The sequence below is a fragment of the Marmota monax genome, unplaced genomic scaffold (assembly GCF_021218885.2).
Source record: "Marmota monax isolate L192 unplaced genomic scaffold, Marmota_monax_Labrador192_F-V1.1 WCK01_AAM20220418_F8-fsc00002, whole genome shotgun sequence".
Taxonomy (NCBI): Eukaryota; Metazoa; Chordata; class Mammalia; order Rodentia; family Sciuridae; genus Marmota; species Marmota monax.
Window position 1 is genome coordinate 21365610 of NW_026693571.1, and position 72089 is coordinate 21437698.

At 34.7% G+C, this 72089-nt stretch overlaps 1 long non-coding RNA gene across 1 annotated transcript; it reads right to left on the minus strand.

Moving 5' to 3' along the window:
- Positions 1-323: 323 nt before the first annotated feature.
- Positions 324-23283, minus strand: LOC131424708 (uncharacterized). Its single transcript, XR_009228154.1, has 3 exons — positions 22938-23283; positions 2507-2605; positions 324-641 (listed from the first exon to the last, which is right to left on the minus strand). It is a non-coding gene; the product is annotated as an uncharacterized LOC131424708 (long non-coding RNA).
- Between the last annotated feature and the right edge of the window lie 48806 nt (positions 23284-72089).

Sequence of the window (72089 nt, forward strand, 5' to 3'; positions counted from 1 at the left end):
ACATAACACAAACAATAAAACAGTATTTTTAATTAATTAATTAGAATTAGGTATACATGACAGCAGAATGCATTTTGATTCATTGTGCACAATTGCAGCACAACTTTTCAATTTCTCTGTTTGTACACGATATAGTGTTACACCATATATGCAGTCATACATGTACCTAGGGTAATGATGTCCATCTCATTCTACCATCTTTCCTGCTCCTGTGTCCCCTCCCCACCCCTCCTTCCCCTTTGCCCAATCAAAGTTCCTCTATTTTTCCCATGCCCCTCCACCTCCCCTTTATGGATGAGCATCCACTTATTTTAAGTCCTCAGCTTTCCAAAAATTAAATTAAATAATGAACAGTACTCAAAGTATGAAAAACAGATTTCACATATCTTTGATGAAAAAATAAAGTGCTTAATGATTTGGGTACTTATCACCTGACCGATTTATGTATATTATTGTTGCTTACTTTTATCAGATTTTTCTCTACTATAGAGAAAGAGTCCAGTCCACGTGCGGAGAGCTCAGTCTGTTTTGCTCAGAGTTGCAGTACACTAGCTACCTTGGCGCCTGGTGAGTAGTAGGCACTCAGGAAACACTTACAGAAGGAAAGGGTTATATGTCCTTGTAACAACTCTTGTTCTCATCTATAAAGGAAGAAATGGGCAACAAAAATTTGATAAGGAAGCTTTAAAAAAAAACAAGCAATGTGATCCATTGAGAGCAACTGATCTGTAATAAAAATAAACATCTTGAAAATGTTCTCAATTGGATCAAAATAATGAAATCCAGATTTTTAAGAAGTCAAGAAATAATGGGTTGGTTAAAAGATTTACTAGTCTTTGAAATTGCACTTTCTGGTAAAATAATAAAAATAAAGCAGTAAGAATAAAACATTAAGAAGTAGCATATGTGAATTTAAAATGTTTTGTTTTTTAAAATGAGACAATGAACATATAAATAGTACTTTGCATTATATCCCATACCTTGCAAGTTCAAATCTTATCTGATACTGAAAATTTGCAATGTTTATTTGCAATATTTATTTGCTCATGTTTAAAAATCCCAAGGTAACACATGAGTCATATTTAATGAAAAAGATGTATATAGTTAATTTGTAGTTGAACTGCAACATATATGAAATTCTAAATAATAGAAGATTTGGGACAAAAATATGCAAATATACATGCCTCCATGTCATTGACGATAAAATCTAAAATGAGAATCATACCAAAACAAGAGCAGGTTTGTAAATAGAAGCAGAAAACATCAACTATTGAACACTAGGTGCACTTCAGATAGAATCGATAATGCCGAATCAGAGCTTTCGATAAGCAATGTGCTTGCACACCTTTCTCAGTGTATCAATATACATTATATTGATGGGCTCCAGGGCCTTCAGACTTGTGTTTGGGTTTGGCCAACAAGCTTTGGCACAAGGGCATGAATAATTGACTTGCCCAGTTCCCATCCTTTAGGGTAATCAGAAACACCTACTTACTGGTTCTGGTCCTCAGTCTTTTCCTAGTAGCTTTGCCAAAACCAGTTTTCTGTAACCACCCTCCTTTGCCCCTCAAGGCTAAGGGTGGCACCTCCCACAAGGTCACTGCCTCCCACCTACTGTCTTTATTAATCTCATCTCCTCTTGCTCATATCACTTGGATCTATGTCCTGTCAGGTCTTTGATATACTAAATCCTAGAAGTGTTCTCTTCTAGTCTTTATTATGTTATTTGGTTTCACTTTGGATTTTTTCTTCTTTTCTTTCCTCTTACTCCCTTCCCTTCCTTCCTTCCCTTTTTCCTTCTTTGCTTCTTTCTTTCTTCCTATCTTTAATACTTAACTCATTGAACGTTATAATTAAACCTATGACCAAGAGTGACTTTTTCTTTTAAGAAAAAACAATTCTCAATTCACCACTCCTTCTTATCAGGATCTTTCTCAGATTTTGTCCTCAGAAGGCTCTGAAATTACTCACAATATATATCAGTTAAAGGTAGATTTCTGCATGTTTCAAAGAATCCATATTCATAGTTGCTTGTATATTAAAATTTCATTATCTCAAGTAGAAGACTTGAGATAATGAAATTTCATTGTCTCAAGAAGAAATTCAGGGTCCTTTCAATTCTCTGGTTCTCTAGCTATAGTAGTTAGCCCTGTCCTGTTCTTCAATTTCAAGGTGGCTGCTAGTTCTCCAACCATCAGATCTTCATTTCAGAGAGCATATAAACAAAGAATTATAAAGGACAAAAAGGAGGTGAAAGTCATATGCCAGATATCTACAGAGTTTTCCTTGAAATTACACAATGTTATTTCTGTGTTTGTTTGACAATTACTGACAAAACCACACTTAAGGAAAGAGCTAGGTAAGCTGAAAAATCTAGCGTGCTCATTAGTCATATAGTTAAAAGAAAGGACTCAGTTACTCAAAAAGAGGAAGAAGATAATGGACTTTGGAATGAGCTATCCATGTGTCACAGAATAAACTAAATTAGTACTAAGTGTATACTTACCAGTGCTAAAATTTTCTACATCCCCAATTATGTCTGGTCATCTTTCAGAGGTTTTGCCATGAGATTGAAAGGAGACAATCAGAAATCTGATAATAAAAGCTGAAACATATACAAGGACAGGGTAAAAAACCTTTCCTTCAATTTTGGCCAAAGAACAAAAAAGTACCTCAAGATTACCTAAGAAAAAGAGAGTTAGTGGAGGAAGGTATTTAGGTTTATTTTTATTAGAATGCTGGTCAGTTATGGAGAATGACCTGTAAACTTCTTAAATGAGAGAAACCTCTAGCTAGAGATGAATTTTTGCACCATCCATTTGCCAAGCCAGGGGTAGGTGTCAGGGAAGTTCCCATCTGTCAAATGCTCACTCAGTAGCTCTGAAGAAAGCTTAAAAATGGTGGTAGTCACAGTCACAAGGTCTCACTTGTGTGCTTTTTCTTTTATATTCCCAAATCTTTTCACCTCCATTTCCTCTCAGCATTGAGTGTCTATCTACAATTTGGTGCAGTAAAGTGAGGTTTGTCTAATAATATGGCCACCATCATTTCTTGTGAATCAGTACTTTGGTCCTGTACCTAGCTATTGCCAACACCAATTTTCTACACAGAATAATTGAGAACTAAGAAAACTTCTTCCCAAGAAGTCTTTTCCATTTTATCTTTATACCTGTCCTACCTGGTAAATGCCTTTTGGAGCTAAGTGGAAAGTTTCTGACCTGAAGCTGCTATTGATGCTCCATTTGCAGGGGCCCATGATTCTGCAGACTTTGCCATAGCTCTATTTTTGGCTTTCATAAAGTTCTTCCCAATTCCCCATCGTGACAACACAGGCCATACCTTCAGGCCTGGTTATAATAACCAAATCACCTGAACCACACCCAGCAATTGTTTAAGTGCCTTCCATTCTTGAGACAGTGGATAAGCTACATTAAATTAAGAATTTTCCTTCCAGGCTTTCCTGCTTGGTCCTGAATTCAGAATGGCATTTGGGGCAGTCAACTCAGTGTTGCTTACCTGGGCTGCTCTCCCAGATGAAGCTTTGCCTCACCTGTGCCTGTTTAGCAACAGCTCTGTCTGCAGTGTTTTGAGATCTGAAACCAACCACATCATTAAAAGACAGCAGTACTACTGAGGGTCACATTGGCTAATTCTCTCATCCCAGATGAGGACTGTGTCTTTGCTGAGGACCCTGTTGTTTGAGCTCTGCTTGTCAGACAACCTTTGCCTGCCTGCTGGCCCATTTTTGCAGCATCAGGTGTCTGGGTTATAAAAGCTTCACTGGAAAAATACATATGGAAACATTGTTCGTCTATCCCCCAAAGCAAAGACACACCATGAGTCTTCTTATTTTGCTACATTTTGCTTGTTAATTATCTCCTTGAAATTTTACTCCCTGTGATTTTTTTTTCTTAACATCTAGTCTAGCATAAAAATTGAAATGTTGAGTTTTATTATGGGGGGTTAATTGAGAGTCCAAAAAGGGTTATTTCAGGGAAGTCCACTTCTATTATGGGCAGAAGATGAAGTTTAATAAGGAAATCAAATGAACTTGCAGACTGTACTCTCTGTTAGGCAGACTAACCCACCAACACCCAAGCAATGCTGTAAAGTTTCCCACAAGGAGGAGCAGGATGGTAGGCAGCACATTATCAAGGGAGAAGGAAAGCTGAACAGGATCCCTGGGTTGTATTTTCTAAATTTGTAAATCCAATAAGTCCTTCCCTTCCCATGAATCAAAATGAGTAAAGGAAGAACAGCGATAGAGCTCAGGAGTACTATACTTTTTGAATTCTCTTTATGTAAAAAATAACAGAAATAAAGATCTCTGTCAGTGATTCAATAATTTTATTTGCCCTGATATAAAAGGATCAATAAAATAAATATATCTAAAATTATAGTCAGGTAGAGATCAGGAAGCTAACAGAACTTTTAACAAGAGAACTATCTATTTTCTTGATTAGTATTTCTCAATGGGCAGTACTTCTCAATGTACTACTTGCATTTTGAGAGACACAGTATTTTGATGTGCAAAATTACTCTCACATTCTGGATCATTTAGCAGCGCTGGTCATTGAGCACCAAGTGGCAGTAGCACTCCTCCTCCAATCACTGTTACAGTACTGCCCCCTTATCAGTGATTTTGTTTCCTGTAGTCAAGCAAGATCTGAAAATTTTCTGTGGAAAATTCCAGAAATTAACAAAAAAATTTTAAATAACTTTTAGCACTGTGTATTGTTGTTATTGCTCTTTTATTACCATTGTTGTTATTTTCTTAGAATGTCTAGTTTTTAATTAAATTTGTCATCAGTATTATATGCATAGGAAAGAACATACTATAGGTAGAGTTCTTGGAATGTGTTCTCCACACATAAGAGGGGGTTACTATATAGAAAACAGTCTTTCTGTATGTTCTTAGATATTTTCTAAGTGGTGGCATCTTCCCCATCCTCTAACGACTCTTCCGGGTGATCCAGAAGAATTCTCAGATTCAACTCTGAATTTTAAAATATGAGCTAAAATTAGGCCAGAGGATAGGTGAAAAAATTGTGTTCCAAACAGAAGCAACACTTTAGAAAGCCCTGTGTTCAGGGGGTTCATAGCATATTCAAGTATTCAAAAACACCTCTGTGTGAGGTGCCCAGACAGTGAGGGATACACTAGCAGAGGAGGCTAATGACCCAGGAAATATTAGTGTAAACTACAGATGTTGTTTAATAGAAGAATGGCATATTGAACTTTTTTTTAAAGTGAATCATTTTATTACATCTTTCTCATTTGCAATAAGCTCATTTTGAGTTAATATTAATTGTTTGCGTGATCTTGAGCACTTTTCTAATTCACATGACTTTTTTTTAAATGTGTGTGTATGTGTATGTATATATAGGTTTTTGCTTATTTGGTTTTTTGGATTTTTTTTTTCAAATAGAACAAAAGCATTTCATATAAAATGAAAACAAAGCATGTTTTAATTACCTATGCCTCTACTCCTCATTGATTTCCACACCACATAACCACATATAAGATGAAAATAAATTCAATTGTTCCATACCTCATATACTGCACACAAGCCTCATTCTCACTTTGCTTAGTCTTTAAAACTTGAGGAAAGAAAGCTTTTAAGATCTGCTGATGAAGGTGTTCAGTTAATTAACAAATAGTAAAATAAGAAGAACTTATTTTAATTGTTCACTTCCACCCTCCCACCCTGAGGACAGGTCCTTTCATGAAAGAACACTAGTACTGACAAAAAAAAAAGGAAAGGACATCATAAATGACACAATTACTCCAAAAGAAATGTGAAGAGACAGACTAGACATTACACATTCCTTCATCATTTGAATGGAGAGGGAAAAATCTATATTATATTTAAGATGAGAGAGAGTGATTAACCAGGTAACAGCATATGTCTTCATGCAATGTGGACAGTAAAGTCCTAGTTAATGCTGCTTGTGGAATGAAGTCATTATGCTCAATGGAGGGACAATAATTTCAATACATCTGGTATACCCATAGCCAGCTCAAGGTTAATTTCTTTTCTTCCATTTAACTAAATTCTTTCTAATCATCTGTAGTATTCCTTTTGGAGTTTCAGAATTAATCCTTTTACTGATTAGCTGAAATAAAGAATTCTACAAAATGTACAAGGCTATTTTCAAATAAATACCTGACATAGCCTTCAGTATTCATTATATCAGTTTCTAGGAAACCAAACACATAATTAGGTCGTAAATTTGGGGCCTAAACTTAAGTTAAAATATTTTAATTCCCAACATATGCTTTCTCCATAGTAATTATATAGTGCATAGAAATTTTACAAAACATGTATTTTGGAATTTTTATTTTGAGATGGTTTTTGTATTGCAAAGAAAATACCTAAGACAGCATAATGCTAAATAGATGCCTGAAACTAGCAGCAAATGAGATCCATGGAGAACACAAGCAATTATTGCTTTATCCAAGGAATGCTTTAATACAACTACACAAATCACCTTCCTGAGAGTGCTGAAAATATAATATATTCAATAGTTAATTCACTCAATAATACTAATTGAGAAGATACTATGTGGCAGGAGATGTTATCAGAGAGGCAACAGGGAGCTCAGTCATGTAGGCATTAAGAATTACCAAAACTGAGCTTTATTTTTAATAAGGTGGAGTCATTAGAAAGTTTGAGAAGAAAAGTGACAAAATTCAAACAACAACAAGTGCTGGCGAGGATGTGGGGAAAAGGGTACACTTGTACATTGCTGGTGGGACTGCAAATTGGTGCAGCCAATTTGGAAAGCAGTATGGAGATTTCTTGGAAAGCTGGGAATGGAGCCACCATTTGACACAGCTATTCCCCTTCTCGGTCTATTCCCTAAAGACCTAAAAAGAGCATGCTACAGGGACACTGCTACATCGATGTTCATAGCAGCACAATTCACAATAGCTAGACTGTGGAACCAACCTAGATGCCCTTCAATGGATGAATGGATAAAAAAAAAATGTGGCATTTATACACAATGGAGTATTACTCTGCATTAAAAAATGACAAAATCATAGAATTTACAGGGAAATGGATGGCATTAGAGCAGATTATGCTAAGTGAAGCTAGCCAATCCCTAAAAAACAAATGCCAAATGTCTTCTTTGATATAAGGAGAGTAACTAAGAACAGAGTAGGGTCGAAGAGCATGAGAAGAAGATTAACATTAAACAGGGATGAGAGGTGGGAGGGAAAGGGAGAGAGAAGGGAAAATGCATGGAAATGGAAGGAGACCCTCAGAGTTATACAAAAGTACATACAAGAGGAAGTGAGGGGAAGGGGAAAAATAATATAAGGAGGACAAACGAATGTCAGTAGAGGGAGCAGAGAGAGAAGAGGGGAGGGGAGGGGAGGGGAGGGGAGGGGAGGGGGGATAGTAGAGGATAGGAAAGGCAGCAGAATACAACAGATACTAGTATGGCAATATGTAAATCAATGGATGTGTAACTGATGTGATTCTGCAATCTGTATATGGGGTAAAAATGGGAGCTCATAACCCACTTGAATCAAAGTGTGAAATATGATATATCAAGAACTATGTAATATTTTGAACAGCCAACAATAAAAAATTAAAAAAAAAAAAAAAAACAGTCTTGTCCTGGGGATGTGCCTCAGTGGTGATAGGCTTGTGTGGTATGCATGAGTCCCTGGTGTTCCATCCCAATCACTACAAACAAAACAGAAAAAAAAAAAAAAAACTCCACAAATCTTAAAGTTTCCTTCAAGTGCTTTTAGTACTCTTGAATTCTGACCGAATTTTTTTTTTCATATTTTATAAAGTTGTGTAGTTAATTCCATCAGAGTCATAAAATCCTTCATTGCTTCACTATCCTCATCTCAGGAAAAATAATGGTGTTCTTCCTCACAGTTTTTTCTGAGTAACGAGTGAGCAAACATGTATCCAACACATTGAAATGTAAGAGGAATGATAAAAAAAAATCATCATTTTTCTGTTCTGTAATCTTCTTTCTAATATATTCATTCTAAGAGGGCAAAGACTCATTACTCTTTGCATAACCAAGACCAGGGCTGACATAAGTTCTACTAAAAGAAAAAACTTTAATGAATGAACCAAATAAACTGGTCACCAGCATTACCATGTTCCTCCTTAGATTTTATAAGGGAGAATTAATTATTGTCTTTCAATTTAAAATAAAATATTCAAATACTAAAAAAAAAAAAAGAAAAGTGACAAAATTAAAGAAGTATGTTTAAATTATTGTTTATAATGAGCCTTAAATATAAAAGGCAAATTAATGTCAATTGGGAAAAGAATTAATTATAGAATTTACATTTATGTGATGAAAATATGCTGAAGGGTTTTACTTAGGTACTCTGAATTTAGAGGAAACAAAATAACTCCTAAATTATTACTTTCTTCAATAAAAGGTAACAAACCTATTTTAAATAGGACTGGATTTTTCTTTAAAGTTTTTCCTACATTGCTAAATAATTTGAGCTACCAGTTAGACTTCTATATATTAAGAACTATTGCAAGAATTTTTCCAGGTTATAGGTAGAGTTAAAAAAAGCAGTTTATTAATAAGCAATGTGAAAATTGTTTTAAAAGAGATGTGTACATGCTCATGAGAAAGCTTAATAGACTAGGCAGACTTGAGTGGTTTTGTCATTAAATAATCTTTTCTAAGACTTTAAGCTGATTTTGAACAAATTGCATTTATTCATATAAAGAGAAAGAGGAGAGAGAAAGAAATGGAGAGAGGAAGAAAGGGAGAGATGGAGAAGAAGGGAGGGGGAAAGAGAGGTAAAGAGGAAGAAAAGGAGAGATGGAGAGGGAGGGAGAGGGTGAGAGAGGGGGAAGAGAAAGAGAGAAGAAAGAAAGAGAGAGAGATGGAGAAGAGAAAGAGAGAAAGTTAATGGAGGTGATAAGGAAAGAGCAAGAGAGTGAGCAATGAGCAATGTGTGTGAAGCTGGAGCTGTGTGTGTAGAATTACATCATTTTATTTATTGTAGTAGAGTATGAAGAATGGGTAAGAGGAAACTAAGGGAGTTACACATGTGACATAAAGAGATTTCTATTACAAACTCATGAATTTGGAACTGATCCTTAAAAAAGTGATGAGACAATATAAAAAAATAAAGTTGTGACATGATATCATTTGCATTTTCAAGAAATCATTTTGGCTTTATTATGTTCTGAAGGGGATAGCCTAGATGATCAAGAGAATATTTGAAAAGATATTTAATCAGGCAAATAAGAAACTGTTATGATCTTATTTAGGAATTTCTGTTAAGTGGATGGAAGGTGATAGACTCTGAGGAAACCTATCCAAGAGGCAAAACTGATGAGAGATGGTATTTGAATGGAGGTGGTCATGAAAGAAACTGATCTGAAAGATGGGCATTTTTAGCTTATTTAACTAGAGATAAGAAATAAAAATGGAAGAAAATGTTTAGGATATAAAGTCAGTAAATTAAGAATTTGATTTTAGACATCTGATGTTTGAACTGGTGTGAAGCAGTTACATTGTCATATAGGCACCGTGTCTCCATAGGAAGATTTGAGCTAAATATATACACATGAGTTTAACAACATGTATATTGATACTACAGGGAAGATGATGAGATTGCTTATTGAAAATGTGTGTCATAGCAATGGCAGCTGGAAGCCTCCTAGGACCAATACTAAAAGGTCATGAAGAGGAAAGAATACCCAGAAGAAAAGAAAAAGAAAAACAAACAAACAAAAATACACAAATAAAAACAAACAAACATGAAGGGAAAAATAAAGAATGTGTTGCTTTCCTAACCTAAGAAGTTATCAATAGAAAGGAAGAGGAACAGCCAAAGTTAGGACAGAGGCAATTTTTTTTAAGTTGGAATATTATATTTTAAACTAAAGTTTATAATTCTATAAATTAAGAGGAAAAAGCTATTTTTATTAGTCATGATTCTTCTTATTGATTTACTGAGTACAGTTTGTCATATTTACTCATAATTCATACATACATAGAACCTTTATTTTATAGTACAAATATAATAATTTCAGAAGCTGAATATATTCTACTTTCTTTTTAAGTAAATTTTAACCAAAAATTGCCAGATGTTCCTATAGGTAATCAAGAAGTTATGGTACATCAAATTTATTTATAATAATAATTTAATAATATCAAGTAGAACCTCAGCTTATAAATCTAACAAAAACTTCATTAATATTTGAATTAAGTACTCCCATTATTGCATATCTAATATTTAAACTCCATGGCTTATTTCTCAAATTAGTTACTGCTAATCATATTAAAAGTAACAATTTAACTTTTAGATGTATTTTGATCCCAATATTGCTACCTCATGATTTGGAAAAAGGAGATACAAAAGACGTTTTAAGGTGGAATCACAATCAGGATTCATAATCTCAAATGCTCAAAGGGACTAGTTATGACAGCCAAGAAAACTGAGTTTAATGTAACAGGATATGGTGTAGGTCTAATCCAGTATTCCAGGAAGATTGTGTCCAGCTGATGACGTGGCCACCACCAAGCTATAGGCAGCATTTCTTTTTCTCATGAAATATTTTGAAAATAATGTGCATGGAATACAGTCACTAATGGTTACCATGGAGAATAGGAATATTTCATTGGGGTATAACTCATGTTTACACATCATGTCAAGTATTAGACATGTGGTTTTGTGTTTACTATCACCTTCTATCTTCTGTACTTATGCAATGCTTGGTTTTTCCCCATGGCATTTGGTATTTTAATTAAATAATGCCTCTCTTCATTCTGTTCAAACATGAGAAAAGTTTGACTATGTAATTGCAGGATTCCATTTTATTCTCATTGTTTAGATTACCACTTTATTTAATTGTATATCCTGAAGAAAGAATTATGGGAGTAAGTTTGAAATGGTTTTAATTATAGTGGCATTTAGGTTAAATAGTGGAAAACACACTTTGCAATTTTAAAAGCACATTCAGTTCTGCTAGTTGGAGACTCAGAGTATTAGACTGAGATGGGTTTTATGCTATTTGATTTATTGCTATATTGCAGCTCAAAATTTTGAAAGGATCAAATAAGCTGAATTGCTGGAAGAAAATATTTGAAAAACTAGCTTAAGATATTTTTAATATGTAAAACCAGAATTTTAAATATAGGTAACCTCTGAGATGCTCATGCCTGACTTTGAAACGCCTGGTACTCATCAGGAGCTCAGCTGGTTCTCATTGGTAAAGAGTCTCTTAGCCCTTGGGTGAAGGATAAAGAAATGGAAAGTGCTTTTCTGATTCATTCATTATGTTGCTGAGTCTAATTCGTAGTGATGAGGAAAAGATCTGTTCACAAGATGGAATGAATACTTGTCTTGGAAATTCTAAAAGAGGCTAGAAAGAGTCTTACTCTCCCACCAAGTCCCTTTTCAAAACTGGGGTTGAAAATTTAAAAAACTGAACTTCATCAGAAAAGAAGAAATTTAGGGATTTCTTCCCTTGGAGCTTTTCAAATTTCAATATTTGGTTACTAAGTTTTTGGATTTTCATGGACTGGGGTTCTTCTCAGTATCTTGTAGAATGAAGCATAAGAAACATGTCCTTGGATGCTTTTCACTCTTGATTAACTCCCCTTGATGTTCCTTATATCTTCCTTTCTGGGTCATTTAATTGAAAGTTTTTATTCACTCAAACTTCAAACTTCACCTTCTGTCCTCAATTTCAGAGATAATTGTTTTTATACTTGGGACTTCCAAGAGTAAAAGACTTGGGAATTAATATCACAAGCCCAGGTTTCCCCAAATACAGCAAGCTCTTTTCTTACCCACTCTGTGTTCTACCACACTTCCAGTCATGAGGACTTGACAGGGGTGGGTTTCTTACCAATCCCTGATTTGCATTTCAAGCTCTTGCCAAGAAAAAAAAAGTTTCCCATGGCTTTTTGCTAGGGCTTTCATAATCAAACTGCTATCCTGATTTTTCTGTAGGGATTATTTATTGTTCCTATAGTTAATGAATCTGAGTCTGCCTCTAAGAGAAGTAGAATTCCTGGAAGAAAAGTAATACTTGCTACCTGACACTTGAGTACAAGCTATGGTTGCTAGGAGATTCCTATTACATCATCCTACCCCTCAGTTGGGTACCATGGTTAATAGCATCACCTTGAGTGACTCCAGGTCCATTCTCCCTCATCAGCCCTTATTTGGATTGGTAACACCTTCCCACCTATGCCAGTCCTACAGGTGAAGTAAGCCCTCCATCACCAACCCACATACATTGGTAATTGTTTCCTTCCTTCCTTCTGTTGACAGTTTACCAGTCTATCAGCTGATATTTCATTGACTGTGATGCTGTCAACCACCAGAGTTTTTAATAAGAGACAAACTACCAGCTCAACAAGCAACCTAATAGAACATGTGGATATGACTCTGTTGATAGATGAAGTTGAACCTACTGAAATATCCATGATTTAATATTCCCAGACATCTTCAGAACAGCCTTAAATTCATATATTAATATCTTGCCTTTCAAAGTTATCTTTATTTTCTCATTGTCTTCAGCACCCATAAAATTCCTCAGCATTTGCTCTAATACAAATCAAAAACAATTTTACATCTTCACATGCCTAGTACACATGCTGTTTTTCTCCTATTAAAAATTTCTACTTAAAAATATCAGACGTGTTTAAGTCGAGAACCTTCTTTGGTGCCCATGTTTAAACTGCCCCTTGCTTTGAGGCATTCTATTTAGAAAAAAAGGAATTTATTTTTGGAAATAAATATGAGTCCAGAAAAAATAATTTGTAAACTTAGCTGACTGCAACCCATGCTACTAAGTTCTGTTCGGGTACACTTGTTTTTCATATAATAGCATGTTTATGAACACAGTGATGAATAGAAGAGAAGATAACACTGTTTTATATGGTACAGAGTATGACAAAATATGATAAAACAAATATTAATAAGTGTCTTATAAATATCTATATCTATACAGCCATATTTACTTATAGATATATACATATTTAACTAGCAAAGCTTCTAGAACAATAAACTATTATTCTTCATAATCAAAAATAGTAGTCTTAGCAGTTAATGATCACAGCCAAACTCAAAATCCAGATGAAGGTGTCAAGTAATTAGTTAGTGATCCCAAAGGATTGACTTGAGTTTGGGCAGAATCCAACTTGAATGGGAGCCTAGAAACAATTTCTCCTGTGGTCTCTATTCCCTGTCTTTGGCTACGTCTCTGTTCTGACCTCTTTGACATAATTCCATCCCCCTGCATTGCCTTGAAATCAGGGATGGAATAATACATTTGTGTTCACATCTTGATATACTAATACCAGATTCCCTTCTTCTTCATATTAAAAAATACAATAAAACTAGAATATTTAAAAACTATAAGAAAATAAAGCAACCTCTAAAAGCAACACAAAAGCTTATTTGTTGGTGTTGATCACCTGCCTCCTCTAGCATTTTATTAACTTGATGACTTATTATTCTAAAAGCCCCCTTGGTAGAGGGAGAGAAGAGAATGTGGAGAAGAGAATGAATAGGACAAAGGATTCTGACTTGCTCAGTTATGCTCTCTCTCCCTCTGTCTCCTCCCTCTTAATTCTTTCTCTTGTGTGCTTACATGTAAACAACACATAGAGCAGGCATGCAGTACAAGATTATAACACTATTTCATTTTACTTTTGCCTTCCACTGCACTTCATAAATGTATCCATTGGTAGTAATCTTTCTCTTCCTCCTGAGGAATACCCTAGTATGTCAAATGACACTTTTGCCCACACCAATCTACGGGAACAGTAAGTCAGGAACAGAGTTTCAAATGGGAAATTATAATGACCATTTCAATAGATGAAAAAAAAAATTGACTCTAGTTTACATCAACTGTCTTCTCTCCAGGGTCATTGTTAGCGCATATGGTATCTGTGAAAATGAGAAAAAAGTACCACTCTCTCTAAGCAGACCATGTTCCCCCGCCCACGGAGAGGGCTTGACCAATGGAACACTGCTGAATTCCAGCTCTGTCTCACTAGCTCAGTGGATTCAGAGCCAGGGTAATTAAAGTTGAGGACACACCTTGCACGTCCACATGATTATATATCTCATCTCTACTTGGGGAAGGTAACGAAAGCATGTGGTCTTTTTGCTGTCCATTCTCTTACTGATCACCTTCAGCCCCAACAAAACCAGTCATTGTTTAATCTGATAAGAGTGAAGCAAAGAAAAAGTAAGGGGTAAAACAGTACTTATCTCCCTGGGTATCTCTGTACTATGACCACACTGATGGTGAGAATCTGACTTTTTATCATGTAATGTTCTTTCTTAATAGATCCTCTGCTGAGCCCCTTTCCTCTGAGGTTCCTTTAGTCTTGATAGATGCACATCCATTCTGTGAGTTCAGTTGAATACCAGGGCCTCCCAGGCCTTTAATATCTTCTTCTAATGTCTTTTGGCTGTTCCATGAGATTCTATTAAGTGGGATCCCTTGACACTTCTTTCTTTCTAGTGGCCCATTCAAACTGTAGGACTTGTGACCAACAGATTTCAATGAAGTAGTACTCACACACTCAGCAGCCTAACAATTACTATTTTTTTATTGTCTCTAAATTTCCCAGGCAAAAATTAGATCTTAATTCATAATCCATTCCAAAGAGAATTCAGGTCCTAATCCTTGTGTGTCCCCCAAATTCAGGAACACATTTTGAAGTTCTCCAAGGAATCCTCCTTATAGCTCTCTATGTAGGTTTACTATGAGAAAGCTAGACTTCCACCCCTTCCCCCAACAGTGAGTGGGATCCATGACTTCATTAATCACCTCACAGATTTACTTCCACAAAAAAATGACCTCAGACTTTCCAAGTGGACCTGGGATTTAAAAGTAGGTTCTGGCTAATTCCTTTGAAATGCTGCTTTAGTCACTTTGTGTCTTTCAATTGGTCTAGAATATAGATTGTACAATAATAAAATGATCCATAAAAAATTCTTAAATACTGTTTAAAACACTCACTATCCTATCAGTGAGGATGTTAAAGAGTAGATGCCTGCTGAGAAACCAAGGCAGTGTGGAGGCTCCCCTGTTTAAACCTCAATTCTTTCAATCATGCTACAAAGATTTCAGAGAGCTCGCTCAGAGTAACAGGCATGATTTTATTAGAATGATAGTAAAGGGGACACTCAGGGAAGAGAGTGGGTCCTCATAGAGAGGAGAAGGACTACACATGGCCCTCCAGTTTAATTGGGGATCCCAAGGAAGTTCCCAGAGAGTCCTGTCCAGGCCCACCTCTTTACTTTTAACTGACAGTAGGATGACATCAGACTTTACTGTCGCCATTTGCATGACAACTCTAGGTCACTTTAGCCCATGCTGACCAATTCTAACTGGAGCCTGTCCTTAGAGATTTTATGGTTAGAGGGAATTATCCTTATCTCCCTGAGTTCTGGGATCTGGTCTATGTAAGAGTCTCTCCCCATCAGGGTAACTTGTGTTCATCTTATCTATCTGCATTTCAGGCCTGCATTTCTTCTGCAGATAAGAAGTTGTTTGCTGAGGAATGTAACATATCCTGTCAACTTAAGCCAGGCAGGGCTATAGGTAAATTGCTTTCTAAAAAAGAAAGTGGGGGGCGGGGGGCGGGGTGGTCAGCACAGAGGTCTCAGTTTTTAGAATTATTTCTTTAACTTCAAGTTCCCACAGCTCCCTACCAAGTTCCCTAACAAGGAGAGATTAAAATAACCCCTAAATCTTACAGGCTTAAGGAAACAATACCTTGCTATTGTTTTGTGATCATTATTTGGTGATCTTTCTCTGCACTGTCATCATCTGCACTCCAGTGACACAAGCTGACAGTTCAACCACTGTCTGGAACACTGATGGATTTCTCCGGTGGCCAGAGGTAGCAGGGAACAGGGGGGAGCACAAGCAGAGCTTACTTATCTGGCCAACAAAAGTTACAAGGATTCACTTGAGTTCAACAATGAGTAGTTCTCCTGAAGGAAGGAAATTAATGTTTTCAAACAGTTACTTATATACTCTATCACACTGTGTTAGCCATCCCAGCCTGAGAGGGAAACTGCAGAGAAAACTTCCAGGGGTCTGGTCACTGGTTATATGACAGAATGACAAATGATCATACATGAACCAGAGAAGAGAACTTTACTCACCGACTTGGATATGGGGCTTACATATCTGACATAGTGACAGTTTTAAGATATTTTATTAAAAGGAACTTGTTTTGTGTTTGTTTTTGTTATTTTTTGGAGTTATTTGCTATTTGTTTATGAGTTTTGAAGTAGAGTCTCTGCCTTTTTTCTTCTTGGTGCCTAAGTAGCTCTGAGACATAAGGATCCATAACAAAGACACAATTGAGAGCATGACTGAACTTTTGAAGTTCAAAGGTTGCACATTTCCATTGCAACACTCTCCTTTTATGGGGTTAGCATTCTTCCTTCTCCACAAAAGAAAATGCAGAAACAGCAGAATCAAGAAAATACTAGCCCAGGTCTTCTCTAACATTCTCTCAAATGATGCTGCCACTGATATTGTTTGAACATCTGGAAGTGACATGTCATGCCTGCAGCCTAGCCCAGACAGCTGCATAAATATCACTGGGTCATGAATTACCCACCCTTTGTATATCCCATGAGAGAACAAAATTTTGGGTCACAGAATGTGACAGTGTTGCTTACTTTCAATACTTGTAGCTTCTGGTTTAATTGTTTTTTTCTAATTGATTAATTTTTAAATTGACAAATTAAAAATCACACACACACACACACACACACATTGTTATGGCTTAAATATCATTTCCCCCAAAGCTTATGTGTACGACAATTCAAGAACATTCAGACGTGAAATGATAATAATAGCTGTAACCTAATCAGTGCATTAATCCACTAATGTGGATTAACTGGGTGGTAATCTAGGCAGGTAGGGTGTAACTTGGAGAAGGTAGACATACATGTGGTGGTTGTATTTGTCCCCAGTAAATGTGGCTCTCTCTTCTTCCTTCCTGATTGCCATGTCCTGAGCTGTTCTGATTCACCTTAGGCCCAGAGGTATGGAGTCAGTGGTCTATGGACTAAGACTCCTGAAACCATGAGTGCCACATAAAACTTTCCTCCTCTAAAATTGTTCCTGTCAGGTCTTTTGGTCACAGCAGTGAAAAAGCTGACTACAACACTATACATATATATATATATATATATAGTGTGTGTGTGTTTGTGTGTGTGTGTGTATAAAATACACCATGATGTTTTGAAACATGTACACATTATGGAATGGCTAAATCAAGCTAACATATTTATCATTTTTTCTTAAAGTCAGAACACTTAAAATCTACTCTCAGCAATTTTATAATACACTGTTTAAATTACAGTCACCAGTTATATAATAGTTCTCTTGAATTTATTTGTGTTTAACTGAAATTTTGTAGCTTATGACCAATATTTCCTCAACTGTCTCTCACCCAGTCCCTAATAACTCCACTCTATACTCCACTTCTGTGAGTTCAGATGTTTTAGAAGCCACATATAAATAAGATCATATGGCTTTTGTCTTGTCTATACTTGGCATATTTTGCATAATTTAATACTCTCCAGGTTCATGCAACGTTGTCACTGATGATAGGGTTTCCTTCTTTTTTAAGCATACATAGTATGTTTTTTAAGCATAAATGTTGTATACATTGTGTGTATATGCCACATTTTATTTATCTGTTCACCTGTTGATAGACACTTAGGTTGATACCATATTGGGGCTATTGTAAATAATGCAGCAACAAATATGAGATGGACATTGACATACTTATTTTAATCCCTTTGGATGTATACCCAGTAGTGAAATTCTTAGATCTCATGGTAGTTCTCTTTAATTTTTTGAATACCTTTTACAATGTTTTCCATTAGAGCTCTCTTGCCTGTTTTGTGTCACTATAACAAAATACCTATACTTAATGTTTTAAAAAGGAGGTTCATTTGGATTTTGATTCTGGTATCTGGAAGTCTAAAGAGCCATGATGCTGACATCTAGAAAGAGTCCCCTAGATTGTGTAATATCATGGTAAAGAAATAGAAAAGGAAATGGTCACATGAAGAAGGGGCCATGATCATGAGGTAGCCTCAATTTGTAACAATCTGCTTTCCTGAGAATCATCTTGAACCTGTGAGAACTACATTAATGCTTTCCAAAATGGCGCCCCATGATCTAATCATCTCCAACTAGGCTGCACCTATTAAAGGCTCCACCACCTTAGTGCTGTTAAAAGGAACCAAGCTTCCAGCTTATGAACTTTTGAATGACAAACTGAAAGAATTCCCCACGCAAAGACACTTCGAGGGGAGAATTCCAATTTTATTGCAAAAAGCTGTGTGCTTATATAGAACTAAGGGGAAGATGGTAGGGCTTAGATAAATGGCAGGCCACCGGTTTATTGGCAAGTTCTTCCAGATAGGAGCCCAGGAATTAGTTCTTATTGGGGCTAAGGTTCCCCGCCAGCAAGATTTGAAATTGGCACCGGCGGGAGAGTTCCCGCCACTGCAGAAAAGAGGAAGGTAGGAAGAAGAGGTCCTTAGGTGCCATGTTGGGGTTTTTCTCTGGGGTACAGCTGCCATTTATACTTTTCCCAACACAAACCATATCCAAATCATAACAATGACTATATCAACTTACATTCACACCAATAGCATTCAACATTCCCTTTTCTTTGCATCCTTAGATGAGGCATGGCATTATGCCAGAAAAGAGTGGTTGAGAGGTGATGCCAGGGAGCCATTGAGATGATGATGGTTATGTTAAGCTGTGTATTCAATTGTATATTGGACCTTTAATGTCTGGTAATAGGGCAGCTCTTGCTGCCTCTGCCTCAGAGCCCTACTTTGGAGTTCCCCAGTTGAGTTCGGGGTTCCAAGAGTGAGTGCATGAGCAGCCCAGTGGAGTGGGAAAGAGTTCCCAGGGAGTGTGCATGGAGTGCTGGTGGAGTTTGGGCAATAAAGTTTCCTGTTTGAACATACAAGTGCTTTGTGGTGGCTCGGTTATTTGTGCCCAGCCAGACTGCGGCATACCAACATTAGCTTTTTTGACTTTTTGATGACAGCAAATTTAACAGGTGATAACTAATATTGTGGTTTCAGGTTACATATCTCCAATGATTAGTAATATTAAGCATGTTTTCATATACCTGTTAGTCATTCGCATGTCTTCTCTTGAAAAATGTCTATTCAGATTCATTTTTAAATCAAGTTCCTTGATTCATCATTATATAGTTTTTTTTTTTAATTCCTTAACTATTTTGGATATAACCACTCATCAGATTTCATATATTGTAAATATAACTGTTTCAATGTTTGTGGGTTCTTAATAAGAAGAGGGAATAGCATAGGCCAGAGATAAAATAGCAATAATTAAGCACCTATTATGTGGTAGGCATGACAATAGTCACTTCACATGGTGAATTATAGTTAACTTTTTCAAAAGAATCTTGTGGAATGGTAACCACCATCTCATTTTCATGTGAGGAAACAGATTTGCATAGACAAGGTTATTGCTGAAGATTAGCTATTTGGATAAGACACAGCTAGATCTCAAACTCAGTTCTTCATCCAAAACCTTTCTTGGATTTGTCCATTAGAACATCAATCATTTTTCTGCACATACCCTCTTTTCTTAAGGATTCTAATATTGTTCCTAAAAGACTTTTTAGACTACGTTTCCTAATCAGAATTCAGTAAGTCAACAAATGCAGCAGGAGAATTTTTGTTTTGGTGGGAGTGGTTGTTTTGTTTTAAACACTAGTCTACATTATGAACCAGCTGGTGATAATTTTGCTATTCAAAATGCTACTTATTGCACTTTGGAATATGCAGAGCCATCATATACCCTACTTTCCAAAAAAGAATCATTGAACAAAACAGAAATTAGTAAGAGGCTGGGGAACAGAAAATTCCAGCTGACTCTAACCCCTCTTCTTCATATGCTCCCTTTAAAAGCCATATGTCCAGCAAAAAAATAAAACCAAGAAATTTTAGATATAGAAAAAAAAAAAAACTTCAGCTTATATGGCAAAACTTTCTTATTTGAAAGTTGAGGATACTGAAAGGTTAAAAGTTCAAAGAAGTTTGGTGGTTATGGTAATCTATCTGCAAGATGACTACCAATAATTCTCTTGTGATATTTATGGTCTTGGGGTGGTCTTACCACCTCACTGAATCAGGGTTGATTTATATGGAAAATAGAATATGATAGATGTGTCAGTTTATAATATTGAGGACTGTGTCATAAATGCAATGGAGCTTTGGGCTTAGTCTCTTCATTATCACTCATTCCTGGTGAATCCAGCCACCATAATGTGAGGTCACACTAAAGAGTATTCACCTTATTAGCACCAATTTACCAGCCAAATGAGTGAACACTCTTGGTATTGGATCTTACAGTCACAGTCAAGTCCAAATGACTGTAGGCTCAAATGACACTAAAAACTCTGATCCAGAGCTGCTAAACTCAGCTACTCCCAAATTGCCAGTCTACATATCCTGGCATTATAAGATACTAAATTGTTATTGTTTTTCATTAAGTCATTAATTTGGGCGATGCTTTGCTATGCAGCACTAGGTTACTAATACACACTAACTCTAGGACAGAGAGGTCATTGCGGAAGATGACCAGAAGTGTTGACAATCTTTGAACTCCAACATACTGGAATTTGATACTAGGTTACTATTTTTTATTCTATGCCAATGCTGCCATTTTCACTACTAATATCTGTTCAATTTAATCCTAATATTTTCATTCTTTTCAGAATATTTCTTGTAGCATAGAATTATCATATCACTTTTTCTACTGAAAAAATGACAAATTATTTTTCTTTTTACCAGTGTTTTTCTCCAATGAGCAACTCATTTCTATTATTAAAAAACTCTTCATCAGACTTATCTATATTGTCTCTTTTTGTTTCCTCAGTTCTAATTCTCTTTTAACTCCAACCCCGCTCATTCTGTTATTCTCACTTCTCTGAAAAAAATTACAATAAGATTGCCAGTGACCTCCATTTTGCCAAATCTAATGGACATTCTCACTATATATTTTATTCATTTTTTCACAACATTAGATACAGTTGATAACTGAGTCCTTCTCTACTGAGGGATACTGCATACAAAATATTCACAAATTTGTTTTCACTTCATTATCTTTTGCTTACTCTTCCTCCTACTGCTACCTAGATTACTTTTAGATTTTTCTTCTTTATCAGTATTAACTTTCTGCATGATAATGTATCCAACAATCCACTTGATAGCTGTACTAGGATGTCTATGAGGTCTCAAAAATTTACTATGAACAAATCCAAACTCTTGATTTCTCATGCTAAGCCTGATTGCTCTCAGCTTTTTTTTCATTTTAGGAAGTAGTATAAGTAAATCTGATGCTCTCTAGTCTTTCCCACTTGCTTAGGGGAAAAACTCTGAAGTCATAATTGTGTTCTATAGTTCTTATATAATCCTACCCCTAGTTGTCAGCCATTTATGTAGTACCGAACTTTTAAACAAATCCTGAGTAAGATTTCTTAAAAATTTCATAGTGATAGCCCTAGCCAAGCACCTTCATAACATCTCCCTTTGATTAGTTAGTGTATTGGTTCCAACTGGGCCCTTTGCACCCTTTCTTACACCCTTCATAGTTAATTTTCTTTGGCAGCTATAGGAATCTTTAAAATCCTTTAATGGATTCCTGCTACTATTCAAACCATGGCCTAACAGGCCCTGAATAAACTGAGTTGCTTACTTCAGATACCATTTACTTCCTCATTTGCCTCCAGACTCAATGGTCTTCCTGGATGTGAAGCACACAAAATAAAATCCCACCTTAAGACTTTTCACTTTATTTTCCTTCTGCTGAAAATCACCTATCTACATAAATCTACCAGCTTCACTCCCCTCTCCCATTCAAACCTCAAAAACCACCATTTTAAAACAGGTATCCCTAAACTCTCAAACAGAAAATAGCAACCTTAACCCTTCCAACCTTAACATAATATTGTTTATATTGTTTTTTACTTTTTTAATACCAGGGATTAAACCTAGGGGTGCCTAACCACCAAACCACATCCCCAGCCCAATTTTGTATTTTATTAGAGAGAGGGTCTTGCCAAGTTGCTTAGGGCCTTGCTAGGTTGCTAAGGCTGGCTTTGAACTCACGATATTCCTGTATCAGCCTCCTGAGTCACTGGGATTACAGCTGTGCACCTTATTTAATTTATCCTTAATGGCATTTGTCATATTATAATGCTCAACCATTTTATTATCTATTTTCCCAGCAAAATATAAATCCCCTGAGAACAGGAACTTTTTTCTTTCTATCGTATTTTTAGTATGTAAACTAGAACCCAATAGGTAAGGTTTTCTATAAATTATACATTTGAATGAATAAATGAATGAATGTTTGCTTGAGTACTCAGGAGTCTCAAATTTTGAATTGTTCATTACTTTGGCATATACTGGGTGTTCCACAAATATTTACCAAGTAAGTATATTGGAAATATGATTGCCATAGAAGCAGATTTATATCCATAGTAACTATGAAAATTAGTCTTTGCATTATTCTCCAATGCCATTGCTCACTCTAAACATTGTGTCTAAATCATAGTAAATGCTGGAGATTAACATGCAGAGGAAGTAAACAAATGTCCTTGGATACCTGGTCCCAGAAAATACATTAACAAAATAATAGATTTTATCAATCCTGCATTTAGCAAGATAGTCAAAGAAGACAAAAATGAAAAGAAGAGATGGAATTGGTCAGTAGGAAATGATCAATGATTTTTAAGACAAAATAGTATGTAATAGAATGATCAAGACAGAAGTCATCTCACATAAGATAAAATGAGTTTAAACATAGTGGAACTGAAATTAGACAAAATTTGGAGGAGTTTAGAGAAAAGGAAAAAATAAAAGGAGATTACCTTTAGTGGGTAGAAGAGTCATTTAACCTAATTTTGCAACAAGGAATAATGATTCCTAATCATGATTCCATGTGGTGATTGCAGAAAATGACAGTCTCCATACCTTGAATGCTGCTTTTCTCCTCATTTAGGCTGTGGAACTCACATGGCGTTCCTGATATAGACAGAGCAGCTTCTGTGAGACAGAGATCACATTGACTTTTTGTAACATGTTAAAACTAACCTATAAAACATTCCTTCCTGGGAATGGAAAGTAGATTAAATAATCCCAAAGAAAGCAATAACAGATTAATACCAGATCACAGCCTCTGCTAGATATTCTAATAGAGCATTCTTTCAACGCTGTTGTGAAAATAACATGGTCCAGCAGATTTTGTGCTGACTTCTATATACCACGTGGAGGCTTTAATTAACCTGTCTTGTGAGTCACCAAGCCCTTATGAATTCCATTTATATTGCATTGTGAGAATATGACATTTACTTCTTCACACCATTTGACTTTTTTCAACTCTTGCCATGAAAAAATTTATTGAGCAAATGTCACTGCAAAAGTATCCATGGTCTACTAGTGACCATTCCTCCACGTGGCTGATATTGACTGCTTAAAAAAAATAGCAATATAAAGAAAATACCTAGGGTTTCCTATTTTGACCTTTAACAACAGAAATGATATTCTGATCTTGTTAATTAAGCAATTTAGGAAATATACACAGCAAACTCAACAATAACAACAACAAAACCAAGTTGATCATTTGTGAAAATCTGGGATTTCCTTTGTGTCTTTGAATTTTATAAAGCAGTAAAGAGTTATTTTCATCTATGAAAAACCAAATTCATACTTCCTTGATTTTGATATTCATAGAAAAAAAGATATCAAGCTTCTGCTTGATCTCTCTTAGGTCCAATAATATATGTCAGTGACCAGTAAAATTAATGTGTCACAACCATCTGCACAGTTCCAATTCCCTCAGCACCTGGTAAAAAGGTTATTCTTTGTAAACCCAGAGTCTTACAAATCTTTCCATAATCAGGGAAACTTTTCACTGGTTTGTGTATGCTGAGTAAAGAAAAATATTATGAGTGTTTAATGAAATGCTACATGACCTTGCACCAAAATAATATTATCCTTTTTCTAAGATAAAAAAGAAAGAGTAAAATAGATTTTAAAGAGGTAAAATAAAGGCAGAACCCAGAGCAATGCCTACAGTAAACATCAGGTGAAATACAAAGACTGGAAGAATTGATTATGCCACTTGGTTGCTCTCCTGAGGAAGATAAAAGAAGCAGGGACATGCTCTGTTACTCCTTGCATGTAGAAGTCGGTTTTGGAAACAATACACTGACATCTCTGCCATGCAGATAACTCCAAGGATCGAGTGTGCTGAATCAACTATTATCATTTAAGAACTTTCTGGGCCTACTGATTGACAGCTACACAGTGTTTCTTAATGGTCTTCCCTTTGAAAGCCAATTTAAATGAAAAAGAAATAAAATTACATGGAAGAGAATGAGGATCAAAGGCTAAAAAGAAAACTCAGGGAAAAAAGGACAAAATATCAAAAATGCTTCACCAAACACTTCACATGAAAATATCAAGTGGATTATTCTAGTACTAGTTAGATGATGAAAGAAACCTGTGACAACTCTCATGCATTTAGACATTTCATGAAAAACACTGGCAGAGTACATGTAATAGTACATGTTTAGCACAGTGTTTTTTGACAGCTTCCATTTATAGATTCTTATTTTAGACTCTTACTTAATGATCACAACCATCCTCATTGGCCTTGATCTGAATACCCCAAACCAGGTGAGCACAAGTTCACTGATTAGTAATTCAAGGCACCCATATGAGAAAGGAGATTAGTTAACAATGACATTGGTAGCTAATGTCCACAACTGCTTCTATTTCAAACCATTATACTCTTTAGCTTTCAAAGGAAGTAAATACTTTTTGCCAACATGTTCAGCCTTAGATTCCAAGAACATTTAGAGCCTCAGTTCATAACAAGCACTAATATTTTTAAAATCTCTTCAAGGTTCTGAATAGTTTGTATTTAAGGAAACTTACAAGTACATCAGTAAAGGCAGAGATAATAAGAACTTTCTGGAGATTTATAACTTATTAATAGTTCTCTGTTAGTAATTAGAGTATTAAATTTAGTCACAGCATGAATGGCTTATAGGGGTTTTGATGAAAGAAAGGTTGATGGATTTACCTTAATGATATTCTTTCTCCTGTAAGTGAAAAAATGATAAGATGTAACATGGTAATAATATAAATTTATAATTTATGTGCACCTACTTCTATTAATAATTTAATATGACTTCAACAAGTAGCATCATTGCCAGTATATACAAAAATCAGGAGACAACAGAATCAGATTGACATGTGGGCACTTGGGAACGTCTAATAATTTGGCATGCCCTGACAGTGGTTTCTTTAAATATTTATTAAAAAGAAAGGCTGGGTACTTTGTGGGGAAAAGGTACATTTTGTGGTCCTTACCTTTCTATTTTTCTCTATTGTGCTCACCCATTCAATTCAGGCCCAAATTCACAAATCACCTGTTTAACAAAGAAAAAGACAAGTGTTTAACTGGATCCATGTGTCTTTTAAAACATGGTAGACCACCTACTGTTAACTTGAGAATTCTCCTTGGGGATCTTAAATCCCTGGAACCTAAAAGTCGATTCCTTACAAACATTTGCACAGCTACTTATCTGGTTTACTTTAACTCCCATTATTGCCATCACATTTTTGCAACCAAAGGATGTTTTGGCAACATTTAGTATGTCTCCCTTGGCAATCAACTTTCACCTACTTCTTTATTACAACTCTGAGTTCCAAACTACAGAACTACCCACTGACAGGGTTCAAGACCCACTACCCCAAAATATGACACATCAGCATTTGAGAAAATGGCAGAAGCAGAAAGTTCTAACCCACTGTTTCTCCACTGAAGGTCATAACAAAATTATTTGAGCTCCTGCAAAATAGGGCTTCTAGAGGGCTTTTCCATATACCAAGAACAAAGAGATGAAGACACAGGGATACAAAAGAAGCAGATCTTGTTAAGTTCCTCAGTTATTACCATTAGATCATACCTACTTTTTGTTGTAGTACCAGAGATTGAATCCAGGGGTGCTAATCACTGAATAACATCCCCAACTCTTTTTAAACTTTTTTATTTTGAGATAGGGTCTCACTAAGTTGCTTAGGGACTTACTAAATTGCTGAGGCTGACTTTGAATTTGTGACCCTCTTTATCTCAGTCTCCTGAGACACTGGGATTACAGGCATGTGCCTTCATGCTGGCCTGATTTTTATCCTATCATATTTATGTTTAATTTTCTACTCTTTATCAAAGTTAAGGGGGAAATGCAGTTTTTTTCTGTTTGGGGGGTTTTCATTCTTGAAGGCTCTTACATTGCATAAAATTAATATTAAATAAATTTGTATGTTTGTCTCTTACTAATTTGTCTTTTATTCTAGGTATCTCAGCCATGAACCTTCAAAAAATGTAGTGAATGGTCTTCAAATCATAATGATGTTGGGTGGGGATGAGGCTCAAGCGGTAGCACGCTCGCCTGGCATGCGTGCGGCCCGGGTTCGATCCTCGGCACCACATACAAACAAATATGTTGTGTCCACCAAAAACTAAAAAATAAATATTAAAATTCTCTCTCTCTCTCTCTCTCTCTCTCTCTCTCTCTCTCTCTTTAAAAAAAATAATAATTATGATGATAGCCATGGTATTCAAAAAATAATAAAAATAATGTAGAGCAAAATCTGAACTAGTACCTTTCCTCTGAAAACAAAAGTTGCACATAGGCTTCCCAGTGCATCAAGTATTTTATGAGTAAAATTTCTGGTTCTGCCTGGTAATTATATACATTTTTACCTGTACACAACCATTTGGCTAGCTTCTAATAATTTCTATGGGCCCCTACCAAAAACATATAAAAAGTCTCCAAAAGGGGGCAGGTTTTGAGATAAGAAAAAAAGACACAGAACTTAATTTATACAGGGATACTACCATACCCTCCAGGACAAACATTCAGTAATAACATGAGTCTACTGGGCAAGTTGGAAAGAAAAGATTGAAGCAGTTCTGTCCCACATAGCATCAGGCTGCACAGTGGAAACTGGTGGATTAGAAAAATATTCATTTATCAACTTGTTCAGAGTGGCAGGATCTTTCAAAGTTGAATGAGCCTGAATAAAAATAAAGTAGAAAATCTTCTGATAGTCTAATGAAACAAAATATACTCAAAGAAGGGTTCTTATAATAAAAGAAATTAAAACTGATGATGAGTAAAAAGACATTGTCTAAGGACAATCAAAACACAGCCAAAAAAAAAAATCCACAAAGAAGGAATGTTAAGGTTAGATAAGAGGTATTTCCCCCAAAGCTCAGGTATGAGTCAGTGAAAGAATTTTCAGAGGTGAAATGATAAGATGATGAGAGATGTCACCTACTCAGTGGGTTAATCTATGGATATAGATTGACTGGGTGATAAGTATAGATGGGTAAGGTATGGCTTAAGAAGGCAGAGCACTAGGGGTAAGTCTTAGAAGTTCATATTTTCATCCCTGGTGAGTGGAGCTCCCTCTGCTTCCTCGTGGCCATGTCTTGAGCTATTTTCCTCCTCCATGCTTTCTGTCCTTAGGTTTTGCATCACCATCACCTCTGGCCCACAGCCATGTAGCCCACTAGCCATGGACTGGACCTCTGAAATCATGAGCCAAAATTAAATTTTCCTCCTCTAAATTGTTCTTGTCAGTTCTTTTGTTCACAGTAATGAAAACCTGACTAAAGCAGAGAAGAACAATCAAGAAAACTCTTTTTTTTTTTTTGAACCTACATTTTAAAATAACAACAGAGAAAAATCCTTGATGTCATGTCTCAAGTTAAAAGAGAACAGAATAAATGTAAATGGGCTTGTTGATCAGAAAAATCAAGATGCTATCAGGATAAGGCATGTATTTTTTTTTTTAAATCAGTGAAACTAAATAGACATTGACTATTAGAAGAATGATTGATGTCTTTGAATCCTGAGACAAGAATTCAGGGAAAGTGGTTTACTTGAAGGGTGAAGGGAACACCTATGAGAGAATGGTGTATGAAACAAGGAATAGGAAGCAAACAATAAGGAACTATCTCATCCATCCAGCCACCACTGCAAGTTACTGAAATTTACTCCTCAAAGGGTCTCCTAAAAAACACATAATCTAAGAGTTGAGCTCTGTAAGAATCAAGCAGAGAAGGGTATTTATATATCAACTTGTATCAGAGTTGAGAGCTGCTCCCAGGGATATGAATTCTTCCACACTTTCAACATGCCAAACAGGAGACACTGTGGGCTACAGATGCAAGAGAAAGTCCAAAGACAAAAGAAATGTTGCCTAATGGATACTGGTGGGACATTAAATGCATTGTTTACAGATATTTTATAGGGCTAATTCACACAGAATAAAGACACAAATATACTTTTTATAGTAATTACGTGAGATTTTGCATCATTTAAAAAATGTTTTTATTTTTACTTATACATATTTGTGGGGAATAGTGTAATATTTCAATATATGCATGCAATGTATAATGACATGATCAGGGTAATCAGCATATCTATCACCTCAGATACTTATAAATTTTTGTTGGGAATATTAAAAATCTTCTCTACTACCTATTTTGAAACACGAAATTAATTCCTGTCAACCACTGTTATCCTACTGTTATACAGAACATTAGAAGTTATTCCTCCTAAATATCTCCCTGTACCCACCCACCATCCTCTCTTCATCCCTCCCTCCCCATTCCCTTCCCAGGATGATTCTGTTTTCTAATTCTTTAGGGTCAACATTTTAACGTCCATTTGTAATTAAGAACATATGGCATTTGCCTTTCTGTGCCTGCCTTATTTCACTAAACATAATGTCCTCTTCTTTCATTCATGTTGCTGAAAATGACATAATTTCATTCATTTTATGGTTGGATAACATTCCATTGTTTCCTTTATCTACTCATGTGTGGATGGACACTTTGGTTTATTTCATATCTAGTCTGTTGTGAATAGTACTTCAGTGAGGTAGGAGTTTAGATATCTCTATAACATACTGATTTCAATTCTTCGGCCATATGTCCAGTAGTGGGATTACTAGATTACACAGTAGTTCTATTTCTAGTTTTTGAGAACTCTCCATACTATTAACTATAATGGTTCCAATAATTTACACTCTCATTAATAGTATGTGAGAGTTCCTTTTACTTCACATCTTCTCCAACATTTGTTAACATTTGTCTCTTTGATGCTAGCTGTCCTAACTGAATGGAGATAATATCTCATTGTGGTTTTCATTTGTGTATCCCGCACATGCCTGATGGCCATTTGTATATCATCTTCGTAGAAATGACTATTTAAGTTATTTGCCCATTTTTAAATTGGAAGTTTATTTTATTATTTTATGTTATTTTATTTATTTTTGGCCACTGAATTGTTTTGAGTTCCTTAGGTATTCTGGAAATTAGTCCTTTGTCAGATGAATAGTTTGCAAATGCTTTCTGTCATTCTGTAAGTTGTATCTTTATTCTGTTGATTATTTCCTTTGTTGAGCAGAAGCTTTTTAGTTTAATGTAATTCTATTAGTTAATTTTTTTTTTGCTTTTGTTGGATCTGCTTTTATGGTCATATCCAAAATATCTTTGCCTAGCCCAAAGTATTGATGCATTTCCATTATGTTTTCTTCTAGTGGTTTCATAGTTTGGTCTTTTTATTTAAGAGTTTGAGTCAATTTGAGTTGATTTTTATATGTGGTAAGAAATGAATACAGAGCCTTTCTTTTGTGTATGGATATCTAGTTTTCCCAGTATAATTTATTGAAAAGACTTTCTTTCCTCCATGTATGTTCTTCCTGTCTTTGTTGAAAATCAATTAGCTATAAATACATAAATTTATTTTGGGGTTCTTTATTCTCTTCCAATGAGTTATGCGTCTGTTTTTATGCCAGAGACAAAAATATATTAAATGTTGGAATTTGAATCTACAAAACCAAAGGTTAATTAGCCACACACTTGTTAGGGCTATGTTATGAGTCTAAGCCACTAAGAACACATTCTTTTTTTTAATGTCTTTAATATTCAGTGAAATGAAAATATATGCCTCATTATTAAACATGACACATTATGTTTCATTCCCTACAGTAAAGGAAATGAGGTCTTCAATAGATTAGGAAGACAAGAAATTCTTCAATTCAAATTTTCCCATTACAACTGAGTAAAGAAAATGCAAATAGAGAATGTAGCCATTAAGTATACAGATATATGTAAAAATGAATTGGGGGCTTAACTTCATTTCCTGGGGGATCAGAAGCCTTTAAATGCTAAAATAAATGTCTATTCTTAGAAACCCCAATGGTAAGCCAACAGTGGGGAAATCCCCCAAGGCAGAACAGTCGTACAGGATGTTCAGAGACAAGGCGGTGTGGGGGAGAATGATTCACACCCCCCCAATGCCGCATCTGCTCTCAGCCTAAAAACAGAACTGCACCTAACACTTCTGTCCATCTGGCACCCACAAGAGGACTTAATTCAATTCAAAATTAAACATACACACTCATATTATCGAAACAATTTTTTAAAATAATTGGCAAAAATCAAATTTCTTCACTATGTTTACATTCTTCTGAGGGAGACATTTTTAGGCTAATGTGTATATCAAAAAGAGGATACACTGTTGCTATTAAAATGATCTAACTGAAAGGATATTCTTGTGTTAAAAATATGATATCTGGGGCTGGGGATGTGGCTCAAGCGGTAGCGCGCTCGCCTGGCATGCATGCAGCCCGGTTCGATCCTTAGCACCACATACAAACAAAGATGTTGTGTCCGCCGAAAACTAAAAAATAAATATTAAAAACATTTTTTAAAAAATATGATATCTGACATTCTGGCCCAAAACATTCATTATTCTTCTTCTTTGTGTGTGTGTGTTGTCAGGGAGATACATGAGATTGAATCCAGGGAAACTTAAACACTGAGCCACATCCCCAGTCCCCCTTTTTATATCTAATTTAGAAATAGGGTCTCGATAACTTGCTTAAGACCTTACTAAGTTGCTGAGGCTGGCTTTGAACTTGTGACCCTCCTGCCTCAGCCCCTCTAGCTGCTGGGATTATAGGGATGTGCCACTGCACCCAGCTTCACTATTCTTCTTGATGATAATAATAACAACCTCAAACTCATTTTATACTTAGTAATTTTTGAGTATATTAGAAATAATTTGAGCAAAGTTATTAGTTTAGCTTCTTATTAGACTCTTTGTTATAGTCAAAAAGCTAAAGCTTTTTAAAAAATCCATTATTTGGGTACTCTCAGAATAGCATTGCCAATGTTATTCTAAATCTAGCAGATAAATCAAAATGGCTTCATAATCTATTGAAAGCCATGATTAGTAGTCATTGGTGCACAGTTATCAAGAATATTTTTTTAAAGAGAGAGAGAGAGAGAGAGAGAGAATTTTTTTTTAATATTTATTTTTTAGTTTTCTCTGTGAACACAACATCTTTTTTATTTGTATGTGGTGCTGAGGATGGAACCCAGAGCGTGTTACCGCTTGAGCCACATCCCCAGCCCCCAAGAATATTAATTAGCTATTAGAAATTATCAAATTGGCCAAAAATTTAGATGGATTAAAATAATAATGATTATCAATGAAGATTTCTTTTCTTCGGGTAAGTGATGGGAAGGACATAAAATCTCCCCATCAGCTGAAAGCCTAGGCACTGGAATTATCTTTCTTTCTTTTTAATTCACTTACATGCCAGATACCTGATTTTGGCTCAGTGCCAAACTTACCTAGCAATGTTAGACAGAACACCCACATATCGCCTCTTATATGACTAGGAATTCTCTGCAATATGATGGTATGTGTCCTGAGAGACAAAGAGAGTGCTAGGTGAGAGCTGCGTTATCTATCAAGATCTGGCCCTGGAAATCATAGAGTAACATTATTGCTGCATCCCATTAGTTGAAGAAATTTAAAAATTTTTCCAGGGTTAAAAGGAGAACATAAATTCCACTTGTCAATAAAGAAACATTTTGATCACAATGAAAGAAGAGGATGTACAATCGTATATATAAAGAGGCTTGCATTTTAGGAAAATGCAATTAGTTACCCCACAACATATGGTTCATTGACCTTATAAAAGAAAGATCTTCCCCCCATATCCAGACAGTGCCTACCACTTGTATTTTATAAAGACTTCTTATTGTTTTCAATGAGTTAGAAAGCTTTTGAAGATTTTTCATTGGAACTGATTTATTTCAAACATTTAAAGGCAAAAGAAAACAAGGGAGCAAACAAGAATAAAGTGGTAATTTTTAATTAACTTAAACATACTACTAAATTCTCAATTATTATAGAGTTCATATAATTGAATTACAGTTTCATATATGATTTGTTTAAACAGTGTAATCAATCATAATAGAAAACTCTAACATTTCATTGTCTAAATTCCCAATAATCAGAAAAAAATCTTCATCTAAGGATCTACTCACACTTCCCCAGTATGATCATAATCCATTATGACAAGTTAATCTCTCTCTACCCTACCTCAACAGGACTTCCCACCACAAGAATTAAGTTTTGAGGAATTCTATGGCTTAGACTCCTATTTTGTTTTAAATTCTTAAATGAATTCAATGGTGTCAGTTCACATCCACAATAGGTTCAAAAAACACAGTAACTTATAATTATTTTTTGGATCCTATGGTAGTACTAACAATGGTTGTTTGATTTAACTTTTTTCTTATTTAATGTTTCAAAATAATAATACATCTTTACAAAATGTAATTAATTTAAATGGAAGAGAGTTATATTTTGAAGACAACAAAATATTAAATGCTAGAGCGAGTTTCTGATAGAACCAAAACAAGAGGTATATTACTTCATGTTGAGAAGACAGAGCACAGGGCCCCATGCATGTTGGGCAGGTGCTCTACTACTAAGCTGTACTCCCAGCCAAGTTGAGAGAAATTAAATCCAGCCACAGCCTCAATCTAATCCTGTTGGAACCCTGACATTAAAGAACCCTCATTAAAGACTAATGATACAAATACTCAGAGCCATTACTCTGTCTCCAAGCAGGCAGTCAGGGGACAAGGTTCTGAAGTCCCACTTCTAGGAAGATACCCCCACAGTAACAGCAGAGAATTACACAACTTTTTTTAGGCACCATATCTTCAGAGGTCCAATGCATCAGTTGCACCAACACATTGTCAGATCATACGCTGCCAACAATTCTGGATATGAATGCTGCAGAGGGGATTGGTGATTCCAGCCCCTAGTTTTCCCCATGAAATACCTCAATCTGAACCAGTGTCTGATTGGGGGACAAGAACTTCAGACCCTTCACCAGAACTAGAGCACTCAGGATCAGAATCACGTTCAAGTAACAGAAACAATATCACCTGAAAGACAAGCTTCAACTGTCAATATAGAAGTAGTCACAGAAAACATACCCCCCAAATACTCTACTGTCTACACCACACTTGCCTGATTTATCAGTTTCCCCACTCTTGCAAGACCTACAGAGACAGTGAACTTCTTAAACTCCAATACAGTACACATGTTCCCAAACCCATTAATCATAGCCAAAGAAGTCACAGGGAGATTATGCCATGGTGGCAGTTGGAAATAAATTCAACACTACACAAAAAGTTGAAACCCTAAGACATTTCATCTGGAGAAGACTGCTTACTCAGAAGACCATCACATAAAAGACATCACAGAAAAGATATCCATCCCCTAGATGCAAAAATCTCAACATAGAAAAACAACAACAACAACCAATCAACCAAACTCCTAAACTTTGTCTGTAGCTCTCTACATATTCCAAAGATATCAAATTTAATGAAATGCCTGGCAAAGAATGGTTATAAAAGCTCAATAAAATCCAAGAGAATATAGATAAACAGTAGAATGAAATAAGGAAGACAATGCAGGATACAAATTAGAAATTCTTCAAAAAGAGACATTAAAAGTGAACAAAACAAAAATCTTGGAAATAAAAAGCTTAATAATTTAAATAAAAATTCAATTCATAACATCAACAACAGACTAGGTAAAGCAAAATAGTATATCAAAACATAAACACAAGTCTTTCAAAATGTTACATTCAAATAGAAATAAAGAAAATAATGAGAAAGAACAGAGATCATCTGACATCTCTGGGAAACCATGAAAGATCAAATATCCGTATAATCAACATAACTTAAGGAAAAGAACAAAAGATTGAGGGCATAGAAAATATCACTAATGAAATAACAGCAGAAATTTTCCAAGCCTTGGGAGAGAAAAATGGATATAAGGTACAGAAGACCTTTAGAACCCAAAATACATATAACTAGGATAGAACCTCTCCAACATTTTATACTCTGTCAAAATTCAGGAGAAAGAAAGAGTATTAAAATCTGCAAAAAAAAAAAAAAGAAAGAAAGAAAAGAAACACCAAATCCATTTAAATGCAACCCATTGGAATAGCAGCAAATTTCTCAGTAGAAACCATAAAGATCAAAAGGTCATGGAATGATGTTTTTCATGTTCTAAAAGAAAATAACTGCCAACCAAGATTACTATATTCAGCAAGGCTTTCTTTTAAAATTAAAAAAGAAACAAAGACATTTCAAATTAGGCATAAACTAGGGGAATTCATGAGCATTAGACTAACATAATAAAAGATGCTTAAGGAATCCTACACATAGAAAATTAAGAGAGATAAACACCATCATGAGAACATATGAAAGAAAAAATCCTTCAAGAAAAATAGATGTGCAAAGGAGAAACAGAAAATAATCAAGCATTCACATTACAATAAGCCATCAAACCACAAAGATGAATAAGGGAGAATAAGGAAGAAAGAAGTGACCAAAGGATATTCAGAACAACTAGAAGAAAATTTAAAAAATGTCAGGAACTACTCCATAACTTTCAAATACTAATTCTAATGTACATAGTCTTAATTCTCCAATTAAGAGACACTAACTGGATGCATGGATTAAAAAAATAAAACCCAACAATATGCTACTACAAACCTCACCTTACCTGTAAAGACACATGATTTGAAAGCGAAAGGATGGACATTCATATTAAAAGAAAATGGAATCTGAAAGCAAGCAGGAGTAGAAATGCTCATTGACTTTAAACAAAAACTGCAAGAGACAAGGAAGTTCAGGAGGAAGAGAGAGAGACAGAGATAAGACTTCTCTACAGAGAAGGAAATCCAGAACTGAGTATTGCCAGAAGTGGATGTTTTGTGCCTTTTTTTAGGTCCCAGGTTGCCTCTCCCTCCCACCTAAGGGCATGGAAAACAGCATCCCAGGGACTAATCCTTAGCAACTCCTTGTGTTGGGAGGAGTGATTCCCTGGAGGTGTTAACAACCCCTTTCCTTTTCTTTGAGGATTAGCTAATTAACCCTCATCTGTCCTACCTACATCATTCCTACATTTACTATCTACACTGAACTCCTGTCCTTTACCACCCCCCATATGATGCCTCATGTTGGGCCCACAGCAATAAGGTGGACATATATGAACTGAGACCTCCAAACTATGAACCCCAAATACATTTCTGTGCTCTAAGTTGTTCTTGTTGGATGTTTTGGTCACAATGATGAAAAAGCTAACTAAAATAATTATATAGCACATAAAACAAGTCAAGAATAAATTAGTAGATGCAGAAAAAGCATTTGATTAAATTCAACATGACTTTATAATAAGATTTATTCTGAACAATTTAAGGATATAAGGATCATACCTTACGTAATAAAGGCTATGTATGACAAACCCACAGCCAACATCATATTGAATGGGGAAAAACTGATAGCATTTCCTTGGGAAGAAGACAAGGGTATCCACTCTCATTGCTCACATACTCTTATTGAATAGAATACTAGAAATTTTAGTCAGATAAATTAGGCAAAATAAATTAAAGGCATACAAACAGGAAATCAAGGACTCATATTGTTCCCATCTACAGACGATATGATTCTAGACATAGAGAACCTGAAGACTCTACCAAAATCTAGTGGAATTAATAAATGAATTCAGTAAAGTCACAGGATACAATATCAACATGCAAAACTTAGTAGCTTTTCTACACATCAATTAAGAATGTACTCAGGAAGAATCAGGAAAGCAATCCTATCATAATAGCTATCAAATAAATAAATAAACAATACTGGAATCAAACTGTAGATGTAAAATTCCTCTATAATGAATATTACAAAACACTAAAAAAAAAACTGAAGACAGTGAAAAGTGGAAAAACCTCCTGTGTTAAATGAATCTATAGAATTGGTGTTGGTTAAACTTCCATACTATGCAAAGTGATCTAAAGTTCAATGTAATCCCCATGAAAATACCAATGACATTCATCAAAGAACTAGAGAAATCATCTTACATTTCATGTTGAAGCACAAAAGACCCCGAATTAAAAAAAAAAATCCACATATCTCCAGGCAACTGATTCTTGACAAGTGTGCCCAAAAACTACATTGGAGAAAGGACAGCTTCCTGAACTGTTTTCCCAGGTGCTGGGGAAACTGCATATTTGTAGAAGATTGAAACTTGACCCCTATCTTTCCTCACCCTGTACAAAAAAAAAAAGACTCAAAATTGTCAAAGTCCTCAATAAAAGACCTGAAACCCTGAAACTACTAGAGGAAGATATAGGAAAATATTTCAAGATATTGGCACAAGCAACCATGTCTTGGACAGGACTTCAAAAACACATGAAACAAAAGCAAGAATTGACCAGTGGAATTACACCAAATTCAAAAGCTTCTGCACAGCACAAATAACAGAGTGAGGATACAATCTATAGAACAGGAGAAATCTTTGCCAGTCTTCATCTGACAGAGGATTAATATCCAGAAAAATAAAAGAACTAAAAGTCTAAACTAAAACCTAGCAATCCAATTTAAAAATGGATAAATGATCTGCACAGACACTTCTCAAAAGAAATACAAATGGTCAATAAACACCTGACAAAATGCTCAATGTCAGTAACCATCAGGAAAATGCAAGTCAAAACTACAATGAGTAGTTAGGATGGCTATTACCAAAACAAACAAAAAGTAACAAATGCTGGCGAGGATCTAGAGAAAAAGGAACTATTATACATTGTTGGTGGAAATATAAACTAATACAGCCACCATGTAAAACAGTGTGGAGATTCCTAAAAAAAAAAACAAAAAAATACCATGTGATCAAACTATTCCTTCGCTCAGTTTATATCTGAAAGAAATAAAGTCAGCACAAAAAGAGATAGCTACTTGCCCATGTTTATTGCAGCAATATTCACAATAGGTAAAATATGAAATCTGCCATTAACAGATGAGTGGATATAAAACATGTGCTATATATACACAATAAAGTATTATTCAGCATAAAGAAGAATGAAATCCTGGCTAGAGGGCATCATGTTAAATGAAATAAGCCAGACACAGAGCAAGTATCACATGTTTTCTCACATATGTGGAAACCAAACAAAAACGAAGAAGAAAAAAAAAACAAGAAGAAAGAAGAAGTAGGAGGAGGAGAAGGAGATCATTTAGGATATAGGTGAATATTCTAAAATTTAAGAACTGAGAATAAAGTAGATAAGTGAAATGCTAGAAGCTAATTCAAGGTGAAATATATCCCTATCTTCCTTATTGATTTTTGTCTACTTTTTAAAAAGTTATTTGTTTGTTTTTAGTTGTAGATAGATGCAATGCCTTTATTTTATTTATTTATTTTCTATGTGGTGCTGAGGATCGAACCCAGGGCCTCACACATACGAGGCAAGCACTCTACAGCCACATCCCCTGATTTTTGTTTTCTTATAGTCATTTATAACCTATTATCAGAGGTCAAAATTTTTCCCACCTATGTATATTAAACATAGCACTATGTATTAATCATGATTTTCTTGTACTGATTGAATGAGGGCAATTGCCAGTAAAGTATAGCAAGTTCAGAAAAGAGTCAAAAGGTGGACTGGCTCTTCTCTTCTCATAGTTGTGAACTTCTACTGAGATCTGACTGACCCAAACTCTCCACAATAAAGACAGTAAAGCAGATATAGAGACATATCACATACCCAAGGTTGGTAGAAGATAAGGATCTTCCCTAAAGTTATTAACATAGATGACCCAGAAGAATTCTAGGGGAAGGCCAAATTGCCAAGACTCACCTATGCCTTTCAAGCAGAACAATTCTGCTTTATCACATTGGAGTCCTCCTCTGTTTCTTAAGATAAAGTCTTTATCTTCTGTCACAAGATTTATTTTCTGTCACAAGATTCAGGTTTTAAGTGCTAACTAGATTCGTACCAAGTATTTCAAATGTATTTTCTTGTCAACTCTCTGAATTAGCTACAAAGGATAGTTTTCTCTATGGAAAATAATTTTTTTTCATCCTCCATTGATTACTCATTTCTTCCCAAATTGTTCACTTACTGCTTTGTTACACCTACTCTATTAGCACAAAGTCGGAAACATTCAAATCTCCATACATCTTGCTGAACAATAAAAACTGGGATGAACAAATATTAATTCTCACTGACTAAACAATTCACCATCAGAGGAATTTCACTGAGGTTCATATTATTACTATAAAGATGTAGAAAGTGAAAAGAATTCTGGGCTTGATTTTTTTTTTTTTTAAAGAAATCTCACTTGAATACCTACTTCTAAAACTCATGGTTTCTGTAAACAGAAAAAATTCATGATAAAACTTCGTACAATTCTGAACTTCACTATTTTTATTTATAAAAGGGAAAGATTGTCACCTATAAAAAACTATAAAAACCCAAGGGAGATAACATACATTAAAAATTAAAAATTAAGAAGGAAAGTTGAGACATCGTTATTAAATACAAACTGGAATCTACTCTTGTTGCAGTTGCACCAGCTCTTAACACTAATAGTATAGTAAACTAAGTTTTACTTTGCAAAAGCACACATGTATTCTTGTTGCTAGAATGAATATGATAATATTTCTACACTATGTACATTTTTAATGTCCACACAGATTATTATTTGTGAAAAATTGGTGCTTATGCAACCAGACATGGATAGATGGAGTCAATAAAACCAGTTGAAGAATAGGAAAAATTATTTTTGAATTAACATCACTACTTAACATTTCTGAATCTGTCAATGGGCTCTCCATTCATGAGATTTTTTGGTCCTCTCTGTTCTCTTCATTCTTCTTTTATATAAGAGGAACTTTTGATATCAGCATGGAGTATAAGACTATGGGTATTGAGAAGCTGATCTTCCCTTTACAGCAAATGTTATTTATCTAGTTTAGTTCTGATCAAAAACTTCTATTGATACAGCAAAATTAACAAGAACACACACACACACACACACACACACACACACCATGCTAAGATCTAAGATATCAATCACATTTTGTTTATAGGATATACAGAAATATTACAATGTGTTCCAATGTGTTTGCATGCTATTTCCTCTCTGTATTTGTAATGGGAATCTCTGTGGCATTGATATCAAATAGACATTTGGACTCAAGCCTTATCTCTATCAAATAATTTGTTTTATGATTATGAGCAAATAATTTAAATTTCAGAATTTAAGTTTTCTCATCGGTGAAATGATGGTAACCATGATATATTAGCAAAGATTAACGTGCATAAAACATTGAGCAATATAAAAGAAATTATAGTCATGGTCTTTAAGAATAGGAAGAGGGACCAAAGAAACTAAGTGGCAGGAAAACCATGGCATTACAGTAAAAGCCAAAAAATTTCCAAATGTGGTTTAATTTCACATACCTTATCAAGGTAGTTATAACACTGGTTAAAAATTCTCTGCACAGAAGGCAATCAGACAGTTAACTTGTAATACTAATATAAATGTTATCCCCCAGATAACAGTATTATAATTTACCCAGAAAAGCTTTATATTATTTTGACAATGTGTGTTATATATCATTATTTCACTTTTTCTTGCCTTAGTCCAGCCTAATTTGGACAGATCCTTTAGATTGAATGACCCAAGAAACTTCTTTTATCCAAGAATAATATCCACCCATTTATAAACCATTTTATGATTATTGAAACTCATGGGATATTAACACAATGATAACAAATGTTATTATAAACACAATTGTAGACTGATGAATATAATTAAAGTATTAGTTTCAACTTTTGTAAATTCAAAAGAATTGTATAGTCACTGCCTAGGTGATTTTTTTTTAATGTGTGTGTGTGTGTGCCTAGGTGATTTTTTTTTTTAAATGTGTGTGTGTGGTGCTGGGGATTGAATCTAGGGCCTTACTGTATGAAAGGCAAGCACTCTATAAACTGAGCTATATCCCCAACCCAGGTGATCTTTATTATCAATAAATAATTTGGTATTCATTATGAGTTCCCCACCCCCAGCATAGCTGAGCAGTAAGCCCAGGGTCATAATAAGCTTCAGTCTATTAATCCTAAGAGTTACACCCCACCCCCAACTTTTTTCAAATGGTAGCAGCTTATTCCTAACATTTTAATTTCTACCTCCTGGTTTAATTAAAATTAATGCTATATTTTTAAAAATCACTTTATCATAGCTTAGAATGTCTTGTGCGAAATGCTGAAAGAGATTGTACTGGCTTTGTGTGCAAACATTTATATCTCATAAGAGCAATATTGCTATCCCAAGAGCCAGAGAAATTTCATCAATGAAATATCTCATCTTCATATTTTATATCTTCACAGGCCAAAATTTGCCTGTAACGTGTAGGTACATATGACCTTTGAAGACAAGATATTCCATTGTGATCAGGGTTTTACCTCTGCTATTAGTCCTAAGTTTGGGTTATACACATTTCTACATGTGTCTTAAATAATACCACAGTCTTGTCTCAATCTGCATGTAACAGAAATGTATTATGCATGAATGGATGAATCAGTAACTTCCTATGAAAAATGAAAGTGAGGATCAGTGTGTTTGCAACAAATACCCATACCAAATATTTTTTTTCTTGATATCCTATTGTAGAGTGCATTGGGTGAAATAAAATGCATAACATGTTTTTCCCTCATAGAGGAAAACTTACTCCCTTTGAAATATTTCCTATTATCAGCAAGTTTGGTAACAACTCCTCAAATATTTAATTTTAAATCAATGTTCAAAGATACTATAAGCGAAGATATACAGTCTTTAAAGGAAAAACTAAATGGCAATCTTTATATTGAGAAAGAAAATAAATCATTTGAAGATTTTATTTATTAAGTGGTAAGGATTGTTTGTTAGTGGAAGAATTCTCTTTGCCTACAATGACTGTTAAAACCCCTTGTGTTTATACCATGTTAAATTCACCTCTGCAGTGTGGGCCAAAGAACAAAAGGTCTTTGTAGTACACATTAGCTGAGTGATTGCTTGCAGGAGCAAGATAGCAAAGATTTTTAGCATAAAAAAAAATGGCCTACAATGTAGCTTGAAAACCTGAATTTGTCTTCACCCAGAAAGTCACTTACTTATTGCTCCACCATAACCATTAACTACCCCACGTCCATTGATTTGGATCTGTTGCAAATGGCTAATTCTTTATATTTTTTAATCCATTGTATGACTAGTCAGTTATCAAATAAATGTCACCAAAGATTTGTTTTTTGTGTAGTAGCTCTACAAAACTTAGAAAAGTACAAAAACAGATTTTGTAGTAGCTCTACAAAACAGATGTTGATGTTGTCTAAATGAGTCCTTAGATTTGAATGTGGTTGTTGAGAAATTGGGTAGTTTCCTTACCATTCCTACTGGGTAATTTAGAACAGAGAAAGAAATGCTTATAAATCATTCTAAAGTTTATTATCAACACAGTAAGGCAACTGATTACTATATTCCACAAACAGTAACTTGTGAGCTCACTAGAGATTGTAGAGATGGAGCACAGAGGAGTGAGAAAGGAAAGAATTTGGTGGAATCCTTTTTAATTTTAATAATTGAAATTTTGCCTAAAACAATGTTTTCTTTGGTCAACTTATATCTGTGCATCCATTTATAACTGTCTATAACTTTTGGGTATCCTAGGATATAACACACACAAATAACATTCCCAAGATTTAAAATAAGACATGTAAATTCTGTTTTCCTCAATTTTATTAAACTTACATGGAGAAAAGACATACACACACACACAGGATCTTATTTCAAAAATTTAAGTATTTGTTCTATTTCACTCATAAAATTATCTCTTGTAGCACCATATACTTTATTAATTGGGTACTTAACCTCGTAACAGAATTCTTTTTTTTTTTTTTGTACAGAGAATTGATCCCAGAGGCACTTAACCATTGAGCCACATTCCTAACCCCTTTCTTTCTTTATTTTTTATTTCAAGACAGGATCTCACTAAGTTTTTAAGGCCTAGCTAAGCTGCTGAGGTTGGCTTTCAATTTGTGATCCTGCTGCCTCAACCTCCTGAGTCACTGGAATTATCAGTATGTGTCACCACACCTGGCTACATTTCATATTTTTTAAAAGAAAATTAAATATATTAGCAGTTTTCTCTTCATCTTAGATAACAAATGGCAAAAAATTAAGAGTGGACTAGGCTGAAACATTGATAATATTTAAAAATACAAAAATAGGCATATAGATACTCAAATAAGATACAGGTGTCTATATTGATTAAAACTAAGAATTCTAATAATGGCAAGTTATGGGTTCGTTCAGATGGCCTCTGGTCTCATTTTTCAACTTGTGAATTAATATATAAATATTAAAATCATAAATATTTCATCATGGCTTTTAAGAAGAAACAAGCCACATGCTACAGTGAAATGCATATATAAAATCATTATGTTCACAGTTAGGGTCATTTGGAAAGCTGTAAGCAGATTTAAGTCTCCTTTGTTTCTCAATGAGTACTTCTAAATTTTTCTTTTCTTACCAAAATCTTTTCTCTGATGGAGAGAGACTGAGACATGTGCTTATTCTAATCCCTGCCCCCTTTGCCCTGCTTTGTGCCCTCTAAATGATGTGGACACATAAGTTACCACCAACATCTGCATTTGTTAGATCATACAGGAAATAGGATAAAACAGTATTGTTTCCACAAGAAATTTATAATATCTCAGGAATGTTAGTTGTTTCCTTACTTTTTTTCTGATATGATCAGTTTACAGAAGACCAGGGACAGACCTGTCCAAGGAGAGATAAATTAAAGCAAGCTCCAGTTTTATGTTGCCATTATATTGCCTGGCTTAGACATCTAAGCTGTACTTCCTGCAACTCATCAATCAAAGGATTCTCTTTTGTTTCACCAAATTACAAAAATATATAATATACATTACATCATAAATATGACAGTTTCTAGCCTCTAGGCCTTTATGTGTAGCAACTGTGCTCCTGACTTCTAAACCTTTCCTACTTTTTTTATGCCAAATATAGCAGTGGTTTCCTCCTTTGCTAGAGATGAAGTTACTACTCATAATTTGTGAAATATTGCATAATTTTACTTTCTAGTCCACTCTTTCTCAGGTCTTTAATCCCCAAGATTCTAGACATATGGAATAATTATAGACTCTTAACTAGAATCTTTCCCTTCTTGGATTCTGATAAAAAAAAAAAAAATTCTTGTACCAAAGACCAAAGAACTAAAGGTGGAATGTGTTCTCTGATGCTAATTCACAATAAGAGGTTGAGGGGGCTAGGGAAGAATAGAGGTACTTTGGGTTAGACAGACAGGAGTAAAGGGAAGGAAGGGGATATGGGGGGAGGAATGATAGTAGAATGAATCAGACATTTATTACCCTATATGCATATATGACTACACAACTGGTGTGACCCTACATCATGTGCAACCAGAAGAATGAGAAGTTATACTCCTTTTATGTATGATGTGTCAAAATGCATTCTACTGTCATATACAACTAATTAGAACAAATTCTAAAAAATGAAAAAAAAATTCTTCTAATACCTTCTAAGAATTAATTTTCCACACAAGCCCTGGATTCCAAAGTTAGTATAATCAAAATAATAGTACTCTGCTTTGGGATAGGCACAGCTAGAGGACATTAAGAAGAAATTAAGAAAGAGAAATGAGGGATGGGGTTGTGGCTCAGTGATAGAGCACTTGCCTGTCATGTGTGAGGTGCTAGGTTCAATCCTAAGCACCGCATATAAATAAATAAATAAATAAATAAATAATCCATTGACAACTAAAAATTATTTTTTAAAAAGAACGAGCAATGAATCCTAGAAACCAGGTCATATAACAAAAAAGGCAAATGGGGGGAGTCATGAAGTGTGGGTTGAGATTAGGAAGGCTTGCTGTAGAGCCTCTTCTCATAGAGAACTGGGAACATCAAAATACAAGAATGACAAGTAGAAAAGTGTATTATTATTTTGATATATTAAAATTCTTAAAATTTCAAAACTAAAAGATTCCTTAATATGACAAAGTTCACATTGTGGTCACAGAGATTCTTTTAATGAAGTATTTTTAAAATCCATAATTACTTTAACAATTATGTTCTATATTTTTTACTATATTTTTAAAAAATCTATAATAAAGGTTTTTTTAATGTTTTGCTATTAAGGTATACTAAATCTTTGAGGAGATTGATATGTTTAACCTCACCATACATAATGTGTGTGTGTGTGTGTGTATAATCATATCATTTTATTTTCTCATATATTAGCTAAAATAAATTTAATTTACATTAAAAACAACTGCTATAGAAAATAATTATACATCATCATTATATACTAAAAATCATTAACTGAAAATATTATAATAAATGTGAGTGAATGATATCCTCTTATATCAGAGTGCTAATACAATAATTTCCTCTATATTATTTTATTTTTCCATGAAACTTAAAGCCTACCTGTATGAATTGAAATCTATTTTAAGTCTTGAGGAATTGAGGATGAGATCGCTTAGTTAATTGGCTCATAGTCACAAAAGCAGTGCCAAGTAGACCCAGAATTAAAATCTAAGTCTTTTCTATTGTTTAATCTTATTACTGAAGTCATTTGCTTTCAGTCTCATCACTGAGGTTGACAGAGGATAACACAGAATACATTAAGGTGCATAAACAGTAGATTGATTACTTGGTTGCATTTTGAAAAAAAGTGGACACACCTCTTTAACACACACCCAGGTTATAAAGCAGAATATTGTCAACATAGCAAATTCCTACTGGTGGCCCATTCATGCTCTTGACTTCTTACCCCAAGGTTTAATTTTTTTGTCTATTAGTACTCTATTTTAATGGAATGGTAGGGTTTGTGTTTTTTATGACTAGATAGATCCCTTTAATTGACACAAAACTTAGATTTGTTGGTCTTTATTGTCCAATCTTTTCTTTAAATACTACTAGAAGCAATGGTTTTAAAGTCAAAATTAGGAAACTATTAGCTATTGTATTAAATGAATCAATATGAATATCAACACTACTCAAAATTAGCATTTGAATAATGATGGAGGAGAGATAAGGGGGAAATCTTCTGTATTTATAGCAAAAGGACAAGGGAATTGGAAAGACAATAGCACTTTTGAAAAACAGAAAATCTAATCTTAGAACACTAAATGAGACATAGGATGAGAAAGTAGATAGATGGATATTCAACCACAATCAATGGACAGCAAGTTAATTGCTAAATTTCTCCCTGCCTTCATAGTAGATGAAAAGTGAGAGAAGCAGTGTCCCAGGAGAAGAAACAGGCTTCCATTATTTCTATTATGACCAGAAGGGATCATTCAAAAGGCATTTATCTTCACTAACTCATAAAAAAATACATACTATAAAATATATATCAAATACACATGCATATATAATTATGTATTTATTTGGGGAAGATTAACATGGTATAAAGATGCTGTTACTTGGTACACTAAATTGACTCATGGCTTCATTGTTCAAATTCATGCAATTTTCATACAACCAGCATGTGTGGCTTTGCTCCAGAAATCTCTCTTCCAATACACTCTGCTCCTGTATGTCAGACTTGCCAATTGTGGTCACTTCCCTTCTATATTTTATTTTCCATTACTTTTCCTTACTCACACATCTTCATTCATCATGTGACCTCACCATGTTTGAAAACTCCCTAAACCTTACTATCTAGTTTCTCAGGCCAGTTGGCTTCCTTCTATGTGACTTCCATTACAAATACATAATAAGTTGTCTTTGTAACAATGATTTTATGCTTTAGGCTGTGATCTTCGTCATATCTTTTTTCTAATGTTTTTAAGGTAACAATTTCACTTGCAGTTCTAAATCACACATAGATAGCACAGTCTATATTTCTATACTATGAATTAGTGATGAACAAATAAAAGTAAATTATGGAAAATTATATTGGGAAAGGAAGATAATGAATACTGATCATAATTGGGGTTTGAATAAGAGAGTTATTCTATAGAAATTAAAAATGGAACATTTGATCACAATAGTCTAAGTCGTAGTAATAATAATTCCTGAATATCAATTATATAACAGCATAAAAATTCATTTTTTGTTTATGTGAGCATCTTGATACAGGTTGACACTCTTGGATTTGTGCTCTTCCCACTGTGTGTCTTTATTATCTCTAAGTCATTTGCTTTCAGTCTCATACTAAGGTTGAGAGAGGATAACACAGAAAGTCAAGCCAGGAAATGCTGGATATAAATTTTGTCTAGATTTCAGTGGCTAGTACTGGTCACACAAAAACTAGAAAGCTGAAAAATAAAATTGATCTTTGTGTGCAGAAAGAGAAAACAGAATTACAGAAGAGTCTATATATATTTGCCCTCACATGTAGCATTTTTAAAAAATCACTGAATATTTGAGTTACATAAAACTTTAAGACATTGTATTGACTATCTATAATATTTGGACTTTGTTCTTAATAGGTTTATTGAGAAGTAATTGGCACAGAAGAAAATTACCCACTTAAGTATAGAAGATAGTGATTTTTTGTAATTTTAGAGGTCCACGCAAACGTCACCACGTCTCCCCAACTTTTAACAGTCCCTGCCTAGTTTATTGACATATATGCCATGTCCTGCAGAAGATAGAAGGAGCTGAAGAAAATTTTTCTTCTTCCTGTTTTCTAACACTCAGGCTGAAATATGTGATCTAGGTTTGTCCAATCAGAATTGAATTGTATTCTCATCTTTGAATCTTGTTTTAGTGACACAGAAACAAAGAAGAGTTAGACTTGACTTTACAGCACTGACAGTGATGCTCCTCAGATACTATTACATCATCCTGAACAATCTTATTGGTTTCAGGTTACCTCTTGAGCAGCCTCCATTACTGATTATTGTTCAGCCCTGGTCCCATAACTTTTTGTCTGGTTATTTTGTGTGTCCTTACCTTCAAACAGCAAAGTTCCTTGCTGTTTGAGGGAGCCAAAGTTTGTTAGTGTTGCCTGCCTCCAAAAATTCTGACTGATTAATCAAAGAAACTTCTGTGCTTGGCACAGTATAGATAAGCAATAAATAATTTTTGAAAATATAAACTTTGATAAACATAAATAAGGATTTGGAGAAGAAAATGTTATGTTTATACTTGGCTAGATATTTTTATTTGCACTGAATTCAGTTCCATAAATATGTATGAAAAGATAATATAATAAGTTCTCAAGTATAGAAACTTGAGGAAAACACAGTAATAAATGACTTCTAAACGTGAAATTAAAGGGATGAAAAATAAAGCAAACAATAGATAACTTTCCATAGAATTTAATTTTAGCCAGCATTATTAATAACCAAAGGTGCTAAACCTGCAAATACTCATTTCCTTAAAAACATTCCCTGAGTATTTTCTAGTTACTAGACACTTGCTAGGTGCTAGAAATACAGCACAGTAGAAGACAGGCAAATTCATGACCTAACAGAACTTGCATGGTGACAGCTTATTTATTTACCTAGGACAATATTTAAATATATAAAGCATACATTTTTATATCTAAAAATCATTTTAAAAATACTTTAAAGAGCAAATGACAAACTTGGGAAAAATTTGCAACAAATTTGACTCATAAAAATAAGTACTTTTAAAAATAGAAAAATTCATAGAGATGCATAATATAAATTCTTGAATAGAAAAATGGTCATTGCTCATGAACAGTCCACAAAACTGGAAATTACTTCTAATATTGATATCTCATTAGTAATAGCACAAATATAACAAAAAAAAAGAAGAGAAAATTTTCACTACAAAATTTTCAGTAACTTTTAAGTACTATGCTAAATGATTATTTAGTAAGACCAGCAGTCTCAGAAAATATGTAGGTAAAATTTAGCAATTTTTTATGCAACATATAGAATATTTTTAGCAATATATAGCAACAGCTTTTAATTTGTCCTGCTTGCTATAATTCTATTTCTGCATATTTTTGCTAATAAAATAAAATTGGAGCAAAGTTTGCATATAAGCCTATAATGAAAACAAAATGGAAAAACAAGCAAAATTTTCTTTTCCAAGACTCTAACTTTTCATGAAGTTTGTCCAGAATATTTTTCTTTCTCAGAATTTCATGGGTTCAATTCCTTGCTCTGTTCTCAGTTTGTCCAATATGTGGGCCCAGAATTAATTACAGGTCAATAAGTTTTCCTACATTGAAAATGACTCATGGCATTCTAATTTACATTTATGCTAAATATGAAATCCATGTCTTCTTATTTCTGATGCATAAAAACTTTATTCAAACATTGCAAACTGATTTCAAGTGGGTTTTCCAATACCTTGTTATTTGAATCTGAATTAAAGAGAGTACACAGAAAGTCCAAAAAAGCAAAATCCTGTTACTTAAAGCAGCAGTTCCATATCATGAAAATATTAGTGTTCAGATAACCTTATTTTGCAAAAATAAAGCCATCAATTCAGTCTAATTAACACATGTAATAGGGAAATTATATCAGTAGGAAACCAGGGAAAGTTTTTAGGTCCTTTCCTTTAAAATGACTTGTATTTTGAGAAAGCACAGGAGTGATTCTAATAACCATAAAAAATTTCAGGGCTTAAAAATCCTAGTTCTTCTTCTTCATCTTAGAAATGGCTTTTTGCTCTCTTTTGGTGAAAATAAAAATGTTAATAAGAAATAATGTGTGCCATAATATAAAATATAGAGACAATTTTTATTCATTATGTATGAAGGGGGAAACAGGAAATGTAGTCAAAGAATAAGAAAGTAACACAGAAAATATAAGGTCAGCTGCATCCAGAGCTATTTTCTCACAGCACAATGCCTTTCTTAAGTATTCTAAATTCATTCAACCATGCTAGGATGGAGTTGTGTCTTGAAGTAAATAACATTCATTCACTTTACAATTCAAAAATCTTAAAATTACTGAGCATTCCAGCTGTACTACTAAATAACTTTCACCCTTTTCTTATTTTTTTGTGATGTGGTTTTGGTACTCCTAAGAGTCTGGATTCCTTGTGCTTGAAAATAAAGACTTCTTTTGTGTAGAAGAAATGGTTCAGAAGTCACAGCCAGTCCTGTGAGGGATGTTCTACTATTTTCAGTGATTCTTTGTTAATCCATTTAGCTACTATTCTTTGTTTAGCTACATGCCAAACCTTTTACAAAAATATTATCTTATATGATCAACCCATTTTATGGGCATGCACTATGAGGCTCAGAAAGCCCATAGATTATTCTATGCTATATGGGTGACAAGTGGTATTAATATAGGTTTCTCTGACTCAAAGCTGTACTTCTTCAGTTTGACCACAAGGAAATCATTTTCTTGATTGTTTTCAGCAGCCTATTATTGTGATGGCTTCCATTTAATGGGGGTTAGAATGAATATTTCATTGCAAACGAACCAATCCAGTGCATTTTCCTTAGGACAGGTTTTGTGGAAGCTGAAAATATAACCACAAATCGGGATTCATAGATATTTCCAGCACTACAAATATTAAATAATGAACAAAGTAAATCTGTTTTCAAGTGCATACCTGGGAAAATTAACCAAATTATGCTAGCTATCAATGAGATTAAGCTTGATAGAGCTTGTTTCTGAGTTCAGTACAACGTTTATTGAAAGAAAAACAACCTGAAACAGAAGGATTTTTACAAATGTAAAACAGAGAAACAGGACTTGGTTGAATTATTGTGAATCTAGTAACAGAGACTTTGCTTAGCTATTTTTATGCAAATTGAATAAACTTTCTGTACCAAAGGGCCTTTGTAATTAAAACACCACTTATGTAAAATGCAGAGTACAATATTTTAGTTTACAAAACATAGTCTGAAACATTTTCTTTAAACATTGCTAACAAGGTGTAATATTTGAACATCATATCTTATTGTCCTTTTTGTTGTTCCCTAGTAAATTATAAATTTGAGTTTTCCTGGAAGTGCATGATCAAACTGAATAAAATCTGTTAGCACATTCATATTCTCTCTCCCTCTCCTTCTCCCCCTCCCCCTCCTCCTTCTTCCTCTCCCTCCCTCCCTCTCTCTCTCTCTCTCTCTCTCTCTCTCTCTCTCTCTCTCTCTCTCAATTTATGAAGGCAAACCAGGTTCTTAAACTGGAGGATGTATAAGAATTACCTATGATCCTTTATAAATCTGTGAATCCCTAAATTTTTTTAAGGAGATTTTGATCCAATGGAACTTCTTTGAGGCCAAAGGATTTACATTTTAACAAATACCCCAGGTGATTCTAGAAAAAGTCATCCTGGAACATATTTACTAGAACTCTCCTTTGTGAAATACTGACTGCCTCATGAAATATTAACCTAAGTGGTTCTTTCTATCACATCGTGGTACCTTTGGCAGTCCTTCAATGTCATCCTAATCTTTGCAGTGAAAGTTTCATGAAGTGGCCAAATTTTCAGTTAAACACAATTTTACTCAAATTTAAATCATACGCACCATTTATCACAGCTGCTAAACCTGCTGGTTAAAAAACTTTTATGTTCCACTGGAGAGGTGCCACATTTCAGTGATGGATTAAGAAATCTCTAGGAAGTAGCCTAGCTACCTGTTATTAGCTGTCACAAGTGTGTGGAGTGTGTGATCCTCAGGTACTAGGCATGAAAAGAGAAACACCCGCACAAAGGTATGAGGGGGAAATTAACTGGCTACTAAGCAGGTCAAGCAAAGCTGTACTCCATCAGAGTGTTTGTTGAATGTTCTGATTTTCAGGTTAAGGAATTGGATTTTGTCAAATTGGCTCAAATTCAGAATGAAGATAAAAGTTACTCCAAAACAACAACAGTACAATATCAATAGCCAAGCAAATATAATTTTAAAATAATATAAAGAGCTGAGTGTGGTGGCACATGCATAATACCAGCAGCTCAGGAGGCTGAGGCAAGAGGATCACAACTTAAAAGACAGCCTCAACAACTTAGTGAGATCATAAACAATGTAAGACCCTGTCACAAGATAAAACTTAAAAAGGGTTTGGGATGTGGTTTAGTGGTTAAACGCACCTGGGTTCAGTCCACAGTACTAAATAATAATAATAATAATAATAATAATAATAATAATAATAATAACAACAACAACATACCACAAGAATTACTGAGGACTACCTAAGGCATTCTACCAAGCACAACATGTACTTGAAATTATCACTATCTTTAATTTCAAGACTACTATATGAAGTAGGTAGTAATATTAAACATATTTTGCAAATATGAAATCTAGATTAACCAAATGCTCAAGAAACTAGTGAGTAAACTAGAATGCAAATTTACAAATGTGTCAGGAGAACTATAACTAGAAAAGTGACCCTAGAGTACCCTCTTTTCACTAAAAAATCTACATGGGAAATAAAGTTAATCAGAGCAAGGAGAGTTAGTTAGTTGAATGAACTTAATAGTTAATGACATCAAGCTATGATAGCCTAAGGCATCCATGAAGACTGCTGGGAAAATGCTGACAAATTATTCTCCTCAGAGTCCCCTTTCTCCATACTATAGTTGTTATCTTCAGGAATGTTAATGTCATTGATCTACCTATTTTTCTTTCGTACTGATCCCATTCCAGTTATGTTCTTCTGAACATGATCCCTAATCACCTTGATTAGATGGACCTTTCTCAAATCTACTCCAGGACAAACCAAGGGACCATTTCACAGGATGAGTTACTTATCAGATAACTAATCTGCTATATAATTTATTGATCCTTACTAGTATGGTTCTCAGGGATTCATATTTTCATATCTTAAAAGCTTCTCTTATGCCCATGTGCTTGATACATTGAAAACTAGAACAAAGCAATAAGCTATGGGAAAAATATAATTTGTAATCCCATTCAATCAATTGATAATTATTTATTGAGAGTTACTTTATACAAAGCAATGGGCTGAATGTTGTTTCACTTATATCATACTATAAACACTTCTCTCTCATACTAGAATGTGCTGAACAGTGGAAATTTACAGAGTTTACTCAGTACTACATCAAAAAACAACAACAAACACAAAAACACCTATCTCATTTCAAAATGTTTTTGGGAACCTAAACAACTCTAGTATTCAGAATGATTTTTTTTCTTTCTGATTTTTATGATAAATTTTAATTTTACAGTATTTTTATTATAAAAAATTATAATGGTAATATGGAGAGCTCTCACATAGCCCTTCCCAACTTACCCCTACTATTAGCTTCTTATATTACAATGGCAAATGTGTCTCACCTAAAGAGTCAACATTTCTGTATAATTATTATATAAACTCTACACTATATTTGGAATTCACAAGTTTTCCCCTCGTGTTCTTTTCTTCTTCCAGGACTCCATTCATGATATATTATGTTTAGTTACTATGTCCTCTCTGGTATGTGAAAGACTGCCATATGCTCCTTGCTTTTGTGCCCTAAACAATTTTGAATAGAATGAGTCAGATATCTTGTAGAATGTTCTCAGTTTGAGTTTATCTGATTCTTTTCTCGTTTATAGGCTGGGATTATAAGTTTTTGAGAAGAAGACTGAAGAGGCAAAATATCATTGTTGTCACATCACATTAAGAATACGTAAATTATCATTCATGGTGCTAACCTTGATCATCTGGTCAAGGCAGTATTTTCCAGACTACTCTGCTAAAGTCATTCCTTCTTTCCCAACCACTTTCATATTGTAGTCTTTGGAATCAAGTCGCTAAATATAGCCCAGAACATAGCAAGGAGAGAGGTAATGGGGGGCAATTTCCTTTTTTGGAAAGAAATAAGTAATCAAGCTTCATAAATTATTTGGAATTCTATACAATAAATTTATCTTTTTCCCCATTTATTTATTGGTTCAATAATTTATTTATAATACCCTGGTATTTGTTTTATGAATATTTATTTTCTACTTTGAGTTATATTAAATAGTCTGGTCTTTGTTGTTGTTTTTGCAGCTTTGATCACTAGGAGTTCTTTCACATTGTATCCTGTATCTCTTCCACATGCCATCATGCTTTTGTTTATTGATTTCTTCCTTGGTTTCTGGAATCCTTTTAATTTTGTTTCTGAGTTGCTACCTAACTTTGAACAGATCACTTTACTTCTACATGTGTTGCAATGAATCTGTTAAATTATCTTAGTTGTCACATTAAATCACAATGTAGTAAATATTTTTTAAAAATGTAGTATTCCTACACATTGGAGTTTTATTCTTTAGCCATAAAGAAGAATGAAATTATGGCATTTGCTATTAAATGGATAGAACTGGAGAACACCATGGTGAACATCAGACTCAGAAATTCAAAGATCACCCAGTGGTTCAATAAATTGAGGCAGGAGTATTGTCATGTTCAAAGTCATCCTCAGCAATTTAGCAAGACCCTAAAGCAACTTAAGGAGATCCTTTCTCAAAATAAAAATGAAAAGGGTGGGCTGGAGATGTGGCTCAGTGGTTAAGTGCCCCTGGGTTCAATCACTTAGTACAAAACACACACAGACACACACACACAAAAGCCAAAGATCAAATGTGGAAGCTAAAGAGAAGAAAGTATCTCTTGAAAATAAAAGGGAGACAGATACAGTAAAGAAATGGGATTAAGAGGAAAGTAGACAGCAAAGGCAAAAGTACTGGGGAACAGAAACTACTAAATTATGCTATGTCCATGTATGAACATGCACATATATATATGAAATATAAAAAATGTACCATATATATAATATATAAAAAACATATTAATTAAAAATAGCAATAATAGAAAGCAAGCCAGGTAGAGGAAGAGTTGGGAGAGGCAGAAGAGAAGGAAAGCAGAAGTACTGGGGAATGAGATTGAAAATATTATATTATATTGAATCCCACTACTATATATAATTACAATGCAACAATAAAAAGCTATTAAAAAGATGATGCATTCATTTCAAACTTTTGCTAATGGAACAAAGAAGCTGCAATGTAAATAAACTTTCTTTGCTAAGATATAAAAGTGGCAAGTTTAAATAAAATGGAAGGAGGGGAAGGTAGAAGTTAGGTTAAATCTGAGTGAGGCAAAGCATGGCTAACCATTCATGGAGCATGTCCTCTGAACACATGGGCTTACTGATGTTGGGCTACTTGGCTGGAAGCTGACTACTTTTTGGCTTCCTGCATAGGTTTCATTCTTGTCCCTCAGGATATAATTTAATCTACCACCTCTGGTGGATATGTGGGTCAGGCTCTTCTGAAAAGTATAAACACTATTTTGTGATGCCCCTCTTTTGACCCTTGATGATTAGGTCTCACAATATGGTCCTGATCTACACCATTGTCCTGTTACTCCTTAGGAAACGAGATCATGATTTGGTAAACAGCATGTTTTCATTCCATTTCTATTCATGACCATCTACTGTGCATGTGGCAAAACTGCAGCTACAGGACAGCTTCTAAGACTCTATTCACTCAATAATTATTATTATAAGATGAGTAAACATAACAGTCAATAAGATGGTTCTGGAAACATTTTGGAGCCTCATACTAGATTTCTCACAATAAACCAGAAAAAGAGATTTCATTCTTGTTCCCATTTTTAGAGGCAGATAGTGGCTTATCAGCAACATTCCTAAATTTAAAAGTCATATTGCTTCTTTTGCTGTTTTTAGTGGTGATATTTAAAAGCTTTCAGAGACCTCTAGAGAAATAGGTACAATACACTTTTCCAAATAATGGACAGATGCCTTTGCTGAGGCAAGAACACTAGTAAAGTGGCTACAAATACTGCCTGTTCAATTCAGTGAATTAGTGTTCCTAATTTGGGAACATTATGTCAAATCCTAGGATATTCCATATATCACTATATGTGGCAAACTGGGAGCAAAAGGAGGATTGTGAGTTCCAGGAAAGAATAGAATTATAGTTTCTTGCACTCATGTTGAATATATCATGCTGAAGACAACAGAATTATTTATCTCCATGTTACCACATCAAAATTAATATCATGGAAACAAAGGAGATATTATTTATTATGCATGGTAAAATATTGTTACAGAGAGATCTGGCTGCAAATTCCTATGTCACTACCCACTAGTTTTTTGACCTCATGCAACCAACCTCTTTCAGTTTCTATTTTCTTATCTATAAAACCCATTAGAATCATAAAGAAGTCTGATGCAAAATGCAAAATCCAAAATGCCTAGCACTGTTTCCAGCACATGGTATCAAATTCAAAGAGTAGTGTTTAGGAAAATTATCAGTCAACAGTGACTATGGTGAAAGATAAGAAAAAACAAGCTTTTTTCCTACTCTCACACTTGCACAACATAGGACACTCCTGGTCATCAAAATATATGGGAATTTCTCCCCGCCCAAAACCAGTTCTCCAGAGAATGTAAGCTTGATGTCCCATAATTTAATTCTGACACTATCTACTAGGAGATAATGTCAGATCTCATAATCAAAGGGCCGAATCCCACAAGTCTGTTCCCCATTTCAGATGTCACTCACAAGCCAGAGGCTGTGAACTGTATTTCTGACTAACTAGCTCTAACTCAGGATTTGCACAACCCCTTTCTCAGTTGCCATTAACTTGTTAATGCAACACCCCCAAATTAGAGAAACATTAACTTTACTATTATATTATTAAGGATATTACAAAGGATGTAGATGAACTACATGAAAGAGATCCATAGAGCAAGGTGTAGGGAAAGGACACAGAACTTCCAGGTATACCACCTTTGGTACATCTCATGTGTTCAGCAGCTCAGAAGCTTGCAGAACCCTCATTCAGGAATTTTATGGAGGCCTTATCACATAGATAATGAATTCAATTTCAAGCACCTTTTCTCTTCCAGAAGATAGGGAAGCCCTGAGATTCTATGTAGCTGGACATTTGCCCACCTCCAGGGACCCACCAAGTTTTGCCTCATTAGAACTAAAGATGCTCCTGTCACCTAAGAAATTTCAAGGAATTAAGAGCTCCTTTTCAGGAGCAGGTAAAAGGCCAAATATTAAAACAGAAGCTGTACCATGCACCCCATATCGCTCAGGAAAATAAAAGGGTTTTGGGAGCAAAGACCAAATACATATTTGCTATTATATCACAATTAACTATCACAATATCACAACTACCTTACAAATATCTACACCTCACTAATAGAAGAGTATGACAAAGATTTATGAATATATACTCTATGGACCTCAGAGTGTCTTAATCAGGGTCTTGCAGAGAGAAAAAAAATCCCACTCAGGTGGTTCAATTGAAAATGCTTCAATGAAGCAATAAAGAGTTAAAGGAATCAACAAAAACTGAAAGTTCTTAGAAATAAATCTTTCTCTTTAAATGTGTATCCTGCTGATTCTCTTTCTGTAGAGAACCCTGACTGCTACAACCCCTAAATTTTCTTGAACTTTCTTTCTTAACCCTGGTATGCTTGGTGTTTTGAAGGCATCTAGGATACTTAGTAACATTTGATTCCCAAGTTTAATTAGCATAAATAACAACCAAGAGGCTTTCCATTCTCAGACTTTAATTTCAAAGGATTTTTATGTATTATTTCAGATCAAAATTTGACCACTTCATACTGCTTAATAAATATGATATATTCATTTTTATAAAAACCATTAATTATTTCTCTATGTATTTTCAGGGAACAAATTAAAGTTTTGGAAATAAAAGTAAGAAAAACAAGTACTTTAAAGAATTTATTTATTAGATTGTTAAACTATTTTTAGAATGCTATAAATTTTCTGGAAAAATATCTGAGATAAGAAATTACATCAAGTGTGTTTGGGAAAAAAAATTCAGGAAAAGATTATCCTTTGGTTAAATTTACAATATTTGTTCCTGGAATAAATTCAAAATCCCTTCACACCTTTTTCCATCAAAAGTCAGATATGTGGATTGTATTAAATGATTAAAAGCTCACGTCATCCTTTCTCCAGTTTTTAATATGGAAACTTCTTGGTCATCTGATGACCCTTGGCGCACTCTTGTAATTGACTTTTTCTGCAATTATTATCATTTACATCATTTACCACCATTATCATTTAAATCTTTAAAATTAAGTGTTTATCCACTATAGTCAATGTTTGTGTCATAGAAGTCATTCAATAAACATTTAGGAATGGAGAAGAGAGAAGTAGGCAAGATATAATTATTCACAACATTTATAAGAGAGCTTACCAGCTCACCTGTTTGATCAGACTAAGATGTTATTTTCTCTCCCTCATGTGGATCTGTTTGGGGGAGTACATATTTATAAACATCTACACATACCTACATATATATTTATTTCCTTTGTGATTTCCAGTCAGTGGCTGGAACAGTTTGGGTAAATCACTGTTGAAAACATTTGTTAATTCATCACAGATAGTGTCCATAAAGAAATGACAACATTTTTAAAAGGCAGAATCAGATAATAGTTTAAGGAGATGCTCATGTAAAACATTTTGTTCAAAGACATGGAAATCTGGCAGCCATTATTAAGCAACTTGGTGAAGCAGGAAGGCATTGCTTAAATGTACCCATCTATTCTCATAGGCCTTTTTGACCTTGTCTAATAGTTCCCCATTGAGAATACTGATAAAATTGTGGTCTGGTTTTTCAAGTGTGCCAAAGCTCCTAATAGCATTCTCAGCTCCAAAATGCATGATTCTCTAGTTTGTCTTCTTGATTTCCTTCACTCTGGCTTCTGTCCCCTCAAATGACCCCGGCTAACTAACCTTGAGAAAAGTAATTATGTCCTCACTATTGATTAGGAAGGATCCATATTTAATTATGTGTAACATGTTTCACTATCAAACTTTCAGCTTGGTTCACCAGTGCCTAGCAAACCCCATTGCTGTGTGCTATACCAGCCATTTGGTTAATGATCTTCCTTGCAAGTGTTGAATTTTTCCCAGTTTCTGTATTTTATGAAAAACTCCTGTCATTTCTTAAGGTCATGGTTGGACCCTTTCATAAAGTCTGCCTTGAAGAATGCTTCTTTAATGCAAAGGGAATCATTATTGAGCATATTTTGCATGTTTTGCAGAAGCTCTGAGTTATTCATATGTGCCATTAGGTGAAATCCTGAAATCACAGTGCTTAAAGTTCAAATAATAGCTATAATCAGAATCAATTGCAAAGTAACTGATTCTGCTAAATCATGAATATAGTCAGTTTATTCAAAAGAAAACTGTTTCCTTCCAACTAACTTTTGTATGAAAATACCGTGTCTACCATCGCTTTCAACAATTGAACTGCAGTTTCACTTTTTTAACCTCTAGGATTTTACTTTTAAATGTTTTTAATCTCTTTAAATGATGTTCTTTTAAGCTTGCTATGTACTTCCCAAAATGATTTAGCTATAATTAATACATGTAATGTTCAAATAATACAAGTTATCATGTTGTTACTGAATTCCTATGACATTAATAGCATCATATAATTGTATTCTTGCCAAATAATAATTTTCACTGATATTTATTAAATTAATGTTTTGTAATGCAATACATATTGAATATGTCCAAAATATTGGTGAGAGGGGTAATATATAGTAGATGGAATGATTTTAGGCTAATGAGCTATTTATAATATTTAAAATACTCATGGAAAATTTCAAATAAACCCAGATAATTAAAATCAGTTATTATTTGGGCTGACATTAGCACAAAAAAAGAAATGATTAAAATGAATATAGTAAACTTTAATGAAAGTTTTGAACTTTAGCAGTATAATAATTAAAGAGAGCACAATATAACTTAAAGAAATTCACCCTCCAATTATTCAATCCTATGACAATGTCAGTTGAAGCTACTTATATGTAGATATCCCTTGACAATTACTTTATGCTTAAATTATCATTAATAGGTCTGCTCCTACCAGATATTATATTTAAGAACATTTTATTTTTTCTGAGAAATATTTGTGAACTATTGGACTACATGATAACTCACTAAATTAATTCACCCAGCAGAGATGAGCTTTCTACATTCTTGAGGGAATAAATCAAGTTTCATTTCTATATAACAGAAAATATAAATATGACAATGTAACAGAAAATTGATCAAGTTAGAAAATTAAAATTTTATGTTTGACAGAGCCATCTAATATTCTGTACTCATCTAATCTGTCATGCATTTGTCAAATATGGGTCTACTACTACGAATATAATAAAACTTGGTTCTCAAATTCAGGAAGTCCAATTGTTGAAATCACTAGGATGCCATTTAATATCATCTTTTCCTATCAGCAAGTTTCATAAAATCTTAAAGCTTTACAAAATTATATTTCGATTTTTAGACACTGTAAATTTCCTTTCCTAATTTTCTCCCCGTATGTGTGTGTGTATACACACACACACACTCCAGTGGTGGAGGATGTATATATACATACACATCCTCCAACATTGTGCTGTGATTTCTACTGCACAGTGTAGCTGCAATGAACAGAATCTAGCCACAGTAGCCTTGGACTCTTGTTTCTTCCACTACCACCAAGAGTAGTCTTTGTTTCCTGGGTATCAATGTCCCTAAGAGAAATACCCAGTTGGCTAAATCTAACCTATACATCCTTGCCTTGTTTACCTAGGAGGGGAGAGAAGCATTATCTGGCCCATTTTAGTTACTGTGATTGGAGATGGGATACTCCTCAAATTATAAGGAATTCCTCAGAATTATTCCACTCTGCAATGACAAAAAAAAAAAAAAAGTGCACTATAGATACCCCTCTCTGTTTACAACTCTTCAATTTCCCACAATCCTTATTTAAGGTTTATAACCAGTAATTTATGTATGGTCTTCAAATGATCTTATATGATCATTTTTCTATTCTTATTTCTTACCTTATAATTTTCCCTAACCTCATAATAGTAAAATATTTTCAGTTGTCCCAAATCTCCCATGATTTTTAATAGCAATCCCTAGCCTCAGAATATCTATTGAAATTATCATTTGCTTCTCTCACTCCTTATTCTTCTCTATAAAATCCACTTTCAAGAATCCTTTAAACCTATATCTGCTGATGATGTCCCATTTTTGACAGATTGATCATTTTATCCTTTGTATTATCATTTTTACAATAGATGCATTGACATTTTTCATGTTTTCTAGTTCTTCATCTTATCATTTTAAAACATAATATGATATAATATTAGTAAAAATGACTTTTATTTCACAAAAAAAGAATCATCCTTTTCTGGTCATCCTTATTCACAATGCCATTGTTAAAGCTTCAACATTTTACATACAAAAGATTCATTCAGTTAACAAATACTCTTTGTCTCCCTTCTATATTCTAGGCTGTTCCAGGCACAGGGGATCAAAATGTGAACAAGATAAAGTACTTACTCTTATAGCTTATCTTCCTATGTGGAAGAGAGATAATATATAAGCAAGCAAACACCTATATGTTACAATGTTAAGTAAGGATAATGCTATGAAAAAAATTAAGCACGGTAGGATAATACAGAATAACACAGAGGATAGAATTGTTAAGTAAGGTAGTTATGAAAGGGCATTCAACATAAATTTTATTTGAGCAGAGATCAGAATAAAATAAGAAAAAAGAACATGCTGGTAGCTGGAAAGAGAGGATACCAGCAAGAGGGAACCACTAATGACAATCCTCAGAGTAAAGCAAACTATGTGTTTAACAGAAAGAAGACCACTATAGCTAGTGCAGCATAAGCAAAATCTAAGTATGGGGGATACTGCTAAGAAAGTTGTAGGATGCTGTGGGCCTTAGAAAGGACTTTGAGTTTTATTTTAAGTATGATAGACTTTGGATGATTTGAAAAAGAAAGTGACATTTACTGATTTATGTTCTTAAAGATCACTCATAACTATGGAAACTTTACTGTATGAGGCAAAGGTAGAGGCAGAGAGCTGAATTAGGAAATTATTACTATCAGCTAAGCAAAAGATGATTCTGGCAACCTGAAGAGCGTAGTAGTCAAGGAGTTTGTCAGTTGTTCAAATCACCATAAAATTCACGGAAAGTTTCATTGGGCTTCCATGGATCAACCATGAAATCTTTTTGTTCTGTTTTGTTTTGTGGAGCTGGGGATTGAACCCAGGGTCTTGTGCACACAAGGCAAGCACTCTACCGACTGAGCTATATCCTCAGCCTTCAACCATGAAATTTGAGGGGGAAAAAGGATTATTATAGGAAATAAGGACGAGTACCAGATATTTGACCTGATGAAGTGAGGATACCATTACTCAAGATGGACAAGACTAGAGGAAGACTGCATATGGGTTAGGGGAGCCTCTTTTAAACATAAATCATTTGAGATTTCCACCAGTCATGAGAGTACAAGTTGAGAGTAAATATTTGAATATATCAGTGTGCGACAAAAGGGAAATAGAGGGCCTGGGTGATACATCTGTGGAGGTCTAATCATGTAATTTACAGCTACTATTTCAAGGAATAAGTATACAAGAAGCAAAGAAGTAGTCCAGGTTCTGCAGGATCTGGAAAAGTAGAGAAAGAGTGAGAGAGGAAAATGGATGTCAAGTGGTATCTTTGCGTCTGAGGAAAAAAAAAAATCAATGTTTTAGAGTGCATGGTCACTTTTTTTCAAATGCTGTTGAGATTCAGGTTGAGAATTAACACTTTGGTGAACTAAAGATTCTTGGTGGCTGTGACAGAGTGTGTTTAGTGAAAAAAAAAAAAAAAAAAAAAGCCAGATTGAAATAAATTGGATGAGGAAAGGAAGGTAGAGATCAGCGCATCCATCTTTAAAACAGGTCTCTCCATCATCTTCAATCCTTTATCACTATCCATAGGCCTCTAGCATATCCTTTGTAAATGTAAAACAGATTGTGAAATTCTGTTGCTTGACTCTCCACATATTTCCATCACCGATAGCAACCATTCTCAAACCTTAATGTTTGTAAAAACTGTGTAAGTACGTCTAGTAGAAATGCAAAACCTTGTCTCCTACTATCACTGGCTGTGATTCTTGGGATGTGACACATTTAACAAACACTCCAGGTGATTTTAGTGTGAGTGACTTAAAAATTTCAGGAAATGATTGGCCCTCTTTTCCTACTCTTCTCTGCCTAGAACCCTAATTTGTTTTCATATTTCTGGAAAACTCCTATTTATTCTTCAAAACTCTAGAGAGTCACTCTCTTTGAAGCTACTGTCTTATTTTTAATCATAATGCATGGTAAATATCTGAAAAATTAAGGCATATCTACAAATAGCTCTCCTTTGCTGTTTAGTTCAAGCTAACCAAGCCTCAGGTGGTTTGTAAGTTTTTGTGTATCCCAAGCGTTCACACAATTCAGTACACTGAATTCCATTTACATGCATCATGTTGGTAAAATTTCCCCCAAATGAAAGTGATTAACATTCTTCCCATAGCCAGGACAGAGCCATGATTTTTAAATGAGGGTATTTCTAAATCATTCCAAACATCTCTCTGTATTTCTGAAGGAAATGTCAAATGAGTTTGCCCTGGGGTGCATAATGATCACAGTATCTGATCAGATTGATGTCATGAGTGAATCAAGGGACCCTTCTTTTGATATTAGCCTATTTTTAAAATTAACTTTTGTCTCTTCTCATTTAAACACCTAGAAGTAGTTCTGCTCCTTAGGTGTGCCTCCACCCTAAAGTTTGTTCTTCAGAGCACTTAAAAAAAGAGGATATTACCTAGCTTACATTTAGTTTTGCCCTCACTAAAGCAAGATTTTTTATTTTTTCTTCTTGGCCTCTTTTTGGTGTCATTCCTTTAGATCAAAACTTCAAAGGAAAAGACTGATGGATCAGCCACTCATTTACTGGAGCTGAATTTTTGCTTGCCACTAGCTTTTCTACTCAGATGATCCTTTGATTTCAACTCTGTCTGCGTCTTTAATGCCTTTTATTTCATGCATGTGGGAAAAATTATAGTGTAGTCTTGCTCAAAAAAATTATATTCTATCATATCCCAGCATCTTAGAAAATGTAAAACATTTTTCCAAGTTTGAAAATGCTTTTAGTCAGAAGCCTCAGACACAGAAAATAACAAATAAGATTATTGCATTCTAAATAATTGAACTTTCAGTAGTTAGGCTTCAGAAGAGACAAGAAACTATTTTTTCTTGGGATATCTCAGAATGAAATGTATAATTTCTAAGTTTCTACCACCTTATTTAGATGAATATTTAATAAATAATGAATAAATGTAGTTAAGATCATTTGGATAGAGGGGATAGAGGTCATACAGTGCAGTCAGCAAGAGTGTAGGGTTTGGCAAAGGCCGAATATTTTCTCTAATATGTGGATGCTAATTCACAATAAGGTGGGGGGCACTAGGGAAGAATAAAGTTACCTTAGATTAGGTAGAGGGAAGTGATGGGAGTGGAGAGGATGTGGGAATAGGAAAGATAGTAGAATGAAACAGACATTATTGATGTATCTATATATGTGACTACCTGACCAATATGATTCTGCAACATGTACACTCAGAAAAATGAAAAATTATATCCCATCTATGTGTGATATATCCCTAAAGTGCATAAATGCATTCTACTGTCATGTATAACTAATTAAAACAAATTTTAAAAATTAAAAAAAAAAAGTTTAGGGTTTGGTGCTAGATAGGCCTGATTCTACTTTTGCCATTACTAACTCTAAGCCTTTAGTCAAGTTAGTGAAGGTCACCCTTTTCTTTGTAAAGTGGCCATAATAATAATATGGCCTATTTTGAGTAACTGTATTGAGGTTACATAAGGTAATCTATATCACTTAGTCCAGTCCATTATAAAAATTTCACAGGTGGTTACTATTAGAGTAATAATTATTGGTAGACTTTTGCTGAAATTGTGTGTGACATTTTTGGACTGCTGTAGTCAAAAGAACTGCAACCATAGCTCATAGCTGCTGCCGTGGCCCTCAAGAATATCCACCAGGCAGCCACTAGTCCCCAAGATGTGAGTCACAGAAGTTGAGAAAAAACTATATTGGCTTTATCATGTCTTCACAGACATAAAACTAAAATGAGCTAACACTATTGTATAAAAATGTTAATATATAGGCTTAGCATTTTCAGAGCACATTGTTTTATATACAGTTGCTTCAATGATGAAAAACAATGTTTTTACCATCTAGATGACAGTTACAAAAGCTAGCATCTTTCATTTAAATATACTCCAAGCTGCCAATTTTCACATTTTAAAAAGAATCTCATGTCAGCCTCAATGCAATGAAGAATAGTTTTCCTCTCTGCAACAGCTTAATGGCACAGAATTTGTGTGAGTCATACACATCCAGACCTTGAACTCACTGGTGCATTCAGAGGAAACAGAAGATTAATGTGTAATAAAGAGCGGGTCAGTTCTGGCCATTTTAATTGCAGGATGATGGTTTGTGATAATTTGGTGCCTTAGGCCATTGTGGTATTCGTGACTATCCCACAAAAGAAATCAATCTTTCTTTTCTAAGCTATTCTGCTAATTAGGGGTAGAGAACCAGATAATTAATAAAATTAGAAATTATTGTCTGATATTATGTCATATCACATTTGTAAATGTTGCATTTTAAAACACACACTGGGCCATAAATCCAAGAAGCAATCATTTTTGCTTGTTTTCTGTTTTCAAAGTAATTAAGAACAGTACAGAAGTCATGTGGCAAATAATAATGATAGCTAGCTTTTATTGAACATATAATATGTACTGGAAACTGAATGTTTTAGTCGGCTTTTTCACTGCTGTAACTAAAATACCTAACCACAACAATTATAAAGAAAAAGTTTATTTGAGGGCTCACGGATTCAGAGGTCTTAGTTCATAGAAGGCTGGCTCCATCCCCCCAGGGCTTGAGGTGAGGCAGAACATCATGGCAGAAGAGTGTGGCAGAGGAAACCATCACACATGGTCATCAGGAAGCAGAGAGAGAGAGAGGCTCCATGCTCCAGATACAAAATATATGCCCCATAGCCACACCCCTAATGAACCACTTCCTCCAGCCACAGCCCACCTGCCTCCAGTTGTTACTCAACTAATCCCATAAGGGATTAATTCACTGATTAGGTTAATGCTTTAACCCAATCGTTTCTTCTCCAAACCTTCATGCATTGTCTCACATGTGAGTTTTTGGGGGATACCTCACATCCAAACCATAACACTGAACATTAATTAATTTATGTAATTGTCACAACACTCTTTTGAAGTAGATAATTTCTAAAATCCCTACCTTATAGAAGAGAAAATTGAATACAGGCTGGTTAAATAATTTCCCCAGATAATAAAAGCTGGAGTCAGGATTCTGATCAGGCTCTCTGACTTTGGAAATGGCTGTCTTCATGTAAACTATGAATTAGATAAGTGTCTTTGTCTGTTTTCTGTTGCTCTAACAAAATAACTGATACCAGGTAATTTATAATGAAGAAGTTAATTTGGCTCATGGGTCTGGAGGCTTGCAAGTCTAAGTTCAAGGCACTGGCATCTGTTCCATATCTGATGAGGGCCATTTGACTGCATCATACCATGGTGGAGGGTAACACACTGCAAGACAGTGCAGTCATGGTAGCTTCTTCCTCTTTCTGAAAAACCAATGCTGCTCTCATGGGGGCTCCACCCTCATGACCTCATCTAAACCTAATTACTCCCAAAGGCAGAAAGCATCCACATATAAATTTGGGCTTTTGCTTCTAACATGTGAACTTTGGGGGGACACATTCAATGAATCGCAATATGTGATCATACACAAGTTACACATCCTTGCTAAGCCTACCTTTCTGTCCTATAAAATGTGGATAATTTTTGAGGACTATTTTATTTCTTTGTAATATAATGACCATTGGTGTTTGATAGGAATTTTTTGTTATTGCAGTAAATGTACTTGTAGCCATGCAGGATGATAATAAACCATTCTATGCATTTAAATGAGGTGGAATTAAAGTGGGGACTTTATTGCACAGGTAACAGAAAAAGCTGAGTTGACAAAGGAGACTGTAAAGCAAACCAGAAATTAACAATAGAAAGCAGCTACAACTGTTAGGCTGACAGAACACAGAAGATGGCAGAGCTGCCTGAGTCAGAAAGCAGGAAAGAAAAAGATAAGATCTGGAGTCACAGAGAAGCAGCTGTTGCCAAGATTCTACCCAATGCAGACAGAGAACTGAAGATATGCCTTGGTTCTTCTCCCTTCGCCCCAGCTTCTCCCTGGAAGTCAACTGACACAAGAGACAGAAAACATTCCCTTCGGAGGACATCCCTCCTTGCCAGAGCTCAGAGCAAAGTAGTTGAAATGTGAGTAAGAAGTCTTTGAGGAAATCATAACAGAATTGTAAATCCAATAAAGTAGAAAAGTTGTGGCATATCACCACATGCAAAGTGATAACCTTGACTTTGCTTCCAAACAATCTCTACATTTAGTATTCAGGCTTCTGGTATTTTGTAGTTTGTTTTTATTTTTATTTTTTAATTTTTGTTATTTATTTATTTGGGTCGGGGGGAGTGTAACAGGGATTGAAACCATGAGCACTCGGCCACTGAGCCACATTCCCAGCCCTATTTTGTATTTTATTTAGAGACAGGGTCTCACTGAGTTGATAGCACCTCGCTTTTTGCTGGAGGCTGGCTTTGAACTTGCAGTCCTCCTATCTCAGCCTCCTGAGCTACTGGGATGGCAGGCATGAGCCACCGCACCTGGCTATTTTTATTTTTACTGGTAATTTTCCACAGGGAACTAAAAGTTTGCCCAAGGTCTAGATTAGAAAGGTGAAGCAAATCAGTGTATAAGAGGAAATAAATATTTGACTCTAATCATGGGTGAGGACATTGCATCCAAAATTTTACTTATAAGGAAAAGACAGAATATAATGAACTAGATCTACCAAAAAAAAAAAAAATCAGCACTATAGTAAATGAAAATGTCTGTGTATTACATTAACCATTGGTAGAAATCAAGGGCACTATCTAAAACTACTTAAACCCTGCAGGGGGCCTCAGTGTAAATTCCTGACATTTGGCTTGACATTCTTAGAGATGCATTTTGATATCCCTTTTAAGAGGCCTGCAAATATATGAAATCTCTATAGATTCTATGTTAATATTTCAGCCTTTCTATGTTAATATTTCAGTATTTCTATGTTAGCTATTTCATCCTTACACACAAAGCTCAAGTCAAAAGTATAGCTGTTGCAGTTTAGGTTTCCTCGAGGGAAATAGATTGAGGCTCACAGATTTGAATGGAGGGAGTTTATTCAGAAATGCCCTCAAGATTATCACATGCAGGGAACTCAACTAAAATGATTGGATAAGGAGAAGAGTTAGACTGCCATGTAGCCACAGCCAAAATCTTAGATGACCCTGGAGTTCCTACTGGCCTTCAGAGTTGTCCAAAACTAAAACAAGGGAACTGGAACTTTAAAACTGAACATAGGTCAATCATTAAATTGTAGGCTGTCCCCAGAAAGGGGATTGACTTTTGGCAGTGCAACCACTTTCAGCCAATTTCCAAAAAGGACACAGTTGAAACTTCCAGGCTCCGTTACTCCCAGAGCTGGAGGAATGAGAGCTTCAGGCCTCAATATGGAGAAGGTTATTGATTTCAGCAATCACTGCAACAGCAATACTTAATATTCAAAGTGCATGCCAATGGAAAGATGACTGGGTTAATTCGTTAATTACTAGAGTGATTTATGTTTTATCCCAACCATATTAGACAATAAAGTCATAATAGAAAATTTAGTACTGTGGTAGCCCTAATAATGTTCACAAAAAAAAAATTGTTAACTACACCATAATTTTTGAATAAGCCCAAACTAAAAAGCTCCTCCAAACAGAAGATGCAAGTTCTAATAGAAAAAAAGTTCTTAACCCTAGCTAACCCAGTGAGGAATATGTTCAATTTTAAATAGAGATTTTCAAAAAATTGTGTAGCTCCATTTCATTTAACATGGAACTTAAGCATCATGTTTGATTCAACTCAATATAGTCTCAACATAGCTCTGCCCTGAGAATTGAAATAAGAAAAGTTAGAGAGCTAACCTATGTGACTCTAGACTAATTCTTCCTACTTTTGTATCCCAGAAGCTTCTATTTTGGTATGCCCCACAATTTTATTCTTGGTTTCTCCCACCCTTTTGTTAGTGGTGGTGATGGTGTTGTTAGCTATACTGGGGATTGAATCCAGGAGTACTCTGCCACTAAACTATATCTCAATCCCTTTTATTTTTATTTTGAGTCAGGGCTTCACTAAATTGCTCAGGCTAGCCTTGAATTTGTATTATTCCTACTTTTAGCCACTCAGGTTGCTCAGATTATAAGTGTACACCACTGAATCTCGTTCTACAAAACCAAACTGCTCAAGACTATATGAAAACATTCTAATGAACACAAATGTAACAAAATAAAAAACATATATGTATATATATATATATATATATATATATATATATATATATTCACACACACATATATATTGTGATTGTTATAGTTTAGATATGTCACCCAAAAGTTCATGTGTGAGACAATATAAGAGGGTTTAGAAGCCTTAACCTAATTAGGAGCCTTAACCTAATCAGCACATTAATCTGCTGATAGGGATTAATTGGATGGTAACTGTAAGCAGGTAGGGTGTGGCTAGGGGAGGTGGGTCACTGTATGCATTTGAGGCTTACATTGTATTCTTGCTGAGCTGATAATCTCTCTATCTGCTTCCTGGCCAATGTCCTGAGTTATTTTCCTGCAGTACTCTTCCTCCATGATATCCTGCTTCACCTCAGACCCTGAGGAATGGTCTAGGAACTGAGACCTCTGAAACCATGAGGCCCCAGATAACTTTTCTTCCTGTAAAATTGTTCTTGCCAGTTCTTTGGGTCACAGCAGTGAAAAATCTGACTGAAACTGTGAACATAAACAGAAGTAATTAAGGTATATCCAATGCAGCAAGCAGTGAAATAGTACCTGATAGGAGAGATAATCTAAATGGGATTTAACAGAAGGAACAGGGTTTTTTGTTTGTTTGTTTTTCAGGATGAACAAATTTTATCTTTCAAATCTTGACTGTAAATGCTATATTTTCAGTACAACCTCATTTTTGTTTTGTTTTGTTGTTTTGAAGGGGTGGAGTACAGGGGATTGAACTCAGGGGCACTCAACCACCGAGCCACATCCCCAGCCCTATTTTGTATTTTATTTAGAGATGGGGTCTCACTGAGTTGATTAGTGCCTCACTTTTGCTGAGGCTGGCTTTGAACATTCAATCCTCTTGCCTCAGCCTCCTGAGGCACTATGACATGCAAAACCTCAGTTTTCAATATATGATTTTGATTTAATTCAATAACTTTCTTTATGATTATATTTTAAGGAATGAAGGTGTCAATAAGACTTGACTACTATGTTCTGGAAACACACAACCCCTGAAATGTACATAGATTTCTGAAGGTCATGACCTGTATAAGGTCCTTGCTTAGCATCTGGAAAGCCATCTTAAGTGACAGTCGCCATTTTAAGAAAATTTTTAATTTTCCACCCAAGGGCTTTCTGAGAAAGGTTCACCACTCCCTCATATCAATCCAACCCCTAACCACCAGCATTAGGATCCTCCTAGTTCTAATTCCTGAGCTTGCCTCATAGAAGTCCCGGAACCAAACCCTGTTTTGCCTCTCTCTGCCATAGAGAGATGGCCTTTATTATAAACTCTCATGTGTATCTCTGCCTGGTCTCCATCTTTCATTTCTCACTTACCCATCTCTTGTTCCTTACTCTCCCTTCAACCTGAAAATTTTCTGAAGCAAATCCCACTTTTAAAGTGTAAAAAAAATCTAGCTAATAATTGTTTGTACTAAAGTGGATAGTTTGGCCAGATCACAAAGCATGTCTAAGAAAAGGCTAGGAGGGTGTTTTGAAATGAAACAACTTGGTACACATAAACAAGCAAAATGATGGTCAAGTAGATTGTTCTTATCATTACAATATCTCTTGATAGATATGAAAGCCATGACCATGGTAAAAGTGAGTTTTAGGTAGTAGAAATAATGCAAAACTTAATTTGAGTCAAAATAAAAGAAATTAGGTTAAGTGTCTCCAGACATCTCTGTATCCTACGTAGCAGCCAAGGAAGATCCTCAATGTTCTTGTGGCTGAGTGATTTAAACATTAATTGAGAGCATGATTGGGGAAGGTGCTATAGAGAGCAACTTCCCTTCAGCAAGAGAATGTATTGGATGCATTAGTGAATATCTGTGAATAGCTGTTGCTGCTACAGTCTGTATGCCGCACCATAATGGAATATGAAGAAAATGGGGATGAAACCAGAGACAGAGGAGAGAGTGTACATGTATAATGTATGTTTATGCACATGTAATTTATTTTTAGAAGTTCTTTGGCTTATGTATGCATATATTATCTTTCTTAACCCATTTTATAATTTAATAATTAATGGTACAAGGAAGAATTTCTTTTTCTTGAAATTAGTGTGCCCAAAGTAACTTTTCATGAGTGTAGGTTTTTATCCTGATGAAGTTAAAGAAAAGAGAAATTTAATTCTTTTCCTTGACTATTTTCCTGAATGGTCACCAAAATCTGTTCTGCACAGCTAATTTATCTCATGCCTTCAAAAACTTTTATTTTTTTTCTATTTGTTTCTCTTTAAATGATTACAAAAAGAACCAAATCCTACCATTTGCAATTTCTCTTTAAAATGTCTTAAAGACAGGAATAACAATTCATTCTGAGGTGAAGAAAAGAATGCCTACCAGTAAGGATTCAAATGAAATTCTACTTTAGGGCTAGTCCAGTGAGCAGCCCATGAGGATACAAACGGGGTCATTTCTCTATTTGTTGCTAAGAACAATCTACAAAGTGTTTCTTTAGACCTTAGGTTAAATTGTTCCCTTCCTCCCTTCTCACATACTTCAAGCTGAATGCTATTTTCCGTTTGGTGGGAATGTACTGCAATGGGTGAAATAATAAACAGAAGCACAGTGTCTCTCATTCCTCAGACCTGTGTCAGTCAGTGACAAGTGACGAGTGCCTACTATGGTGCCGTTTCAACTTGGACCCAATAATGAGACCTAACTCTTATGAATTAAAAAGGATGAACTAAATTTCATCTTTATTTAATCTTCTATTTCTTTAACAAAAGTCAATAATCATAGTACAATTATAGTACATGAGAGCAGTTGTTTGAAAATTCTACAAGAAAAAGAGAAAGACTGTGAGGAAAATCCTGTGTTATTCTGTGTCATGAATTCACTGCACTAATTTGCTGTCAAAATGCATAACAGAATACACATATGCATACACAATAGTCTTAACCATTGTTGCAAAAATATGCATCTTTAGCATGCATGTGAGATTAAAGTTGAAGAAATAATGTAGTATTCCTAAATCAGAATTGCTCTGTCACTGATGCTCAAATTTATTGAAGATTTCACCTTATTTTAAAATAGTAAAAATTCACCCACCTCAACAGTGAATGGATAACAATAATTTCATTTTGCTGATTTTCTCAGTTGTGAATTTTGTAGAGAATTTTTGTAGCAAAACTGTAATATGGTAAACTGAAAATCTAAGTTATTAATTTCTCCAAAATCTTATACTTCAAAATTACATGAAAAATGACTTTAAAGTTGTAATGGGAAGATTTCAGGTAGTTTTGTCTCTTAGTTCTATACATCATTTAAAAATATTACCAATAAAGTGTCCAATAGACAATAAAGACACTTTCTTTATACAAGATAGAGTTTATTTTGATAATATTATGAAAGCAAGAGCAAAATCAAAAGTGATAGGTGAAAGATAAAGAGAAGTAAATATATCACCAACACCTGAAGTCATGTAGCTGGGGAGT